Raw genomic sequence first — 72,089 nt, forward strand, 5'->3', positions numbered from 1 at the left:
CTCAAAACCAACACAAAACTTTAATCAAAACTGGTTATTACCAACATGTAATTCGAGCAAGAACAAAACTTTTGTCTGCATAAAATCTTAACCAAAAACTCAAGTTTTTGTTTCTTTTTTTTTTTAACCAAATCAATGGAATGTGAACTAAACCATGTAACTTTGTTAATAATTCCAGAAAATGCGGAGATTATAACCGGTTTGAAGCTGTAAAAATCATATTGAGTGCAGCCCTTTATAACCATAATTAACTTGGAGACTTTCGGTAACTCGTTTAAGCGAAAACCAGTTCAAAGACTAATCCATTTTAAAACCATTGAACCTCTGAACTTTATCACACATTTTCCAGCAACTAAGTATCATATTTTGTTTGTATAAAAGTATTTTGATGAAGTTAAAATAGTAATATAAAAACCGTGCCTTAAAACACCCGCAAACGACACATAAGTGGTCCGTTTGATCAAGAAACGAACCATGCAGTCTAGTTGCTGTTATGATACCGTTTTAATAGTCCCACATATATTATTCTAATGACATATAACCTGACCCGAACTTGTTTGATGTGAAAACATACATTTAAAACCAGATTATGCCCCTAACGGGCCAAAACCGGGTCTGTACGAGTAAACAACAGCCCAATGTAACATTTTTAAAAATTCTTGAAATATTTAAACAACTTATTTTTATGTATTATAGCAGGTCCTAATTTGTTTGTTAACCAAAAATGAGTTCTGTTAAAAATTTAACATAAAGGTGCTGACGGGCCCAAACCGAACCGAAGCCGTTGTTAGGGTTCCGAGCACCCTATAACCAATATGAAACATTTAATAAATCATTAATAAGTATTAAAATAGGTCCAAAGCTGTTTTGTGGTAAATAAACCGGATTTGAATCAATAAACGTGGCCAAGGGCATTTTTGGAACAAGAGAAAAACCGGTTAATTCTTAAAAACTGAAAATACAAGAATATGTTTTTAGAACAGAAACTTTTGAGTTAAAATGGCCATAAGTAAGTTACAAAATGTTTAACGGTAAGCGGATTTAGAAAAGGGCCCGTTTACAAGTTTAAAATTGTTATTTCGTTAAAACCGACGAGCGGGCCAGCTTTTAAAGACTAAAAGACTTCAAAAATATAAAATGGATATTTTCCAGTATTTATAATTAAAATAATTTATTATTATGTTATAAACCATTATTGATATTTACAACACCCTTTTTATTAAGAAATAGCGTTTAAACGCAAGTGACGCTAAAACCGGCATAACCCGAACAAGCAATTGAAAAATATAAAGCTATGAAGTTTCTAATTTTTAACAGCAAGTATGAGCCAATAAAATCATAATTTTAGTGTTTACTTAGTTTACAAAAACTGTCTAAGCCTTTAACTCGGTTTTTGCCAAAATAAACGTTAAACGAAGGTACGAGGACTAAAACCGTACAACCCAAAAATTTCTGAGATATCAGACCTGAAAGTAACTCATTTTTATGATATATATAATTCTGGAAATGACAAGTTTCAGTTACAAAAGTATTCGTTTATTTAAACTATTCTTTCAAGACATTTCGTTAAAAACCGACAACACCATTGATAACCGGTATTGTCAACGTTTGTAAACACAGGACATGGTTGTTTAAATATGTATCATTAGACTTTTAATATCAATGAAATGTATACAAATTCTATGGTCATATGGTAACCCGAAGCCTAACTGAAAACCGAACTTTCCAAAAATAGAAACTTTATCGAAACCGACACATGAACCAAGGTAACTAAAAATCTCGGAAGCTGAATTATATACGTAAACATAAAACATTAATCTTATTAAGTTATTTAGGTACAAACTTCCCATAAAAGGAAACTTTACCCATCAAGAACCAAATACGTTGGAAAACACAGAATTAACTAGCACACAATACCAATAGTGAATTTTACATTGTTTTTCGATAACTTATTGTTGATTAATATATATACTAGGCGTACTTGGTGATTTCTAGCATAGTGCAAGCTCATTAATTATCTTTCATATACATATTGCTTACGGACTGAGGTGAGTTTCGTGCTGCCCTTTTTACTTGAACTTTTTTGGGCTGGATACATGCTAGTTTTACATATGGTGTGATGTTTATCAAGATGTGTTTTACTGCTAAATTTTTGTCCCAACTTTTACACAATCATTAGCCCGAGGGAATGGGCCGGAGGCTTGTATGGGTTGTACTATTTGGGAGACCCCCACGCACAGCGACCCTATGTTGGGTAAACCACACTGAGATCTGCGGATCGTTGCGGCATATAACCTACGTGTTTGATTATTGCTTTTAGCAGGGTGATAATCCGGGACGGTTTAACTTCTAGTATGAGTTGGGGATACTTATGCTAGTTGCAGGTTTGATTGTGGACTTGATTGATGTGCACCATGCTTTATACTTACATACAAGCAAACTTGCGCGCTTTTATAAATGAACTATTTTATATGTGTATGTGAGCTAAACTCACGAACTCACCAACTTTTTAGTTGACACTTCTTAGCATGTATTCAGGTATCTTGTGGATAGTGATTTGGATTAGCATTGTAATGAGCATGACTAAAGATAGAGGCGTAAGTCGAGCAAGAACAAAGAAGATTAGATGCCAATGAGATTAGTAGAACCCAACACGGATTGCAGCAGTGTCAGAGAAGAGAAAAGATAGTTGTGTAGTTACACCTTGTTTTAAATACATAGTGCAAACGTTGTAGCTTATCTTTATTAATAAAATTCCGCTGTTCACATTGGTACCAATTTGTCCATAAAACGACTAGCCCCCACGGCAGGGTGTGACATGAAGCCTCGTTGGTAAAAATCAGTAGTAAATTATGATCTGCTTACTAGCGCTTTAAATGAACAGTTTGTTTTGAATAGTAAAAACCAATGATGAACAAACCAATGATGGGTCGGGTAACAAGCCAAATTGGGAAGTTTTCATATGTGTCGAGTTTGGTCTGAGTTATTGTTAACTGTAAATAGAAACCTGTTTACAGTTATAATTTATAGTTTTTGTGATTTTTTTTATAGTTTTTGAGTTATATAAAAAGGTTTATTATTAATTTATTATTACCACCTTCATAAAAATGATGCATAAAATAAATAAAAAAGAGCTTTTTGAGTATAGTTAATTACTGTTAATCTGTTAGTTCAGAAATTTTTATCAGGTTTTTTTGTTAATATTCTTTTTAAAATCTATAAATTATGCTAAAATTTTGTTAGTGTTACCTATAGCTGTTAAAGTGAACATCATGCTAGACTCTTTAAATATTTAATTGATTTTAGATACGAATGGATGGTATTTTGTACCAAATATTGATGCTAGTATGTATAAAAGCTTCGATTTTAAGTTTGATGTTTTCTGCAGCCAATGTCTCAATCTGATTACCTAACCATAATCGTTGAGAATCCCAAGTCGGTTGACGAGAGTGGAAAACTGGTATAGTATTCTTCGTTACTAGTATTTTTTTTGCATATTTTTATCCAACTGCGTGTTCTTTAAACATGGTTTTGTTTTGTAATGATTTAAGGTAAGCAATATGGTTGTCGGGGTAACAACTGAGAAGAAGGCGATCAAGTAAATGAACGACGAATAATGGCGGCTGCTTTTGATGTTGTAATGTGAATAGTAATATAATAGAAAAATGGTCATGTTGTTTTGGCGTTGTTGTAACAGAGGAAAAATTGAGGATTCGATGTGTTTTAAGCCCCCCCCGGGGGGGGGGGGGGGATCATGTGTTTACAGGGCACGCCGTTTGTTAAATGGTTGCTAGCTTGTTAACAATACGAGTTTGTTATATGTTATGCCGTTAATGAGATTGTATTAGCTGCATGTGAATTTGGGGGTTTTTGTTACAAAGGATATAAATGTTTATGTGAATGAGATATCCTAGATAGTATGTGTACCAATTATGATGGTTCCTAAATTTATTTGTGCATTATATTTTAGCATTTTTTAAATGTTAAATAGAACAAGATATCGGAAAACTCACGGGACCTGTTAATGCCCTGCTAATTAATGTGCATGTAAACCGCAACTTGTGAAGTTGTGATGGGTTATGCGGCCTTAAGAATTATTGACTCAACACGTTAGGTTGTGAACAAATCAGTGAATTGTGTCAACCCGTATGGTTGCGGAATATAACATGATTTGCCTGATTTGTCCACAACTATACGAAAGGCCATGATTATGAATTTTTGTTGGTACATCCATGATTCTAAATTTATTTGTTAGCATGGTATTGACAAGTCCATATGTTTTCTAGTAATGAGTTCTTATCGTTATCGGCTATAGCCCTATGACAAGTAATTTTATATTCTATAAAAGTCATGACAAAATTCAAAATATTTCCAAAAGTTTAACCAAGAGCAATTGCTTACGTGTGGGTATTATGCTCCTAGCCAAAATGGCGAGGTTTCAAGCCTCTATTGAGATAGAACGCCGGTTTTAAGAATCAGTTAGCGTCTTTTGTATTGAGTAACTTTAGACGTTTGATATATATTTTTTTAATCTTTTCCTCTTTTAGCCTATATGTTATAATATCAACCAATAATCATAGTCATCTTAACATTACCATCATCTATTCATCTTCATTTTTCTTAATCTTATAAAACTCAACTTATGTTATACATATCAATCACAATTCATAACTTTTATTAAATAATTTTACAAAAATAGTATCTATTAAATTTTGAACAATTACTTACTAAATAAATCCAAAATAAAAATAAATTTAATACATAACCATAAACATAACCTTCTTGGCTAGCCCAATTAGTTATGACAATAAAGATAAGAACTAGGCTTTCTTCAGGAGGTCATCAGTCCGCATCCAAGCTAAAATTAGAGTTTTATCCAGTCTACGTTACGCCGGAAGATTTCAACTCTTGTGGTGGCGCAATTGGTGTCAAGTGACAATCAGGGAAGAAGATTCATCCGAGGAAAAAAAAACCCGGAAATCAGGAGTTATGCACAGAAACTCTAAGAGGTTCCAAACATAATAAGGTTAATAATTAAAACTTAATAATAATAATAATAATAATAATAATAATAATAATAATAATATTGTTGATCTACCAAAGGCAAACAGCCACTTGCCTACTTCCTCGTTTACATCGAACTCAAAACACAAAAACACAAAACACAAAAACACAAACACAAACACAAACATAACGATGATGATCCAACAATTCAATCCTCAAACAGTCTACTCATTCCCATCAAACACTTCCAAACATCAACACCAATCTAACTTCTTCATCTACAGAACCAACAAACACAAACCCATCATCTTTACTATCATCTTCATCAAACCCACCTCCGTACCCGGGTGGTATGGGTCCGTTTACGGGTCGGGACCCGAGTGTGAAGAAACCGGGTTGGCTAAGACAAAAAGCACCACAAGGGGTTAAGTATCAGGAGGTTAAAGAGTCATTGTCTCGGCTTAAACTCAACACTGTTTGTGAGGAAGCTCAGTGTCCTAATATTGGTGAGGTATGCTTGATTAACCACTTCTTTTCTTTAATCTTCTCATTATTATTATTATTTATTTATTTTTTTAATTACAAGTTGAATTATATATTTCACTAAAAAATAGTGTAGCCATTAGGCTTGTAAACGAACCGAACGTTTGGTTGAACTGTTCGCGGGAAGTTCATTTATGTTCGAATAAACGAACGAACAGGAAGAAATTTTTTGTGTTGATTTAATTAAACGACATAATTTTTTATTTTTTTTTATAATGGAACTTTCGTTTTCATTTAACACAAACCAAACTACATCTGGATAATGGGTAAGCGAGCAACAAGCTGCGCCGCTATCCCCTCTTGGATCGCAAAGCCTATTCTACTAAATATTAAACGAATGAACATAAACACATGTTTTGTTCGTTCATTTATGTTCGTGAACATTCATTTATTTATTTATGTTCATTTATGTCTGTTGATTTATGTTCGTTTACGGTGGTGTTTGGGATTGCTTTTTTTCACCAACTTATTAACTTTTAAAAAGTAATAAGGTGTTTGAGATTGCTTTTGGTGTGAGAGAGAAAAGTTAATAAGTTATATACTTTATAACTTTATAAACTTATTGAAAAGTTATAAGGAGGTACAATAAAGAATTCCAAACATATTAATAGAAAATAATTAAATGGTATCTTGAAGAGTCATCTACTTAATGGATTTATATATTTTCATTTATGTTGGTTTATGTTTGTTTGTGTTCATTTACATTTGCTCATATATGTTCATTTTAGTTTGTTTATCTTTGCTCAGTTATGCTCGTTTATGTTCGTGAACTGTTCGTTTAGAACTTAAACAAACGAACATAAACGAACATGTTCATTTTTTAAATAAACGAACACGAACACAAAATACGTTTTTGTTTAAGTTAAATGAAAGAACACGGACATGGCCTTGTTCATGTTCTTTCGGTTCGATTACAAGCCTAGTAGCCATAATTACAGAATGCAAACGGGCAACAAGCTGTCCCACTAGCCCTTTTTGGATAGCAAAACTAAGTCGTTTAAAAATAACCTTCATAGAATGTGGGTTCATGAATTACTATTCATGACCCGTTAGACATGACTAAGTAGCTCTATAGCTTCATTATGGCTTATTATTAGGGAAAATTACCAAAATAGATAATGTTAACCACCTTTTTTTGAAGAAAATAAACGCAAGATTTTAGCATACAACTTTCTAGACATTTATCTTCTAGATGAATAAGATTGCATCACACTGGACTAGCCGGCCTATGCTGGGCTCTGAAATTGTAAAAAGTCAGTGGGACCCACCTTCTGATCAACCGGGAGTTGACACTGTCGTTTTAGCCTATAAATGCATTTACTTAGATATCTATTTTGTAGGTTGAGAAAAAAACACTTGGGCTCTGTTAGGAACAAAGCGGCGCGCGGAAGCGAAACAACACACACATGCACAACGATAAACACGCATAAACGAAAATATAAACGACACAAGAATTTAACGTGGTTCGGTCCCCGCGAGGGGACCTACGTCCACGGGCTGCAACTAGGTTTTCTTATTAGCTCAGAACCAAGATTACAATTACATGATGGGATATATATAATAAACAAGATTAGGGTTAAACATAATTAGGAGCCAAAACCGGGCCTCCTAATAAAACCGGCCCAAAGGCCTTCATAACCCAACAATCTCCCACTTGAAGGCCTTGCGATAAATTCCAGCCTGCCATCCAAGTAAATATAACAATCTCATTCATCCAGTAACTCTAGTAATCTTCAGTAATAGAAATCTACCAAGCCTCCAGTTCCAATAACAAGCTAAAACTTCAACAAAAGAAGTTCTCCAAGCCTCCAGTTCTCTAGGAACAAACTAAGATTTCTACCAATCCACACCCTGGTTGCATCCGCCCCTTCTCATCAGTTACCTGAAAGGCCCATTGAAGCTCCCGAGAACTCCAATCCGGTCATCCCAGACCCAGCCATGACAAAACTCGCCAATGACTCATCCTCAATCTTAACCGACCCTCACTTACTCACACAACCGGCTTCAAAGACTTCCAGAGGATAAACACTCTCCAAATCAGCAGACTATACCAGGAGAGATTTTCACATTCGGATTCCTGGTCCTCCGAACCCAACGTCCCTTTGGAAACAAACCTAGAACACACCTGCGTGCTCCCACTGTTACCAAAACCCCGAACATGTTCAGACCTCCTCCGAATACGCTCAAACTAACATCACTGTGGCTCCAGGCTTCATGTCTGCGAACTGAAACCCCTTAGCTCTACTCGATTCAGCGAGCCAAGACCTTATAACTCGGAAGTTGGTTCACTTCTTCCGACGATACAAAAAAAAACTCGTATCTTCCAAAAGTCTTTAATTAAAAGATTCAACAATGCTTCATTGAAGTGAGTAACAAATAAAGCATACCATAATCTTGAACCCAAGAGTCGTCACCGCCTTCACTGAGTCCCAATGCATCAACCCCAGATACATTCTCAAAAGCAGAATTCCAAACCTTTCGACATCGACCCTTAAAATGTCTCACCTCTACGCAACCTACCAAGTCGACTATGCCCAGCTCCCACTGTCTCTGTTATCCCAACCCATGCCACACCAACACTCCATGAGATGAACCCCACTCGTACTATCCCGGCAAATAACTTTACCCAACACGAGATTATGAACCTCTCAAATGGTGTACCACTGATCACCACCAAACAAGATATAACTTCACAATTCCAAACGAACAAGAAGTAATAATCACAGTTTCGAACCAGCTAACAGGCAAACAGCTATAACAACAGTAGAACTTTCATGAAATCAAGCGGTACCAAGGGTTCTATGACCGTACACACGATCAGTTAACTCAAACCCTAACCGAAAGATCATCCAAACGAGCAATAGTTTACATGACTTGCCACTAACCTCATTTTTTTTCACTTATGCCGTCACCAGCACACCCGCTGGTTCCATTTTCTCCAAGTTTATCCATCACCAGTACTATATCCAAGTTCACATGACAAACCAATCAACCAAAATCCATAACCGTCAACATTCCGATCATAACCACCTCGTCTTCAGTTATAACAATAACAAACGAGAACAAATCGAAAACAGTGAACAGACACAACAAGGGCACGGGCCTAAACTTGACGATTGTTCAACAGATGACTGCCAAATAAACCGATTTGCTCTTGCAATAACCGATAAATCAACTAACTGTAAATAAACTATATAAAGTTACCTCAGACTAATCTCTTGCAAACAAATCTGAACCCGAACCTAAATGGTCTTCACAAAACCCGGTTCCCTAATTTACGGTTGATAATAAATAGTCAAACCCTAACTCAGCCTGATAGCCACCAATCTTGACTGTCGATCACTGATGAACACGAACCAGAAATTAACCCTGCGATCTCCAAGAGTTATTCACGGTGACGGACCTACCCAACCCTAATCACCAAAAAACAGATTCGAACCAAAACCTTCTGCGAAATCGTTACCAGTGCAACGAACCGTGTGTCCAACAAGCCAAAGCTCTGATGCCACTTGTTAGGAACAAAGCGGCGCGCGGAAGCGAAACAACACACACATGCACAACGATAAACACGCATAAACGAAAATATAAACGACACAAGAATTTAACGTGGTTCGGTCCCCGCGAGGGGACCTACGTCCACGGGCTGCAACTAGGTTTTCTTATTAGCTCAGAACCAAGATTACAATTACATGATGGGATATATATAATAAACAAGATTAGGGTTAAACATAATTAGGAGCCAAAACCGGGCCTCCTAATAAAACCGGCCCAAAGGCCTTCATAACCCAACAGGCTCGGCTTGTCTCGTCTTAGCCTACCAAAATATGACGGCTACGAAGAGAGAAGTCAGTTTAGCCGGTGTATTTTTTCTTAGCCTGCAAGACAGACATCTAAGAATATGCATTTGTATGCTAAGCTTAGTCTACAAGTGACGTGTGTTAACTCCTGGTTGGTCAGTGGTCTGACGTGGCGACTTCTCATCGGAGTAATGGGAATGATTAGAAACTTGTAGGCTAAAATCTTGTTTCTATTGTTGAAAAAAAAGTGGTCAACGTTGACTATTTTGGTAATTTTTTTATTTACTATGATGAGTGTTATTATTATGAAACAATGATGTTAATTGCAGTGTTGGAATGGAGGTGGTGATGGAATTGCAACCGCAACCATCATGGTTCTTGGTGATACCTGCACAAGGGGCTGCAGGTTTTGTGCCGTGAAAACCAGTAGGAATCCGGCGCCACCGGATCCTATGGAGCCACATAACACAGCCGAAGCCGTAGTTAGCTGGGGGTAGTATTTCCTATAAACATTTTTAGTTTTCACATCTAGATAGTCAAAGGTTCAAACTAGGAGAAAATTACTTAAATAGACATACCAATTTTTTTTTTAATTTTTTTAATTTTATTATTATTATTATTATTATTATTATTATTATTTCCAAAATGGTGATTAATATTTAGCCTACAAGAACATTAGTCATCCATGATTCGTTCAATCAGAAGCCGCCAAATCAGCTCCGCTGGCTGAGTCAGAAGCGGTTAAGTCTTAGCCGCCTTAGCCAGTGTAGCTGATCTGGCGGCTTCTGATTGGGAGCGAATCATCGATGACTATTGTTCTCGTAGGCTAAATATTAATCACCATTTTGGAAAAAAAGAAAAATAAAAAATTGGTCAGCATGTCTATTTGAGTAATTTATATAAATAATAGGCTCACGAGCAAGCTTGAGCTCGGGCTCGTTTATTAAACAAGCTTATTTCTAGGATTGAACTCGTTTAAGCTTGGCTCCATTCGAGGTTTCAGCAAGCCAATCTCAAGTTGCTCACGAGCGGCTTGGCTCGTTTGCACCCCTAGTTTTTTGCAAATTCAAGTTTTTTTTTTTTTTTGCATCTATGCGTCTTTGACAACATAGTTAGTTATACATAGAATTTCATGTGTTTGATCATCTGTATCATTATACTAAATGTATGTTGGAATATGCTTCCTGCAGCGTGGATTATATTGTTCTAACAAGTGTGGACCGGGATGATCTTCCGGATGGTGGGAGCGGTCATTTTGCGGAGACTGTTAGAGCAATGAAGGTAGACAAATGCTTCTGATTCCTGCATACTATTTATAACGGTTCGCTTCACGTTATACTAAATATTAATATTTGTATATTTATATATGTGAACTTTGATTTGTCTGAACAGAACAGGAAGCCTGAGATTGTGGTCGAATGTTTGACTTCTGATTTTAGAGGCGATTTAGAAGCGGTATCGTTGTTGACAAACTCGGGATTAGACGTTTTTGCCCATAACATTGAGACCGTTAAACGGTTACAAAGACTCGTAAGAGATCCACGAGCCGGGTGAGCATTATTCAAATTTTACACGATTATGATTAATAACTAATAAGGTACCATTTTAAAAAGAAATGGATTAATATAACGTGTAGATATTAGTAGGGTTCTAAGCGAGTCGAGCGAAGCTTGAACTCGCCTAAGCTTGAACTTGTCTCGGCTCGTTTAATTTATGAGAGCGCGAGCTCGGCTCGTTTAACTTTTGAGAGCTTTAGCTCACCTTGTTTATTATTTATCAAATGTTCAATTATTTTATTTGCATACACATATAATTATTCTTAACTATTTTTTGTTATAACTTTAAATATCACGAAGTATATATTATTTAGATAATTTTATCATAATTATATATATATAATAATTCTTCTTGTGTAATAATATTTTTACTAAAGGAAATTAAAGTATCATATCTATATAAATGATAAGCTGGTTTAGGTTTGCCACTCACTAGCGTTATATGAAGCTCGAGCTCGTTTATTAAATCAGCTCCAAGTTAGGCTCGAGCACAGGCTCATGCTCGGCTCTATTCAAACTTTTAGTGAACCGATCTCGACCAGCTAACAAGCAGCTTGACTCGTTTACACCCTCTAGATATTATCTAAGATAAGAAGTTTATGGTTTGATGTAGTTATGAGCAGAGTTTATCAGCCTTGAAACATGCAAAGGCTAGCAAGGAGGGAATGATCACCAAAACTTCAATAATGTTGGGACTCGGTGAAACCGATGATGAGTTAAAGGAAGCCATGAATGATTTACGCGCCATTGATGTTGACATTTTGACTCTTGGACAATATTTACAGGCAACTTTTTTTTTGTTTTACTTTTCTCATTATTAAATTTACGCGTATTTGTTCGTTTAATGCTAATCTTAACATAAACGTGTGCAGCTGACTCCTTTGCATCTTACTGTGAAAGAATATGTGACACCTGAGAAATTCTCCTACTGGAAAGATTATGGAGAGTCAATCGGTTTTCGCTATGTAGCAAGTGGACCTTTGGTACTTTTTTATGTTTTATTAAATAGAGATTTATTATTTCTTGAAAGATTAAGTTAAAACGAGTTAGAACGGTTAAATACGACTGATTATGAATGTGAAATATCGCAGGTGCGATCGTCGTATAGGGCAGGGGAGCTCTTTGTTCAAACCATGGTGAAGGAGAGGACCAAAAACGTATCAAAATAATTTGACTGCAATCTTTATAGTGGTAGTAGCAGCAACAAGAGACTAAACTATCGTGTGAACGAAAAGAATAAACATAAATTGTTTAATATTTTTCCAATCAATGGTTCATAACATGATTTATCTATGTTTTATCTTATGTTTGTAACATGATTTATCTATTTTATTAAGTAAATTTGATGAGTATACATATATTTCTTTTTTTTTTACTTTTTATTAATTTTAATGTTTTTAAATAAAATATATTTTTATATCTCCAATTTTTTTAATAGAAAATTGTTTTGTTGGGTTTGTGATGAGTATCTACTTATACTATTAAAACATCTTTTTTGGACACATGTTATCTTTCTATTGGTCAGTTTCACTAATTTTCATAAATACCAAGTATTCTTAGAATTTCTTGATAATATAATAATTTAAAATTAAAATAATATTATATCTATGGAATGACATGTTTTATAATCGATCTAACCAATTTACCCATCTTATAACCCATAGTCCATTTACTTTTTTCTAAACCTATCTAACCCATAATAATGTTCTCGACAATTTTTTAGCTATTTAGGTTAATTATGGTTATATTCAAATTCATATTTCAACTTTCCATAATTCAGAGATTTAATTTAGGTTAACCTAAACTAATGTCAATGAAAGTGTGTCAACTATTGTTAATATCATTTAGTTCTTTAGAATAGAAAATGCATAAATTAAGGGTTACTCTAAAATAGCAATAACAATAATTGGCAAGTTCAATTTTCATCATTTCTATAAATAAGCTTAATTTCGTTAAAATTTAACTGGTCAATTTATATTTAATAATGATCTATCATAACTTAATATTTGAATGTGCTATAATGTTAATTCTTTTATCTTTTATTCCTTTTCATAGGAAACTAGCTTTTTTACCATGCGCGTTGCACCGAGCAGGTGGGATAACGTGCCCGGTAGGTCGAATATGTTTATTTCACGTTGCAATTGTGTATTACTGTGGGTTTGGTTGATTAACATATAAAACATTATAATATAAAAAAAACGACATTTATTCGGTCGGTAAAACCCAAGCGTTTTAAATTAATAATTTTTATAAACAATAACATACAAATAAGGGATCACAAAAAATAAGGGACATGACATAATAAGTTTTATAAAAGATGATATAAAAATAAGGGATCACAAAAAATAGGACGTATGGCATAATAATTTTTATGAAAAATGACATAAAAATAGTGAATCACATAAAATAAAGACATGACATAATATTTTTTTTTTTAAAATGACATAAAAGTAAGGGATTACATAATATTTTTATACATTTTTTAAATAAATCGGATTACCGCTAAACGAGAAGCCACAAGTAGATTGTAAGGTCAAACTAGTTGCGGCGAGTTAACTGGTAATAAACTACTCGTATAGGAAATGTTTATCGGAAGAACTAGTCGTTGACCAAGATCCACTCGTAATGACTAATTGAGCTTTCAAACTTACCAATCCAGTTAGTTTTTTTTATAAAACTAACAAGTTCGATGTATTTGGTAAACAAAATAACTCGTCATGGTTAGTTTAGTAAACTAATCGTGTATCGAAAAGTGGCAATCTACTCGTCGTGATTAAACGATTTATGCAATACTCGTGGGCATTGATTACGAGGCATGCAACTTCACTTAACGGGTCTATCAGAGACTCGTGGGTTGATTAAGGAGGTGAGTCTCTCATGCTACTCTTATTATACTTGTCATGGTTTCCATTTGTTCGTTTGAGCATCCATTTGTTCGTTTGAAAAGTGTAGTTTGTTTTTATTAACTGAACGGGGCTAGCAACGACTTATGTGCTTTTGATTTCACTGAACGAGGCTATTACAAACTCTTGGGATGATCAACGAGGTGTGCCCCTCATTCTAGTCTTTGTTTGGTTGTTGTGGTTTCCATTTGTTCGTTTGATCTTTCATTTGTTCGTTTGAAAAGTGTAGCAAATGTTTTTCACTGAACCGTGCTTGCAACGACTGGTGGGCTTTTCTTTTCACTAAAGGGATATTACGGACCCGTGGTATGATCAACGAGGTGTGTCCCTCATTCTAGTCTTCGTTTGGTCGTTGTGGTTTCCATTTGTTCGTTTGGTCTTTCATTTGTTCGTTTGAAAAGTGTAGCTTATTTTTTTCATTAAACCGTGCTAGCAACGACTGGTGGGCTTTTGTTTTCACTGAACGGGACTATTACGAACCCGTGGGATGATCAACGAGGTTTGTCCCTCATTCTACTCATCTTTTACTCGTTGTGGTTTCCATTTGTTCGTTTGGTCTATCATTTGTTCGTTTGAAAAATGTCGCTTCTATTTTCACTAACGGGGTTGGCAGCAACTAGTGGACTTTTGTTTTCACTAAACGGGTCTAGCAGGGACACGTGGGTTTATTAAGGAGGCGAGTCCCTCATTCTACTCTTTTTTTACTCGTTATGGTTTCAATTTGTTCGTTTGGTCTTTCATTTGTTCGTTTGAACTTATTTTTTTCACTGAACGGGGCTAGCAGCGACCGATGTGTTTTTGTTTTCGTTGAACGGGTCTATTACGGACCCGTGGGATGATAAACGATGTGTGTCCCTCATTTTATTCTTCGTTTGGTCGTTGTGGCTTCCATTTGTTCAATGAGGCTTTCATTTGTTCGTTTGAAAAATGACGCTTCATTTGGTAAACAAAACAACTCGTCATGGTTAGTTTAGTAAACTACTAGTGTCTCGAAAAGTTGCAGTCTACTCATCACGACTAACAGATTTATGCAGTACTCGTGGGCGTTGAATACGAGGCATGCAACTTCTTTAGTTGGGGCGACTAAGTAATTACTGAACGTGCTCGTCACAGTTAGTTTATGGCCACGTGGCATGTTTTAATGGACTATGAAAACTACTCGTGTGTTAACGTAATCTACTCGTCACGACTAGTTTATAATACATATTTCTGGAAATTTTAGAAAATGATACCAAAAACTTGTAATTTGTTTTCATAAATACTTATTATGGAAATTTTCCATATTTTTATTTATTTTTTTAAATATATCGGATTACCACTAAAATGAGAAGCCACAAGCAGATTGTAAGGTCAAACTAGTCGCGGCGAGTTAACTGGTAATAAACTACTCGTATAGGAAATGTTTATCGGAAGAACTAGTCGTTGAGCAAGATCTACTTGTAATGACTAAATGAGCTTCAAACTAACCGATCCAGTTAGTTTTTTTTGTAATACTAATCAGTTCGATGTATTTATAGTAAACAAAACAACTCGTCATGGTTAGTTTAGTAAACTACTCGTGTATCGAAAATTTATAATCTACTCGTCGTGACAAACGATTTATGCAGTATTCGTGGGCATTGATTACGAGGCATGCAACTTCTTTAGCCGTGGCGGCTATATGATTAGTGAACGTGCTCGTCACGGTTAATTTATGGCCATGTAGCATGTTTTAATTGGCCATGCAAACTACTCGTGTGTTAACATAATCTACTCGTCACGACTAGTTATAATACATATTTCTGAAATCCTTTCAAAATGATATCTAAAACATGAAATTTGTCTTCACAAATACCTATTTAGGAATTTTGCCTTACATAAAACCATAACTTTCGGTAGGTCAATATGATGTGATATGGTAAATTTATTAGTTATCGATTTAACATGAAATAACACTAAATGCTATATATCGTTTGTTATTATAATAAGATACAATATGTAATAATGGGATGAATTAATATGATGTGCTTCGATTTGAAATGATATGATGATATTATTTGACACGATACTATAAGATATTATTAAATATCATATGTAAATAAAATAATTATTGTTATTTTGTTAAAAAATAATGAGTTGCTAAATGTCACAAAAGTTGTATATACATTGTCAACATTGAAACAAAAAAACGTGTCGCTTCCTGGGAGATTTTCGTTTTGGCTTCTTCTATACATTGAAAAAAAGAAAAGAAAAGAAACATCCTTAAAACTTCATTAAATTATTGTATTTGTACATTAAAACTTATATCACTTCCTAAAGAAATCTCTGAGTACATTTCATTGATCTTGAGTCTTTGTGTTAACTTTTTCCTCAATCTCTTTTACAACTTTTAGGCACCCCGGTTTCACGCTTTATACTTGAAACAAGGTCCGTTTACAATCCTTCCACGTAGACTCTCTTCACCAATTGCGTGTCCGCCAATCAAAGTGTGACACATTGCAATCACTACACCAAAGAATTGTTAGATCTAAAAGTACATGGCGGTGATGATACAACCATAATATGTGAAATTCCGCATTAGTTTCATAACATTGAAGCAAATGTATGACAAAAATAGCTGTTTGAAATTCAAAAAATTCAGAAACTTACAAATGCTATGAGCAATCAACATGTTATGATCCAATCCTCTTAAAATGGAGAGAGATTAAAATGGTCAGAGCCATAATCTTAACCTATCAAAGACAGAGCCAAATATTAGCGGTTTAGAATTATCTGAATCAATTAGATGATATAAATAAATTTGAACGGATACAGAAAATTTCTTACATATAAATACTTAACCAGAGCTCTCATCTTCTGGAAGTTAACACTTAACAGGTTAGAGGCGATGAATGGATTTTAGTTTTAGAGATGAATGTAACACCCCGACCAAAGGCGGATTATACATCGGGGCGCCACATATTGTTTCATTACTCGTGACACTATTGGGTGTCAATATTTAATAAATACATTCATTCGCGCACGCGCAGAGTAAACACAAGATAACATAAATCATCATAAATCAATATATTATAAATCATAATATTCGAACAGCAAAAACTTGTCTTGATACATTTTAATCTAGGTCCAAAATAAAGAAAACTTCCTATGTGTCCACAAGCTCCAAAACAGCTACTGCAAACCTGAACATGTGTTAAAATAAACGTCAAACACTTGCGTGTTGGTGAGAAATCAAGTTTAATACAATACATAGATAACAATAAATCTGCGCGCAACACGTGTATGTCTGGTGTTTAACAAGGGTGCAATCAGATTGTGATCAAGCCTAAATAGATCATAGCTCATAGTTCATAGTTCAATCCGTGCTCCCAATTGAGCACAAAAACGAGAAAACATCTGTGCAAGTGTAAACAAAGAAAACCGTAAACGATAGGTCTCCCGTGTTCATCTAATGGATCCATGAAAACTTCGGAATAGGCCGAACAAAGCGGTTAATGATACACACATACAAATAAACAGCCAAGTAAACGTCCTCAACACATGGGATACTGCGCGACTAAAGTTCATAAACAAGTTTAAGACTCAAGTTTGTACGAACACATGAACATCCCAAAACATTAAAAATAAAAAGGGATTAGGTACGAGATTACTCACTTGATAAACGATGCGGTGTAAGATAAAGCAAGAACCAACTTTAAACAAGCACAAGTTAACCTATAATTAAAGATTATTGTTTTAACAATCTGTTTTAAGTCTTGATATAAGTTAGCATAATTAAATTATTATATATAATATATATATTACCGGAAAAGCAGGACAGAACAGGGAGGAAGACGGAGGCAGAGAGGGGGGCGGCAGAGAGCAAGGAAAACAGGAGAGATTAAGTGTTTGTGTGTGTAGTGTTAGGAAAAATAATACTATTATTTATAGAGAAACCCTAGGAGACACAATCCCTAGAAAAAGGGGAAAAGATCTCAAAAAGTAAAAGATTCCAAAAGCAAAAGATATCAAAAGATATGGCAGCAGGGAAAAAGAGAAAAAGGCTGACAGGGAACAGTAAAAAGGCATGGGCGGTTCAGAAAAAGGTACTGGTCAAGCATGGCAAAGGCAGATCTCAAAAGATTATGTCAGTCACTTTTTCTGCCAACCAATGGGGTTGGTGCGCATGCTGCGCCGAAAGTAACTTTTCAGACAAAGCAGATTAGGTCAACAGCACAAAAGATAAGACAACACAAAAGCAAACGGCTAGATTAAACAGAAGAAAACTCAAAGGGTTTAGCGCGAGAAGGCTCGAGCGCGAAGGCAGACACAGAAGGTCAAGAGAGCGCGAGCGCGAAGGCAGACAGAACCAACCTTAACGCGTCGCGGAAAGAACTACATTTCTAAGCGCGCCGCGGGAAGAATCACATTTCTTAGCGCGCCGCGGGAGGAACTAAAATTCCTAGCGCGCCGCGGGAAGAACTATAATTCTTCGCGCGTCGAGGGATGAACTACGATTCTTAGCGCGCTGCGAAAAGAACTACAATTCTTAGCGCGCTGCGAGAAGAACTACAAATTCTTAGCGCGTCGCGGGAAGAACTACCGTTCTTAGCGCGCTGCGAGAAGAATTACAATTCTTAGCGCGCTGCGAGAAGAGTTCGTCTCGCGTATCGCTGAAACAGGTGGTCTTCACGCAGGATTCCTTGTAAGGGGTCTGGCGCGTGGAGCTGCGCAGACAACCTTAGGCGGGAAGGAACAAAGGACAAGCAAAGAGTTAGAAGAAAAAGAGGGAAACAAGGCGTAAGGGCGGGACGGCGACAAGAGGGAAAAGAAGGCGGAAAGAGAGAAGGAGAGGGACGGGACGGCGGAAAGAAAGAGAGAGAAAGAGGCGGGAAGGAAAATATATTATTATTATTAAAAATAAAGTATGAGTATAAATAAATATTAAATCATAAAAGAAAGAGATCGGGTCAGAGAAACGGGTACCTGGGTCGGGTCGGATCGGGGCAGATGCTACAGTCTCCCCTACTTTAAGAAATTTCGTCCTGAAATTTATCTCGAAGTAGGTTGCGCAGAGAACAGGTGCGGGTACTTGATCTTCATTTGATCTTCCCTTTCCCATGTAAACTCAGCTCCGCGCTTGGACTCCCAGCGAACTTTCACGACAGGGATACGACTGCGCTTGGTTTGCTTTACCTCGCGATCCATAATCTCAACAGGCTTCTCAACGAAATGCATAGTTTCATCAACTTGAACTTCATCAAGTGGAATGTGAAGGTTCTCGTCAGCTAAACACTTCTTGAGATTGGATATATGGAACGTTGGATGCACATTACTGAGCGCGGGCGGCAGGTCAAGTCTGTAGGCAACTTTTCCTACACGCGCGAGAATCTTGAATGGACCAACATATCGAGGAGCAAGCTTACCTTTCTTCCCAAAGCGGACAACACCCTTCCAGGGCGACACTTTGAGGAGAACAAGATCACCAACTTGAAATTCGAGAGGCTTCCGCCTACGATCTGCGTAACTCTTCTGTCGGCTTCTGGCAGTCAGCAGATGATCACGGATCTTGGCGATTTTATCGGTTGTCTCTTGAACAAGTTCGGGTCCTGTGATTTGAGCTTCACCCACTTCGCTCCAACAAATCGGGGAGCGGCATTTACGACCGTAAAGTGCTTCAAATGGGGCCATACCGATACTGGAATGATAGCTGTTATTATAAGAGAACTCGATCAAAGGCAGGTGCGAATCCCAATTACCTCCAAAATCAAGAACACAAGATCGGAGCATATCCTCAAGAGTTTGAATAGTTCGCTCAGACTGACCGTCAGTCTGAGGATGATATGCCGTACTCATGTCCAAGCGAGTTCCTAGCGCAGATTGGAGAGATTTCCAAAAGCGAGATATAAAACGGCCATCGCGATCGGATATGATGCTCAAAGGAGTACCATGGCGGCAGACAATTTCCTTGACATAAAGCTGCGCGAGTTGCTCAACACGGTAGTTTTCACGAATGGGCAGAAAGTGAGCAGACTTAGTCAAACGATCCACTATTACCCAAATGCTATCATGTTTGCTTGCTGTCAAAGGTAACTTGGTAATAAAGTCCATCGCTACACATTCCCATTTCCACGTAGGAATTTCAGGTTGTTCGAGCAAACCAGATGGGCGTTGGTGTTCAGCTTTCACTTTAGAACAAGTCAGACATTTAGCTACGAACACAGCAATATCCTTCTTCATACCGGGCCACCAATAAGTTATGCGCAAATCCTTGTACATCTTATCAGCGCCGGGATGAATAGAATATCGAGATTTGTGCGCTTCACTCAGGATATCAGCGCGAAGATTCTCATCAAAGGGAATCCAGATGCGATTAAGATAACAGAGAATTCCACTCAGATTGGGCACAAAATGCGCTTCCGCGCCACACGCTAACTCGGCGCGAAGGTTACCATTACTGATGGATGCGCGCTGCGCGTCACGAATGCGCGATTCAAGGTTGCTTTGGATCGGCGCAAAGTGAAGATGCGTGCGCGGCAAGATACAGTTAAGCTGGCAGGGTTTTCGGCTGAGCGCATCGGCTACCACATTAGCCTTACCAGGATGATACCGGATCTCACAATCGTAATCGCTGATGAGTTCGTTCCATCGGCGTTGCCTCATGTTAAGTTCCTTTTGATCAAAGATATGCTGAAGGCTTTTATGGTCAGTGTAGAGGATGCACTTAGTACCATAAAGGTAGTGTCTCCAGATCTTCAAGGCAAATACGACTGCACCAAGTTCGAGATCGTGAGTTGTATAATTCTTTTCATGAACCTTAAGTTGCCTTGATGCGTAAGCGATAACCTTGCCTCGTTGCATAAGAACACAACCGAGACCTTGGTTGGAGGCATCGCAGTACACGACAAAATCTTCATTACCCTCAGGTAACGCAAGGACAGGAGCTTCACACAACAAACGCTTGAGCGTTAGAAAGGCTTCTTCTTGCTTCGAGCCCCAAATATATGGTTTACCTTTGTGCGTTAGAGCTGTTAAAGGCAAAGCGATTTTCGAGAAGTTCGAAATGAAGCGCCGGTAATAACCAGCTAAGCCCAGAAAGGAACGGATCTCGGTAGGAGTAGATGGCGTAATCCAGTTCTTGATTGCTTCAATTTTGGATGGGTCGACATGAATACCCATCTTGTTCACAACATGACCAAGAAACTGTACTTCATCAGACCAGAATTCACACTTGGAAAGCTTAGCATAAAGTTGCTCAGCTCTAAGCTTTTGCAATACCAATCGGAGATGTTGCTCATGCTCGGCCTTGGTCTTAGAATACACCAGAACATCATCGATAAACACGATCACGAATTTGTCCAGGAAGGGCCTACACACCCGATTCATTAGATCCATGAAAACGGCGGGTGCGTTGGTTAAACCGAAGGACATGACCAAGAATTCAAAATGGCCATAACGAGTTCGAAAAGCAGTCTTCGGAACATCTTCATCGCGGATGCGCAACTGGTGATAGCCAGAGCGGAGATCAATCTTCGAGAAACAAGAGGCACCTTGGAGTTGATCAAAGAGGTCGTCAATACGCGGTAAAGGATACCGGTTTTTAATGGTGAGTTTGTTCAACTCGCGGTAATCAATACACATGCGGAACGATCCATCTTTCTTTTTAACGAACAACACCGGAGCACCCCAGGGCGAAGAGCTAGGGCGAATGAATCCTTTAGCAGTCAACTCTTGAAGTTGGCTTGCCAATTCTTGCATCTCAGCGGGCGCAAGACGGTAAGGAGATTTGGCTACGGGGGAAGCACCAGGGACAAGATCAATACGGAACTCGACTTCACGAGCGGGAGGGATACCAGGAAGATCATCAGGAAAAACTTCAGGAAAATCACGCACAACAGGGATATCGCGAAGCTTCTTCTTTCCTTCATCGGGTTTAACCACATGGGCTAGAAATGCAATACACCTTTTCCTCATGAGTCTTTGGGCTTCGGCGCAGGACATAAGTTTAAGACCGCGGGAGGGTTTTTCGCCGTAGACATGAAGATCACCATTTTCTCGAGGAATGCGAATCATCTTCTTGGCGCAAATAACTTCGGCGCGATTATGCGTAAGCCAGTCCATACCAATAATAACATCAAAGCTTCCAAGAGGCATGGGGATGAGGTCGATCAGAAAATCGTTTTCGTTAAGGTTAAGCGTGCAATCTTTAATCACTGAGTTAATTAAAACAGTTTCGCCATTAGCCAATTCAACTGAAAAATTTTCTTTTAAATCGTTGCGCGGTCGCGCAAGCTTCTGCTCAAACGCGCGAGAAATAAAACTTCGATCGGCGCCAGTATCAAAAAGTACAGAAGCATAAAATCCGTTAAGCAAAAATGTACCATTAACTACGTCATTATTCGCTTGCGCTTGGTGCGCGGTTATGTTAAAAGCTCGTCCGCGTGTCACTTGGTTCGAAATCTGGTTCACCGGATTCGCTTGTGTAATCTGAACTTGTAGCCTTGGGCACGCGTTCCGGAAATGACTGGGATCACCGCAGTTAAAGCACGATCTGGGTCGTGGGTTTTGGTAGGTTGGTTGTGGGTTCTGCGGGTAGACTGGTGGTATTGGCGCAATTGGGTTGGCGAGAGGGACTCTACAGTATTCGGCAGAGTGACCAACGCGGCCACATCGGTTACATTGCCGACACGGGGTTTGGGTTGGGTGGTGAAGTCTACAGGTTGGGCAAAAGGGTTGATTTCCTGTGTAAGGTTTCTTAGGTGGCGGGGCAGGGAGTGCGGGATTGGTTAAGGCATAGTTATGGACTACAGGAGGTGTTGGGTAGGCTGTCAGAGGGTTAGGCGCGTAAACTGGAGGTTGGTAGATGGGTTGCTGGACTATGGGCGGGTTGGTAAGCGCATAGGCCTTGCGCCTGCGCTTGAGGTTGTTACGGTTTGAGGGTTCTGGTTTGGTTTCTGTTGGTTCAGGGGCAGTCTTGGTGAGTTTGGTCTTCTCAGCTCCCCGCAGGAACAGAGTTCCTGCTCTGACATGGTTGTCGCTGAGCACAGCGGCCAACTCAATGGCGTCAGAGAGGGTTACTGGGTTTCTGGCCCATACAGAATCTTGAATTTCCATGGGGAGACCCCCAAGGAATTTCTCGATTGCTCGGCGTGAAGGGGTAACAAGGTGAGGGACCAGTAAGCTTAGCTCGTGGAAGCGCGTCGCGTACTCGCGCGCTTCTCCACTGTATTGCTTCAGGTTCCAAAATTCTTCCTCCAGGCGCTTTACTTCGTTGGGAGGGCAGAATTCTCGCGTCAAGAGATCCTTAAATTCCTCCCAGAGTATGCTGGAAGCAGCTTCTGCGCCACGCGCATGGGCTACTCCATTCCACCATGTAAGCGCTCTGGATTCCAGGACACTGGAGGCATATAGGGTTCGTCTGTCATGAGGGCATTGGGTATGGAGGAAAGTGTTTTCAATCTTTTCGAGCCATTGGAGCATCACGGTGGCTCCTTCAAGACCTGTGAACTTTGGAGGGTTACCCGCGTTAAAGGACTTAATGTTATAACTGGAGGTATTGTTTTGGCTCAAGGCTTGGGCTATCGCGGCGGCCATTTCCTGGGAACGTTGCTGTCTACGCATGCGCGAGGCTTCCCTTCTCTGAAATCGGCGAGATAGCGGAGGCATTCTATAAAAGTTTTAATTTTAGTTAATATCTTGATTTTAGCGCAAAGTTTTAATCTTATAAAGCTTGGTTTCACGGAGTCAGTTACTGTCAAAAGTTAAAGTAAAATAAATGACCCTAAATGCAGACTTAATAAAGGTAACAAATTCGAATCAAGAATCGACAATTCATGTATCACCATGACTTTCCGAATTCCCAATTTAAAATGTACGAGCAAACGAGTATTGGAGATTGACGATTCATGTATCGCCATGACTTTTCAATCTTCAATATAAAACATACAAGAAAATGAGTATTGGAGGTTGACAATTCATGTATCACCATGACTTTTCAAGTCTCCATCCTCAGAACATAATCGTAAATGGAAATTGAAAATCAACTATTCATGTATCACCATGACTTTTCGGATTTTCAAACCCAACAAACGAATATGCAAGAAAAATCAATAAAAATCGAAATATCGCGGAATAAAACATAAAGTCATATACTGCGCAAGCGCGAGCATATTTATAAACAACGAGTAATTAACAATAAGCGCGCAAACATGAGATTTCTCTCATGCGCGAGAAGGGACTCTTAGGTATTCTAGGCCGTTACGTCTAACCACCTATCCTAAAGTCAACGAGCTCTGATACCAATCTGTAACACCCCGACCAAAGGCGGATTATACATCGGGGCGCCACATATTGTTTCATTACTCGTGACACTATTGGGTGTCAATATTTAATAAATACATTCATTCGCGCACGCGCAGAGTAAACACAAGATAACATAAATCATCATAAATCAATATATTATAAATCATAATATTCGAACAGCAAAAACTTGTCTTGATACATTTTAATTTAGGTCCAAAATAAAGAAAACTTCCTATGTGTCCACAAGCTCCAAAACAGCTACTGCAAACCTGAACATGTGTTAAAATAAACGTCAAACACTTGCGTGTTGGTAAGAAATCAAGTTTAATACAATACATAGATAACAATAAATCTGCGCGCAACACGTGTATGTCTGGTGTTTAACAAGGGTGCAATCAGATTGTGATCAAGCCTAAATAGATCATAGCTCATAGTTCATAGTTCAATCCGTGCTCCCAATTGAGCACAAAAACGAGAAAACATCTGTGCAAGTGTAAACAAAGAAAACCGTAAACGATAGGTCTCCCGTGTTCATCTAATGGATCCATGAAAACTTCGGAATAGGCCGAACAAAGCGGTTAATGATACACACATACAAATAAACAGCCAAGTAAACGTCCTCAACACATGGGATACTGCGCGACTAAAGTTCATAAACAAGTTTAAGACTCAAGTTTGTACGAACACATGAACATCCCAAAACATTAAAAATAAAAAGGGATTAGGTACGAGATTACTCACTTGATAAACGATGCGGTGTAAGATAAAGCAAGAACCAACTTTAAACAAGCACAAGTTAACCTATAATTAAAGATTATTGTTTTAACGATCTGTTTTAAGTCTTGATATAAGTTAGCATAATTAAATTATTATATATAATATATATATTACCGGAAAAGCAGGACAGAACAGGGAGGAAGACGGAGGCAGAGAGGGGGGCGGCAGAGAGCAAGGAAAACAGGAGAGATTAAGTGTTTGTGTGTGTAGTGTTAGGAAAAATAATACTATTATTTATAGAGAAACCCTAGGAGACACAATCCCTAGAAAAAGGGGAAAAGATCTCAAAAAGTAAAAGATTCCAAAAGCAAAAGATATCAAAAGATATGGCAGCAGGGAAAAAGAGAAAAAGGCTGACAGGGAACAGTAAAAAGGCATGGGCGGTTCAGAAAAAGGTACTGGTCAAGCATGGCAAAGGCAGATCTCAAAAGATTATGTCAGTCACTTTTTCTGCCAACCAATGGGGTTGGTGCGCATGCTGCGCCGAAAGTAACTTTTCAGACAAAGCAGATTAGGTCAACAGCACAAAAGATAAGACAACACAAAAGCAAACGGCTAGATTAAACAGAAGAAAACTCAAAAGGTTTAGCGCGAGAAGGCTCGAGCGCGAAGGCAGACACAGAAGGTCAAGAGAGCGCGAGCGCGAAGGCAGACAGAACCAACCTTAACGCGTCGCGGAAAGAACTACATTTCTAAGCGCGCCGCGGGAAGAATCACATTTCTTAGCGCGCCGCGGGAGGAACTAAAATTCCTAGCGCGCCGCGGGAAGAACTATAATTCTTCGCGCGTCGAGGGATGAACTACGATTCTTAGCGCGCTGCGAGAAGAACTACAATTCTTAGCGCGCTGCGAGAAGAACTACAAATCCTTAGCGCGTCGCGGGAAGAACTACCGTTCTTAGCGCGCTGCGAGAAGAATTACAATTCTTAGCGCGCTGCGAGAAGAGTTCGTCTCGCGTATCGCTGAAACAGGTGGTCTTCACGCAGGATTCCTTGTAAGGGGTCTGGCGCGTGGAGCTGCGCAGACAACCTTAGGCGGGAAGGAACAAAGGACAAGCAAAGAGTTAGAAGAAAAAGAGGGAAACAAGGCGTAAGGGCGGGACGGCGACAAGAGGGAAAAGAAGGCGGAAAGAGAGAAGGAGAGGGACGGGACGGCGGAAAGAAAGAGAGAGAAAGAGGCGGGAAGGAAAATATATTATTATTATTAAAAATAAAGTATGAGTATAAATAAATATTAAATCATAAAAGAAAGAGATCGGGTCAGAGAAACGGGTACCTGGGTCGGGTCGGATCGGGGCAGATGCTACAATGAAGTTAAACATGCGTCCCATTATATAGAACAAAACCTAGGGTTACACGATACCCTAATCTAACATTTACATTATAACCTCTGAAAGTGTATGTATTTTCATGTTTAATATGTTTGACTAACAAAATATGACACTGGAGTATATAAATTCGGGTTTAGCAAGTCAACACGCCAACTGAATGTCAGCATGAGAAACTGCAAGAAATTAGCATGGGTTTTTGAACAAGAAATTGAAACGTATGCAATCTGCTTCATGTTCCTCAATTGCTGCTCGAAACAACTTCCTTCTCGACAAAATGCAAACCATCAAACTTAGTTACTTGTGATGTAAGATTCAACTTTCTTACCATCCTGTAGTTTCCACAATAATCTACGTTAACTAACAAAAATAACACTTATAGATAAAAACATTTAAAACAATGATTCCCATGTCATCCAAAGCGGATCGATTATAATTCATTAAAGGAACAACCCAAAAAGAACTTACAGGGGAAATGACGGTTCATGGTAAATGATTATTCGATGCCAAAGGAAGTGATTAACTTTAGCCCAATGTAAAGATCCCTCGTTAAATTGGCTATTCATCGGTTGATATTTCTATGATTCTCAAACATTCACGTACTTTGATTGATCTTTCCTAATTTGAGAATTAATACTTCTGTTATTTCAAGAAGAAGACAAATATGGTATAAACTGAAAAGAACGAAAAATTATCTAGATCTGAAAAGTTTGAACAATTCTAACCCAAAATAACATGATATATCTTCAAGTGAGTTATTCTTATAATTATTACTATGCAAAACCTTGACTCTAGATCCCCAAAATGATTCACCAAAGACGATGAACCACCGAGTCAAGAATACATACTATATAGACTTAAAAATTAATGCTAACAATGATCGAAATAGAATCATCGTACCACAAACTCTCAAAATGTAAGAAGATGGAAAAACAAAACTCAGATGAAAAAGACGGTCGAAAACAAAACGACAACGGCGCAATGGAACCCTAAAAGTTACGTTCAACAAAATCCACCGATAGCGATGATTATATACTCCTCACATTTGCAGTTGACATAAACAAACCTTCCAGCCCTCTTAAATAGCTACAAGAGTCCTCCAACTTTAACCTTCTTACAAAACTAGAACAAAATACATCACATTATGTTATATGTATAACATTTTGCAAACTTGGTGTGCAAAATGGGTTGTACTTGTGCTTGATTAATATTTTTATTTTTATCTTATTTTTTATTGTTAACCCATATACTTTTCATCTTTTACAAGTTTGTTAAAAAAAACATTTTCCATTTTAACAATTGTTTTACTTTTTAACTTTGGACCCTTGTACTTTTCATATTCTATAGATTTTTCATTTAACATTTTGGTCTAAATTTTATGAGTTAACACGCCTCAACACGTGTGTGTTGTTCAACATTTTTACGTTTATTTTCCTCGTTTAACGGCTTCATCGTAACGTGCATACCCAAAGTCGACTTAGTTATTCTTTTCAATATATTATGTTTCTATCTATTTTTTAGGCGTTAACACACCTCAACAGGTGTGAGTTGTTGAACCTTTAATAAATATACATGTTTGATAAAACATGTCCTTTAACACATGGGTTCTATAAAACATTACGTTCTTTTGCGCGCCCGTCCCAACGCGCTTAGGGGAGGGTGGCTTAATACTAGTTAATAATAAAAACAATGTAAAACTTTTATCGACAAAATCAATAATTATTATATTATACAATATCTTTTCATTTAATGAAAAATCAAATCATCGTATCTCTTTCATATTATATTCAATCAAATCACATTTTATGAGTTATTTTATCTTATTATAACGTATTATATTATATCACATATCAATTAACCTACCTTTTTTTTGAAAAAGTAGCTTTTTAAAAACTTTATAAATCTGTTATCTGATAAACTGTAAATAAATCTCAAAAAGTTTGGTTCTATCATGAAAGATCGGGTTCCTACTACATATATGGGTCAATTTATTCTACAATAAAGGGACAAATTTGAGAAGAATGAAAAAGATTTGTGACGAAAAAAATAAAACAACCTAAAAAATATAATAAAATAAGTCATGACTCAAAATTCTATAAACTTTACATATGGTATGGAGGAAGTTTTTTCTTAAGAAGAAGCAGGGTGCTGGTACCCGTCAAAATCTATGGAATTTCGAAATTTAAAAGAAAATGTTATGATATGACACATGACTTTAGTGTGCCCCCTTTTCTAGTTTCTAGAATGCGGAGTTTGGTTCTCGTCTTGGATGAGAAAAATAACAAATCATTGCTTTTGACTAAATCTTTTTATCAACCATTGACTTTTGTTTACAAATTTTTTGTAGAAATTCACGTGTGGGCATGGAAAGCCCATAATTTCACACCCTGTGGTATACACTTTCACGCTTGGGCGTGAATTATTATATTTCTCAAAGATATTATTAATTTTAATTTTTTTATTGTTGAGGTTACATTTATAGGAAAATATATTTTCTTTTACATTTTTTATTTTATTTGTTTACTATTTTTTTGAAAATATATCCCTTAATGTTTCATAAGTTAAAATTGTTAGCTTTTTTTTTTATATTCTAATCGAGATTTTTGATATATCGAAATTAAAAAAATAATCATTCTGATTTTTCTTTAAATCAAGCGTGAAAGAATAAAATAGTATTTTTTTTTATTTTTGAGGCGTAAAACTCCCATAAGTTCACACTGGAATGGCGTGAATCTATTACAATATTAATTTTTAATGAGAAAATTGTCATTTGACTCCCTGGAAAATATCGGCAGGAGACCCTTGGACCACTGAAAACTAATTTGCGCATATTGTGCCATTGTATATCTCCGGCGGGCTTCTTTTGCTCCTTCCGTTAGTTGACCGTCAACCACCAATATCAAGACAAGCACAATTTTATCCGGCAACCACCAATATCAAGACAAACACAATATATTAACACAAAAGGTTAACGGAAACAAGATTTTAACGAAATGTCACCGCAACGAAGAAATGGTGTGGTGACGGAGAGGTGGTGTGGAGACGGCGGCGGTGACGGAGTGCGACGGAGGCAAGCCGTTATTATGCATCCACGTTTTCAAATCTGCATTTGGTGCGACGACGGCGATAATGATGATGAGTTGGATTGGAATTGAATATGCATTTGGTTAATTGTAGACAGGTGAGGTCCATTGGTGATGTTGTTGAATCTGAATGAGCATTTTCAATTGTTTGGATTTAAAACTTAGGGAACTTTAATTATAATTGGGGAAGATAAAGTGATAAAAGTGGTAATATATATTTTATGTTGTATAACTATACCAAACACTAACTTAGTTTAAGCGGTAGTTTTGGTGAGATGTTAAACCGGAGGCTGTGGTTCGAATCCCGGCATTTTCACGGTTTTGGATGATTATTTTTAAACTAAATTAAAGGCTTAGGGGTAAAAACGTAATTTCAACATTTTTTTAACAGGTCAACGCTTGGTCAACTGACGGAAGAAGAAAAAAAGCCCGCTGGAGATATACAATGGCACAACATGCGCAAATTAATTTTCAGTGGTCCAACGGTCTCCCGTTGATATTTTCCAGGGAGTCAAATGATAATTTTCTCTTTTTTTTATTTGTTTTTTATCTTTGTCGTGAAATTTTCTGTTTTTCATGTCATATAAGCGTGAAAATGACACTTGGGCTACTTTTGGTGAAATAAAATTGTAAATCCATAATTTTAATGTCCATTTTATAAGTTGATTTGGTCAAAATGCTAAATTGGTAATTGTCCCTTTTGGATGGGGTATGTTGGTTTATATAGTCAATCATTTTTGTCCGTAATTTTTTTTATGTCAATAAGTTATCAAATTACCAAATGGATCCAGTTACAATAGAGATGCAGGTAAGCGGGCAACAAGCTGCGTTGTCACCCCCTTTTGAATGACAAAATGGATCCTACTGAAAACATAGTTATCGTTCTTCGGCGTCGTTGAGTTACTGTGCACGACCCGCTGAACTCTTTTTAAAAACGTAGCAGCATTGGGAGCGAGAGACCCAAATGTATCAAAAGCAAAAGGGATGAAGGCATGTTGATTTTCAGCACACGCCTTCTCGTGCTTAGTAATTTTTCCTGCTTCTGCCTTTATTTCTAAACAAAAGGGATGAAGGCATGTTGATGAAGCCATAAATGGTTTATTTCTATGTAGGGAGGGCCGGTCCAACCCAATTAGAGGCCTGAAACTATAAGAGAATTCGATGCTTTTTTCAAACTTATTTGTTGTACAGTAAAATACTAATAACGGATATGTCTGTCTTTTTCAAATAACTTAACAGTTATTTTCATTATTTATAATGTCTTTGTTCTCATTTTCATCATTTAATACTTTTGGTCTAACTTTAGTACAATTTAAAGGCTTTATCTAATTGGAGCCCCAATGTCCTGTGTTGTTTTTGTTCACCTAGACTTACTAAGAACATATTTTCAGTAGATAATCTTTATATGCAGTTTTTAACATATACCTATATATGAAATTAAAATAAGGAAAATACTTTTAGAACTTCAAAGGATAACATATACAGAAATAAGGAGAATGCTTTTGATATATATGGATGTTAAAAAGAATGAGAAATGTTTTTATTTACTATAATTTTTATATATATTTATATGCATGATGTGTTTGAATTTACATTAAATTAAAACCGAAACACCTCTCCCTTAATTAATAGACAAATTTCAAAGATATAATTATGAAATGATGATAGCTAACATATTCATTGATTTATTTTTTTTTAAACAAAATAACAGTAATTATTTTATTTTCATATTATACCATAATAACAGAAATCACAATATCAATCACAAAACAAGAACAAAGATGTAAATCAAAAGTTTGAGTTATATTAATTGCAAATGAAAACGTATGTGTTTACATATCAATTTGGAAATCACAAGGTTCAACTACAAGTGTATAACATTATATTTATTTCAACCTTGGCCTATTTCTTGACACCCTATCTAATTACCAAACATCGGGCTTCATCTTTGATTCAATACATCCAAGTACATACTATGTGCAACCAGCATGTTATGTTCCGAGCCTCGTAGAATGTATACTGTGAAATCACATAATATGGTCAGAATGACATAAAATCACCAACAAAGAAATAAACTTATCAAATACAGTTGGAGCCAACAAGAAAATTGATATTGCCTCAATTACTACAAACGGAAGATCCACAGATAATTAAATAAGAATAAAGACGAAAATTGCTTACATGAACACATAATTAGATGTCTAACCGTTTGGGGAAGTAAGAGGATTAGAGTTGTCAAACCATTAATCATGGCAGTATTGCGGCAACGATTAGAGGCGATGAAATTAAGGATTTTTATATATAAAGACTTTTTTATGTTTGATTAACATGATAAGAAACCACTTTTAGTAAACATAATGTCATGTGATATTATTAATTCACATGATATGACATATGTCATTATAAGTTATAATAAGATGCAATATGTTATAATATTATATGATTTAATATGATATGTTTTGATTTAAAGTAATATGGTAATATCAATAGACATGATACTATAAGATTGTTTTAATAAGTGGTGGATCTAAAAAAATTTTTTTCTCAAAGGGCCTACTGTTTTTAGATGATTCAATTTCATATGGTTGGACATAAAAAAATCTGATCAGTTCGACAGTTTGGGTCGGATAACGTTAATCACATGAGAAAGAAAAATACGATACAATAATCTTGGGTTTAGTAGTACCTTTATTAATTCATCAAACAAGCAATGTGCAAGCTATGTCACACGTTTAAAGTCATTTTGTAATCTTGGGTTAACGTGTTTGTTTGACGAGTCAAATGAGCTTGGATCAATAACTCTGTCTGAAACAAAATAGTCGTTCAGCCTAACATAGTAAATATTGTTTTAAAAGTTTTTTTAACAAAGCTTTACCTTTACTAATGCAGGGTCAAAAATAATTTCTTAAGGCATTGTGCTTCACTCCAATGCATCGGAATCTTCACATACTTCACAAATCTAATGAAAGTTCCATAAGTTTATATTAAAACAAATAAAAATATACAATATAATAATAACTAAATAACTTTTATATAACTTTATAACTTTGGGCAAATGATTCAACTTTCTTACATATTACGATTATAAAAATAGTTTTTATTTTATTCTATGGACAATGAGTCAAAACTTAGGTAAGGTCAAAGATTGTCGCCTTCCCTTAAGACGATTTGTTAATGAGGTAGGGTTTCACATGTTTAGACAATGCTAGAACCAATTACCATGTTTATTGCATGCCTGCTAATTCAGCTGCAATGGACCACCTTCTCGACAAAATGCAAACCATCACACTTAGTAAACTTGTGGCAAAACATTGAACTTTCTTGCCATCCTGTTGTTTACACAACAATCTACGTTAAAAACAATATAACTTACATGTATATACATCTAAAACAATGATTCATTTTTCATCCAAAGGGATCAATTATAATCCGTTAAAGGGTCATCACAAAAAGAACTTACGGTGTACAATGGTTGTTCATGGTCAATGATTCTCCACCACCAATGAAGGTGAATAACTTTTGCCCAATGTAAAGCACAATCATTAAATTGGCTATCCCCCGATTGATCTTTCTACGATTCTCAAATATTCAAGTACCTTGACCGATCTTTCCTAATTTGAGGTAACGATACTTCTGTTAATTCAAGAAAAAGGCAAATATGGTAAAGTTGATAACACTGAAAAATTATGTAGATCTGATAAGTATGAACCATAACCCTAAACAACATGATATATCTTCAAGAGAGTTAATATTATGATTACTACCCAAAACCTTAATCCATAAAACCCAAAATGATTCACAAACGACGATGAACCACCGAGTCAAGAATACATACTAAACATGACCTAAGAAAACAATGCTAACAATGATCGAAATCAAATCATCATACCACGAACTCTCAAAATGTGAGAAAAAGGAGATACATAATTCAAATGAAGAAGACGGTCGAAAACAAAACGATAGCGACGTAATGGAACCCTAAAAGTTGCGTTGAACAAAATCCACCGATAGCGATGATTATATACTCCTCACTTTTGCAGTTGACATAAACAAACCTTCTAGTCTACTTAAACAGCAAAAAGAGTCCTCCAAATTTAGCCTTCTTACTAAACTTTAACAAAAAACAACAAATTATATTATAAACATATATAACATTTTGCAAACTTGGTGTGCAAAATGGGTTGTACTTTGTGCTTGATTACTATTTTTATATACTTTTCATGTTTTACATGTTTGTCGACGAAACAATCTTCATTTTTAACCACAAAAGTTTTTCTTTTTCAGTTTTAGTTTTCAATACTTTTCATATTTTATAAAATTTTCATTTAACGTTTCGGTCTAAATATTCTGAGTTAATACACTGTAACGCGTGTGCGTGATTCAATATTTTAAATATATTTGCCAATGTTAATGACGTCCACACTTGTTGGTTACCATTTGTCATCAACACCTCATCAGATTGAATTTAAAAATTCTAACCACATTTGATATGTGATGAATTGAAAAAAATTGTATTAAAGTATGAATATTGTTTGATTAATCAGTTTAATGATTGAGTTAAAAGATGTTGCACTAATAGTGAGCTAATAAATGTAATTTGAAAGACTTGATTATGCATAGTTCATAAAACCACATCAACTTTTAGTATGCCAATAAGACGTGATATGATAAATGTGTTATGATGATATTAATAATTTAACATGATATGCCACCATGTGATATCGTATGTTATAATAAATACAATATGATAATATGATATGATTTAATATGATATACTTTGATTAGAAGTGATGTGACGATATCATTTGACATGATACTATAAGATATTGTATTTAATAATAAAATAATTACTGTTAGTTTGTTTAATAAAGTAATTTAAAGTTAAATATCACAAAAGTTGAAAACAATGTGATGCACAACCAAAATGGATATCTTTTTCCTTTTTTTTTGTTTGCAAATTGCAACTTTCATAACCAAAATGGATATCTGATGGTATAGAATTTAATTTTAACATAATTTTCTACAAACAAGAGGATATTTGATGATATCTAAGAGATTTAAAGTTTATAGTATAGTATATGACTTATAAAACCTAACTACTAATTTCAATTTAAAATGCTAGTTTCGTTCTCATCTTATTTTTACAAAGTGTAAAATAGCTCATCTGTACTTCTCGAAATCACGAATTCAAAAATTTTCGGTCGATAGGAAATCGAGTTAAAACTATTTTGTTGTTAAATTTGTAAAAAAAATTTATTTGTACTTATGGAAATATTGGTATGTGCAAAAACAAATTAATAAAAAGCAAGTTGCTTGCAGAGAGATTCTCATTTTGGTTTCTTTAACACACTGGTAAAAAAAAAATTAAAAGCAAGTGCAAAACTAAATGCAACATTTAATTCCACAAATTAATTTTGCAAATACATTAAAACGCCATCAAATTAATTGTTGTTTTGTATTCGTACATTACAACTTATTTCACTCCCTAAAGATCTATTGAGTCTTTGTGTCTTTTCCTCAATCTCTTTTACATCTTTAGGCATCCTAGTTTCATGCTTTATACCCAAAACAACTTATCTATATACAAGCTTCCCATGTAGACTCTCTTTATTAATTATAACCAACTAGGACAATCAAAGAATGGCACGTTGCACTCGCTGCACCAAGAAAATTAATTTGTTAGATCTAAAAATTCATATACATACGTGAAATGCCACATTAGTTTCATAACAACTTAACAAGATAAGGATATCTTGATTGTGGTCTTATAAAAAATAAACCTTTTTTTACTTTAAAAAATAAAAAATAAAACTTTCTTTTATTAAATAAACTGTGATAGTTAATAACCAATCAATACCCTGATGCCCGCACATCTTAAATTTGAAGGATTCAAGTTGCGAGTAGTAGAGGGAAGAATATGCGAATGAGACATCTCTCTATAGCTTATAAGTTTAATGGTTTGGTCATATATTCACTTGCGGGGGTTGTGAAACCCTAACGGAATACAAAACAAAAAAGAAATGACATTTCATCGAACCGCATGGTATGCACCAAAAAAAATATCGAAACCATTATTCTAATACCATCAATTTCACCGATATACATTCTAAAATTCTAATTTAGGAACCCACAAACCATAAAGTTATTTGGCTAGTGAGTACATTTTAAAACATTTAAATGAATATTAATATGAAGAAAGCAAAACATAATCTTAGTCTGCCAAAGAATATCACATTTGACATAGTCACTTAAGATAGCAATGGCAAGATATGAAGCAAATAGCTAGTCTATGTTCATTTTCATTATTTTGGATTAGTTCTTTTTTCCACATTCAAGGGTTTGGTAAGCATGTATATATACATATAAGTAATAATTCAACACTTACAAGCAAAACTTCAAGAAATAATAACCAATTAGCACTAATTAAGACTTCCACCTTTTTTTTTCATAATCAAGAAACCATGTGACTGATTATTAAATGATTCACATCTGTAATCATAATATAGATCTTTCAAAAGTAATAAGCAACATTTAAGAAACGACCTGATTACAGTTGAAATTAACATCCGATGAAAACTAAAACCGCTAATGGACAATGTATAATGCAAAACCGGTAATCAAAAAGTAGCAAAAATGTAGAATGCATACTCATACAACAAACGAAAGAGATTCGAAGCAAAGAAATATGAACAATCACCTTCAAGATGCCAAAAGAAGAATTGATATATAACAACTATAATCAGTAACCGAAAACTCACAACATGGTGCTTAAATACCAAAGTTGGATGTACAACAACAATAACGAAAAGTACATGTATAGCACGTCTTTTTGTCAACCAAGTTGAAATTTAATACATACATACATAGGGGAAGGTTAACGTGCAAATAAAATTAACGTGCTATATGTGAGAATCAAGTAGAGTAATTATGTAAATACATCTTGAAGTAATTATAATAGAGTAATTATATAATTACTCTACTTGATTCTCATGTTTAGCACGTTATTTTCATTTGTATTTGATCCAAACCCTATATGTGTGAGTGTGTGTGTGTGTGTGTGTGTGTGTGTGTGTGTGTGTATCATATGTAAAAAAAGTAATTTGTTCATGAACTTTATTTTTATTTTAAACATTTACCTATGCGTGTGTAAGTATGTGTAGGAAATATATTTACAAATTATACACATAATCTTATGTGGAGATTTTATAAATAAACTCACTCTATTTACGTGTTGTTTTTAATGTTAAAAAATGAGCATAAATGATTTTCTCATTGGTTTTTTTCTCTCCACTCCACTTCACTCTACTCTATCTCAATCTCTCTCTTTTCTTGTCACTCTTATCATTTATTTTGTTTATTATTTAAAAGATGAATACTAAATAGGAGAATAAAATTGATAGAAAACATGTTATATGATGTTGATGGAGATGTATATCTTGAAATGGTATTTTATGTGTTAAATTTTGTTATTAAAGCCCAAATTATATAACTATCTATAAAATGTGTATATTTATTCAAAACTCAAATGATCACGTGTTAAGGGACTCTGTAGAATCAAACTCGAGATAAGTTTAATAACTAGTGTTATGACGAATGCCATTCGAAAGTCAAAAGAACGTATTTGACTCCATTAACATGTGTCGTCAAGTTCGAGGCAACGTGTCCTACTTGGTCATTATCACGCTACATAACCTTCAAAATGTAGCATACCCTCACCGAGTCATAAATAAAGCTCTAACAGATTTTGCGGCAATGTTTAATGATCCATTGCCTATTATAGAGAAATCAAAGCTGTCTGATGAATCTTGACAACTGTATTCATCTTCGCATACCAAATATAAACTTCGGCAGTTCTGTTCTCCCCCACTTCCACCCTCTGTCAATCGACATTCTTAGAATTCTCTGTTTATAGAACCGAAAGTAACCAGAAAGTAAATTCACATACATGTTATATACGCAAGAAAGCGGTCGATATTGACACATAGCAATAGAAAAGGAGAGAGCCTTGGTTCTTAACCTTGAACTATATGCTTTGATCTTGTCTTTTAGATTTGTTTCTCTTTTCAAATCAAAAGTTGAAAAAAAGTGTGGTAGTAATGGATATAAGAGAAATCATGGGAGCCATTCTTACAATTTCCATGTTTTTGATGCTGGCTAACATGGTAAAAAGAGATCATTTTGATGGTGATGTTTTGGTAAGTGTATCTAGTATCATATGTTCTATCAACAATTAATATTCTTGATTTGAAACATGTTTTTGAGGGGTTATGTTTTATATTCATTTTCAACTTATTTCATATTTTACATGCAATTTATTTAGTTATTTATTTTTTTTAACAATGTTTGGAACCACCTCCAATACCCATATGAGCATTCCTAATTTTGACCCAGACCTGACTCACTGAGAACACCATCAAGAAGTGTACCTCCTTCCCTAACACCCCTAGATAACGCAAAACAAATTACAAATCAGCTTGGTCACTTTTCCTCAAATAAAATTGAATCAAATAAAAAAAATGGTTTTAAGAGACTCAAAAACTATTCGTTTTTCGTTTAAGCTAGTTTTATCTCAAAGTTCGCTTCAGTTCCGGTTAATTCGTTTATTTGTACAAACTTTTGGTTTTTTGTCATAACTTAAACTTTTGGTTAAGATGCTAAAAAAGTTTTTAACTAAACTTTTATTGTGATTATTATTATTTTCATTTGTCCAAAAGATTAATGATATAATTTGTAACATTTATGTTCTTTAGCAGCTGAATGTCCCTAGTACAACAACATCGGACCCTAGTACAACATCGGATGTTTACCAAGACTTCACAAAAATGTCGAGACGCTGGCTTAACGAATTGCCGACTTACACATTGAAAACTTATGGGCAACGGTTGAAGCTTTGTTGGAACAATTCTTCACCTTGTAAGTAGTTATAGTTAATGTTCGTTTAGTATTTTTATGTTTTCTTTGGTTATATGACTTATGATCATATTGTCGGATATTGTTCTAGCGAAAGAAGAAGCTCCGTCTAAAGGTTTTGTTACGTTTTCGTTAACTGATGGCTCTGAATATATCACGTTTCACAGGTTTAATAAATTTCACTTGTTTTTGTTTTACGTTCTTTTGGGTTGATATTAATCGTGTAATGTGGTTTGCATAGGTCGCTAATGCGGTATTGGTTGCTAAACATCTTGGTGCGACTCTTGTGCTCCCGGAGATCACTGGGAGCAACGGTGAAAAAAGGTTGGTAATTTTAATACTAACGTTGCTTTCCGTGATTAAAAAATTTTAATCACTGACACATAGTTCAAACCAAAAATAAAATAAAATAAAAACTTTAAAATATCTTTATAGCAATAATTCTTCTATTAATGATCCATTGGTAAATCCGTCGGTGAAGTCTTTACCCAAGTGACGCCCCTTTTCCTCATGAACCTTCACCGATGGTTTCATCAGTCTGTCGTTGCCCTACGCTCTTGTAGTGAACGTCTGGTTTGATATGTTCAGGGCTTTTGAAGAAATCTACGATGTTGAGAAGTTCAAAACGACTATGAGCGGTGTGATTCAAGTAGAAACACGCAAACCCAACGACACATCATCACAAACGCCCGTTGATGTAAAAGTTCCCTATCATGCAAACCACAGCTACATTATGAACACTGTTGTGCCAATATTCCAAAAAACACAAAATGTGCGGGTTATGAGCTATCTTCCTTCATCAGCGGGGGAAGTCGACAACCATATGAACCCGCACTCGTGTTGGGCGGTATTTGAGGCTCTTAGTCTGAAACCCGAGTTGCAAAAGAAAGTGGACTCCGTTGTCGGGAACCTAAGAAGTCGTGAACCGAATGGCCAATTCATTGCAATCGATTACAAAACCGACGAGTTGGGAGCAAGCATTTGTGGAAGTAGTGCTAATGAAGAGATGAAAAATTGTTACACTACAATGGAGCTCTCAAGTTTTTTTCAAAGAATCGGATTTCTACCAGACTCGACGTATTACATCACTCACCCGACACCAGATGATAGCCTTGCCCCTTAAAAGATTTATACCCCAAAACATTCACAAAGGTACAAACTGACTCGGTGTCTTATAAATGAGTTGATTTGGGTCATTTTTAAATTCTAACGCGTCAAATTAAAATATTTACCCAACAAATTAGTGGGTCCGATTTTAACAGGTCAAACTGTCAAAATCCACTTAAAAAATTAAAAGCGTACAACATCCTAATTCGTGTTATTAATGTTAACAGGAAGAGATACTGCAAGATGCCAAGATAGGTGAAACCTCGGAGCTAGAAAAGGCTATTATTGACTTTCATGTGTGTTCGGTTAGTGAGGTTTTTGTGCCATCAAAGTCGGGTTTGTGTTATGCGAATGTGGCAGCGAATAGGATCGCAACTGGCAGGACTAATATTCTTGTGCCGGCTCAAATAACATCAAGCTTAGCACAGGATCACGTGTCGTCGTTCATAGGAAAAAAAGATCATCCTGTGCAAGCCTGTTTCTGTGAGTGAACAAGCAGCAAGACTACAAGTTGTGTAGGGAGTTAAATAAGTTGAATAAGATGACTACAAGTTCGTCATGTAAGCGTGTAATTGAACATAAAATGTTTAATCAAACTATCAAAGTATCGTTTGTTTGTTTGTTTGTTTGTGCATGTCAAAACTTAGAAGTTTAAACAAACGGAACGAATGCAATGCAGAATAACCATAATTAACTAAAACAGTAAAACGACAGATTGTTCGTTAACGTTTGTATCCAATGAAAGGCGTTTTCTTTAAAAGGGTACAAAAATACTGCAAAATCGATATGGAATGTGTTTTTGGCAAAAATTTGGATGAAAATTGTGGCGAAAATACATACGAATACACTTGAGTCTTGATAATCAGGTTGATAGATAAGAAATCGATCGGCAATGCTTCAAGAAACCGATCATCGGGTTCACTCTTCATCAGAGTAATTGAATTTTACTGAGTGCGACTGTAAATCTATTTGACCGCCTCTGTAGCTTCCTCGCTTCTTTTTCGTCTTTTCGTGCCGAAAACCCCTACATAGAATATATATAAACTGATAAGTTTTGGGTTATCATATCTAAACCGTCTAATAAACGGGCCCTGTTTTACTCATTTCTTACAACCACCAACAGGACGACTTGATTACAACCTGTTCCAGTTATCACGTTTGATAAATGGGTTGAATAGGGCTTGTTCCAGTTACATGATTTTAAGTATGCGCATGTTAGGGTTGATATTTTTTTAAACGAATTAAGTGGGCTGGGTTTGGGTTGAACAGTTCGCCCCGTGATCCACCAACCCGACACAACTGCCACACCTAATTATTAAGTGATTAGAACCAGATAAGTTATCTGAGATAACCGGTTGTTATAAATGAGATGTTAAAAATAGTGTCTTTAAAATGATAACAATTAGATAATAAGCTGCCTGATTGTATAAAATAAAAAATATATATATTTAAAAAGTTAATAAAAATGAAAAAAAAATATTATTTTATTTTTGTTTATCTTTCTTGCAATCGAAGATGTGAGATTATTTATACCTTCCTCGCACTTGACCAAGAACTTCTTGTGCTTTAGCACCATAACCAACATCTGCACCATCCTGCAGTGTTTAATTTAAACATAAGTCTATATATTATAACTTAACAAAACCATATAATTGACTGTTACTCGTTTCCATTTCAGAAGTCAAATTCACATGTGAAAAGCGAGACACAAAATGGAAACAAGATCATACCTTTGCCCAATATGAATTATCTTGCAATTTCTCATCAGCAAATTCCACTTGATCAATCTTCACTCTTTGGAATGCTTTTGCCGACGTTGGCTGCACAAACACAATCAATCAAAAAGTGTTTCCTAACTAAACCATCCCGACAAAACCCTTTGGTTGTTTTTAGTAGAGAGACCAATTTTGACCCCGTCTAGTTATGAACAAAACTGATTTTTCATTAATGTTTTATCTCTCGCAATGAAACAAATAACAATATGTCAAGAAAAAAGACCAGATGTGTTGACTCTATGGGTGCAAATGAACCAAGCCGCTTCACACTTGCAAGCTACTCCAAATTGGCTCGTTAAAAGCCTAAATCAAGCTTAACTTAAACGAGAGCTTGAGTCCCTGCTCGAGCTTAAAAATAAGCTTGTTTAATAAACAAGCCCGATCCAATGGTTCACTTATCAAGTTCGAACTCGTTCAAAAGCCTAAACAAGCCTGTTATTTATATAAGTTCATTTAATATATATAATATAAACAAATGAGTTAAGCCAACACTAAAAAGACTAAAAAACTACCCACCAGCCGAGCTCAAGCTTTAAAAATAAAGCTCAAAACGAGCCGAGCTCGAGCTGGCTAACAAGCCTAATAATTTATATAAGTTTATAAAACACATTAAATATATATAATTATATAATATTTATTATTATGTATAAAATTATGATAAATATAACTATATAACATATATTATATTAAAACATTTTTATTACAAACATATATATAAAATAATAAAACTGTATAAAAATTAATAATTAAATAATAAACAAGTCAAGCCAAAGCTAAACTTGAGCTTGAAAAACTTCTCACAAGGCTTGACTTTTTACACCCCTATTTGACCTGTCAAAACTAAAAACCCATGAAAAGTGTTTCTTGTCCATTATTATTTAAAAAATAAAGTTTCTAACAATCTGACCCATTTTGACCCGTTTCCCGACCTATCTGACCAGCCGTTTTACCACCTTCAAATAAAAATAAATAAATAAATAAAGCACGAACCTCTGCTGAACCAACACGTTGCTTTTTCACAGATTTCTGAGATTCAGACTTTTCTACTCCATTTATCTCCTGTTTCTCATTTATATCTTCTTTATTTTCGTCAGCCTTGTCTTGTTTAACAGCATCTTCAACGGTTTGTTTGGTTTCCATCTTGTCAGAATCATGCCCGTTTTCATTTTCATCTGACGACAATCTTTTCCTTTTCTTAGAACTCTTCTTTGTATCAACATCTCCATTTTCTGTTTCTTCTTCAGTTTTATTTTTCTTCTTATCTTTAGTGCTTTTCTTTGACTCGTTTACCTCAAAACCGTTCACAGCATCATCTGCAGGCTTCTTTACTTCATCTGACTCCGTTTCTTTAATTTCATTTTTCTTTTTCTTCTTATCTTTTGTGCTTTTCTGTGACTCGCTTACCTCCAAACCGTTCACAGCATCATCTGCAGGCTTCTTTACTTCATCTGATTTTGTTTCTTTGCTTTCATTTTTCTTTTTCTTCTTATCTTTTGTGCTTTTCTGTGACTCGTCTACCTCCAAACCGTTCACAGCATCATCTGCAGGCTTCTTTACTTCATCTAATTTTGCTTCTTTAGTTTCATTTTTCTTTTTCTTCGTATCTTTTGTGGTTTTCTGTGTCTCATTTACCTCCAAACCGTTCACAGCATCATCTGCAAGCTTCTTTACTTCATCTGATTCCATTTCTTTAATTTCATTTTTCTTTTTCTTCTTATCTTTTGTGCTTTTCTTTGGCTCGTTAACCTCCAAACCGTTCACGACATCATCCGCAAGCTTCTTTACTTCATCTGATTTTGTTTCGTTAATTTCATTTTTCTTTTTCTTCTTATCTTTTGCTTTAGTTTCAGCTTCAACAGCCACATTATCTTCAGTTTGACTGCGTAACACAAAAATCCATAATTTTTATTAGAGCCATATTATGATGTTTATTAATTTATATTAAGTAATCATACCTGGCACTTATGTATTTGCTGTAGATATCCTCCAAATTAACCGAAGAATCCTTCCACGTGTCATCCTGCAAAAAATAGGATCATTAAAATTTCCAAGTTAGTTAAGGTTAAACCATACCAAATCATTACAAAAATTTAACACGAATGAATCAAGAATTCTAACTAAAATGCATAAAAACAACACACATTAAAAAATCCAGTGTATTAAAAAATCAAACTTAGGCGAAACCAATCGAATGCCGATGCATTTCAAATAATCGCCACATAAGTAAAATTTCAAAATAAGTCAAACGAGTCAAGATCAGTCAAATTTCAGTCAAAATCTGTCATATTTAGTCAAAATCTTTGAGGGTATTTGAAAATTTATACTCATTTTGAAACATTATATATCAAATTTTGAAAAGTTTGTAAACATTATGGCTAGTCGGTACCCCACCACCAGGCTAGCAACTAACGAGTTCTACAACACTAACAAAATCTATAAAACTTGATGACTAATTTGCTCTTTAGAGTTTGTAGTTTGTACCATAAATTTGCAGCTAAATTCATAACAAACTCAAGAAATCAATCTAAAAATATCAATTAAGAATTAGCAGAAATTTATATCTGTCTTAACAAAGCTCATACTTCAGTAATCCCATACAAACCTGTTTTTCATTGTTTCTACAACCTATAATCAACACCTACTGCATATTAACATTTTACTACATCTTAGGGATGCAAACGTGCCAAGCCACTCGCGAGCAACTCGAAATCAGATCAAATTAAAATCTTGGAACGAGCCGAGACTTTTCGAGCCTGAAATAAAGCTCGTTTAGTTATCCATCCCAAGCTCGGGCCTTGTATGAAAAGATCATTTAGGCTAATCCGAGCCTAGTGTATTTCTAAGTTTGGAAGCAAAACTTAGACATGTTAAGGTGTTTTTTTGAAATATATATAAAAAGTACCTCATACAAATGTATGTAACTTAATTATTAATAAATAATAAACGAGCCGAGCCCGAACTCGAGGCTAAATTCAATCAACTTAAATATGATTGTACCTAAAGTTGGCCTAAAGTTTCACTCTCATATCAAACAATCGTACAATAAGATAAGAGGCGTTAATAATATATACACAACATAAGTAATATTATTAATTAAAAAAAACCTGAATTTGAGCTTCGGATTGAAATCGTTTGAATGTTTTGGAGAATCCATTGTGATGGAGGTAATGAAGAATCGATTGATGCAGGTTTGATTTTGTTTCTGAAGCAGTCATCTTGCTTATTCTTCTTCGTTTGGTTTGTACGGGCCGCCAACAATAAGAAGAAGAAGAAGAAGAAGAAGAAGAGAGGGGTTTATGGATGCTACCTCTAGGGTTTTGTTGATGGTTCCCACCAAATAATAATAATAATAATAATAATAAGAAAGTTAACGTACAAATTAAATTAACGTTCCAATTATAAGAATCTAAGTATAGTTATTATATATACAGGTAGAATAACGTGCTAATTAATTAATTTATGATGTAATTACATAATTACTCTACTTGTATATATATAATTACTATACTTGATTATTACAATTAGCTCGTTAATTTCATTTTTATTTGATCCAAACCCTAATAATAATAATAATAACTTATTCAGGGTAGTAAATTGTTTGAACCCCATGTGAATAAAAGACGGTTATTCGGGTAACCAAGTTGCACAATGTGATCTTATATGCTCGCGATTGTATATGTTGTTTGGTAGCTCGAGCCTTGAGCCCACCATTTCCTGTTACAGGGAAAACCTATCGTCCTGTCGTCCGGAGGCCCACTACGATAAAACCCAGCTGGAACTGGATTCAAATTTGAGACTTATATGCTCGTGATTGTGTATGGTGTTTGGTAGCTCGAGACTTAATAATAAGTTTATGTCATTTTTTGGTGAATTAAGACAATGAAAAATTTGAGCTGCCTTTGCGAGGTTGTCATTTAGAATCTCGAGTCTACCCGGGTTTTAGTCCCACTGTTTTTTACACTATAGAGTTATGCTTTTGTGATGACATAATGATGTCAAGTGGTAGCCGACAATATGGTTTCTCAATGGAACGCCTAAGCCAAACTTTGAAAGTCATCATGGGTTCAGTGAAGACAACATAGTCTGGCCAGAGTTGAGCAGCATGACTCTACAAATTTGGAGAACGCGATGGCCTAACACAAGAAAGTCGTCGTTCAAAAAATAAAACAAAATAAAAATAATTCTTTTTTGATTTAATTATTATTATATATAATAATTTACAACTTTGGTGCCGCAAAGCCCCGCGATGAACGTAACGAAAAACCTACAGAATGTGAATTTTTTTCTTCTTTTTTTTCATTATTTTGTTTTAGTTAGAGTATCATGTCGAGCGCGACGGAAACCGACCGAATTCGCGTAGACTCACCAAGTTTTGTTTTAGTTTCAGTACGTAACGAAACCGATCGAATGCTATTTTTGTTTTTTTAGTTCCATTACCGTAACGAACATGATGAAAACCGAGTGAGTTCGCGTAGACTCAACGCCTCATCGCCCGGGATCGATAACGGTTGGGATTTACCAACAATTGAGGTAACCAAAACCGACCGAATTCATGTCGACTTACCGTATCAACGCTTGAGTTTTACCACCGCCCGATTTTACCGACCTGCCCGGCGCGTTTGCGCCAGGAGAAATACTACTTATTACTATTCTTATTATTATAAAACAAATTCACAATATAAATTCTTTTTTTTGTCAAACTGGACTTATAATAACGATTTTACATTTTCTTTTGGATCTCTCATGTCCATTTATGTTGGAGTGTTTTGCAACTTCCTTAGATCTTGTATCTTTTACAATGGGTTGGAGATTGATTATTATGGATTGTTCGATAAGTTTCTATGGCTTGAATGTTATGATATTGTTTGTTGACTTGGTGTGATCATCAAGTGTAATATGGTTTGATACTAGCCAGTAGCCACATGGTTAGAGTGGTGCTAAAATATGACTTTGTAGATATCAACATCAACTTCAACTCGAAGCTAAAAATAAACCAACTGTTTGTTCTATCATCACAAGTAAAACAAGTGTAATATGCATCATACCATTCGACGACAAGAGATCCGGTACATTGGTGAGTTGTATCTAGATAAGAAATGTATGTATGTATCTAGTTGCATCATACCCTTCGATGACACGACATGTACAACCTAGATAAGAAATGTATGTATCAACAATAATACTAGATAAGAGAATGTATAATACCCATAGAAATACTTACACACATTTATACAAGATACATATGTACGAGTTAGATAAGAAAGTGTATAATACACGTAGGAATACTTTACAATATATTAAAATACAAATCACCGATTGTAAAATAGAAATAGTTATATATAAATTATACATTTATTTAAAACGATATAAGTGAGACGAATGTGACTAGAGAATGCTCCCTAGTCATCAATGTTGTCGTTACGAGGACGAGAATGGTTGTCCTTTGTTGGGACCATGATTTAACTTGTGGGGGCTAGAAGAGTACAATGATAAAAGATAAGGGTGATGTGAAGAGAGAAGCAAGAACACAAATGTCCTTGGCTTTGTTCCTATTTTCACAAGATTGCAAAATAGTAAATATTATTAGAGTATCAAATATGTACTTTAGGTTTTTTTTTTCTTTTAAAATTACTTGTTAAGATTTCACATGTTTAACGGGCCAAATCTGATATAAACTTGAAAATTTTACATGAATTCGTAAACCATGTCAGACACATACACGAACACTCTCCATTTCTTTATTATGTTATTTATTTGCTCATTTATGCTATAAAATAACAAAATTAAAACAAAAATAAAAATACTAGAACAATAGCATTAAAATTATAAACTTAATGGCCTTTTCTTTATTAACTTTTAATTTTTTTAAAATGGCTTACTAGTTTTAAGTTATAATGTAAAGCATATTTTTTAAAAAAATATATATATATTAAAACCAACAAATGTATTATAACGACTATTACACGGTTGTTTCAAAGAGAAATTTATGACTAAGAAATATGTCGACTTGTTTGCCAAAAAGTTGAATAAAATCGGTGGACCCCTCTCGGTTAGTATACTCTTTGTTTTTATCGGACAAGCTGATTTTTATCAACTTTATACAATCTACTAGAAGTCCAACTTATATCAAAAGTTTTGTATTGTATTGGATTTTCAAATGTGACCGGAATTAATTAAGCAAAGTTAACATAAGTGACGTAACTAATATATAGATTATTACATAAACTTATAGGGATATTATATAAGTTCATCATGTTATTTAAATTTTTTATCAAGATCACTTACATATCAAAACTAATTGGTATACACTTGATTAGAATATGGTTTCTTTCATGTCAAAACATGAATATGGTTTATTTAACAATCGGGCAATGGTGATTACACCCCAACCACTTCGCGAAAATATAAATACATGCCCAACCACCATAATGTACGACACTCACCCACCTTTATGCTCGCATCGTTTCACTTATTTTTCACGTTTGAGGCTGATCACTGACATAACTTCCTGTGACAAGGCTAATATGTTCTTTGCTTGCAGATAAATGGAGTGTGCATTACCAAGCTTTACGCCACATTAACAAAACAAGTTTTCTACATGATTATGATAACATAATCGAATTCGTAAGTTAACTTTGTTTTGTCTAGTTGAATAGAACTAGTTCACTTAAGTAGTGATTAGTTAAATAATAGTGTACTTGTAAATCTTTCTAATTAGCTTCTTGCTAGTGTGTCGTTTTTTTTAATATTATCCTACACTTAAAAATAATGAAATATGTAGATCCTATTTTTTTACCATCTTTTATTACCTTAGTCCTTTACACTTCTAGCTTGTAATTGGCCCCTGGACACCATATGGTCCCAATCTTTATTGTTTGTACAGTATGGTCCTCAACCAGATTAATTCCCCCACATTTGCAGTGTGTCAGAAACTTCAAAGATCTAATAAAACTACAAATTAATTTGATCTTGAGATGATCACAATATATGTGTAACTAGAAAACTTATATAATACAGTATGTAGAAGGTGTGATGTGGGCAAACATTTTATTTATCCCACGAGATAAAGATCGAGACTGCTTCTATTAAGACCCTCCAGTTCCAGATTTCTTTTTCATTTGAAGTAGCCAGTAACGTAAACTGTAGCTAAGAGGATTACATTAAAAAACACATGAAGTACTAATAAGAAATAATAGTTGTACAATACTGGTAACATAAAAGTGATGCGGAAACTATTGTAGAAACCAATGCTTTAGTAACTGGACTAGATATTGAACTGGGCGTCTATCCGATTCAGTGGTCGAACCGTATTTAATAACCTGGTAATGTCATAGTTAATTTTAAAATGTTCCATATTACATAAAATTTGAACTTTATTCAATTAAACAGTTTAATTAATACAACTTTGTTGTTATATGTGTTACTTATACTTAAAAAATAAAAATAATAAAATAAGTGTATTGGTTTCTTAGGAACAACTAAAATTTAAAGCAATTTTAAAAGGAAAAAAAAAAGAAATTAAAGTAATCAATAGGGTATTAAATTCATATTTGTAGAAATAAAACACAAATTTCTTTCAATAAGAATTGTTAAGTGCTTTTAGTTATACATGAGAGCTCTCTAGTTTAAATTTTATAAGTTAAAAAGACGTTTTAGCTCAAACATCAAGGGATGTTTGTTAAATACAGTGATGATATGAAAATGTAAAGATATTTGTAGAGACAGATTGAATCATAGAAAATTCTGTATTAAAGTATGTTATTACACACATTTAAAGTGTAAATTGAAATTGTTATTTCACATAAAGTTACATTTAAAATTATAAAAAGATAATAAATAAGCCTAGTTATCATCATACATATTAACACACATGTGATCATATGTCACATGATAGCAATATTTGTAATATCATTATCAACCATACATCAGTTTAACAAGCAAACAATAAAACTTCTAAAAACCAATTCAAATTAGAATCAGCATAAATTACACAATGCAATATTATCATGCCAACTTATAATATGACTACTAGTTGATAATAGAACTAGAACAATATTAATCAACTAAGAGTACAAAAACTCCAAGCGTTTGGAACAACTTGAGCATTTGTAACTTCTTTTAATGATATTGCAAACCGGCATGAAGCAAAACCTCCATTTATGAGCGCAATCGACGGCCTCCACTTTGCCACCGCAATGAGGGCAGGCTCCAGGAGCGTCTTGGCGGCTTAGCTCCTTCTCTTCTACATTGCAAACATATAACAGTCTCATTTAGCTGCGATATGCTGGCTCAACGCGCGAGTTAGATAGCCGGAGTTTGGGAGAATGTGTATGTATTTGGCTTTGCCATAAGTTTGGCTTTTGACATGATATTTAAAGAGATGAATGATCATGGAGGTCCGTTGCTTCATTCAAGTACAATTTTGTTTTTACCTTTGTTATTATGAGATCTTTTTTTTAATTAATATGTAGCATTGTATATTTCTATTATAGCATTGTATATTTCTATTATAGTAGCATTACATTAATATGTAGCTTTGTATATTTCTATTATAGTTCCTTTTAATCTCGAATTAAATACGTTATTAGTTGTTTAATTACAACTTGTTTGTAAAATGGAATTCGGGTATTTATTTTCGTATGGACTTATTTCCATGTACGTACGAAAAAATGCCTAACGTTACGTAATTTTCGTTATGATTTGTTTATAGTTACTCGAACGTTTTTTTAGCTTTGAAAACCGGTCATGTTTATAGAAACATTCATGGTTTAGACTGAACTGGTAACTAAGCAGAAGTAATATTACTACTAAGTGTATATTATAGATAAGATATAGAAAAAAAAATTTAGTGCCACAAAAACTTTTTAGAGCTACCTTTTAAGTAAAATGTTTCACAAACTAACCAGTCTTCCTGTTGTTGTCTAATGGTTGAACTTGTGAAATTATATATGTAAATTTGTTACATTTATGCGTAGACGAATTTAATTTTTGGTTTAGTTTCGGTGTTGTAACCCGATAACGTCCGAATTTGGGTCAACTCACAGCTACATGATCATACAAGTTTTACCATTGTGGCATTGTCCATTCGACTACAAGTCGTTTGAATATTTATTTTTATCACAAGCCACACCGCACATGTTCTAAATGTCTCTTGTTTTTGTTGCCAACATGTTGTTACAATTGACATGTTATGTCGTCGTGGGCGCGCATTTGTTATAACTACATTGGCATTATGACTATTACTAGTTTACTACTACCACTAATGTCATTGTTTGTGTTGTTGCACACTAGTCTAGCACTCTCTCAATTGCTTGCCATATTCATAGTCATAAACTTCACCATTTCTAGCCCCTTGATCGGTTTCACCACTACCATCCTACATATGTTGCCTTAACAACCCATGTGCACTGCTAATGATCTTCCATCATCAGCCACCTCCATGGTCCCTAAAGATTCATAAGCTCATACCTAAATAGATCATAAGTAATTTGTTGACGTTATAATACTTATACCATATAAAATTAAGGCAACCAAATACATATTTTAGGGTTGTTTGGTAGTCTCTTAATAATACCATTAAGAGAGCACCTCTTAATCAATCATAGATAGACTGTGGTTGGTTACACCTTCTAATGGCTCATTGAACATCTTAACGATCAAGTTTCAGAAACATGTTTAGTGATTCAGAGAATACCTCTTAATTAATCAGATCTCTTATTGATTCAACACTAGATTACCAAAAAGCCCCTTACCCTATCGAGTGTTTACAGGGCTATCTCCGAGAGTCCTTAAAATTTCGGGGCTCAAGACGAGCATAAAAAAGTGTCCTTGAAATCACATTTTTTATTTATGTGATAAGTAATTTGACAATTTTACCAATTTGGTTACATTTTCAAGAGCCAATACGGACCAAAGCAAAATATAATAATAAGCTACTAAAGTAATCCGTATGACACACAAAGGAAACTTTATTCTATATATAAAAGCGTCACCGATGGAAATTGAACCCATAACCTTTAGTTACATATAGTACAACTCTTTTCATTGCGCGCACTAGGAGTCATTTTGGAAAATATGTTTTAATAAAATTATATATAATTTGTTTAACAATTATGAGTATATCGGGGGAAGGGTCGGGGTCACCCTCCTTGGGCCCAATTTGGGTCGGCTCTGGGTGTTTGTCAGTAATCTATCATTGTTATCATCTTATTTATATTTGTCGATAATTAGCAACGTACGATACAACGGTTGTATATATTTTACTTTTCTCATTTTTAAATTTTTTTATGTTACTATTTTGCGCTCTTCAGAGTTGAAATTATTATTATTTTTTCATTGTATGGTGTCTTTCTTCCAAATGTGAGATTAGAAATTTAAATCTTCGTAAATGCAAGGTAAAAATAGAGTTTAGTAACGTCTTGAGCTAACAAGTAATGTGATAATTTCTTATTTTATGAAAAAAAGAATTGTTATTTCATGGGCTTAGTATAGTGGTAAATTTGTATGACCTTTAAAAATAAAATAAAATCATGACATGTGAATTGTCACTACTCTTTTGTTAAATACATTTGACCCTCTCCGACCAAAAAGTGATTGAAAATTTGAAATAACGTGAAATGATATTTTAGGGGGTGTTTGACCTAGCTTATATTTTTGTGTTTATGCTTATATTTTTTTTAAACTTATAGCTTATTTTATATCATTTAATAAGCTATTTTTAAGTGTTTGGATTAGCTTATATTTTACAAGTTGATTATACATCTTAATAAGTTGTTAAATCCATCATTTTTAATTTGTTATAGTAATAACTTACTTCAATATTATTAATTTATCACCATTTGAAGGCAAATGAGTAATTTACCTCCTTAAACAAATAATCTTCTTCAAATAAGCTAAACAACCATCTTCAAATTAGCTTACATAAGTTTATAAGCCTAAACTAAAAAAGCTAAACCAAACACCAAATAAAGCTTATTTTATAAAAAAAGCTAAAAAAAACTATAAGCTTTGATAAAAAAGCTAGGCCAAACACCCTTACGACCAAAATTAAAGTAAAACCATTACAACCTCAATTATTTTCTTCTCGGACTATATGGTAACTCTTCCCCACTGACAAATTCCATGTCCACCTCCCACAAGATACTCATTTCTCCCTATTCATGAATATCTTTATGACATCTATACAGTGACGAACACAAGATTTGTTTTTTTTGAAGACGAATAGGAGGCTTAATAAATTTTTTATTGGGGCGGTCGTGATTTTCTTGTATAAAGGACGACGATACTTGCCCCCTATTCGTCGTATGTGACGCACCTGCATTTGTATATTGTCGCTACTAATATCTCAAACCATATACAAACACAACATAACTATTTAATTTCTCTTGTTTACTAAAACCTTATACTAGTTTGTGTTTCACAGCAAGAAACCTTAAGCATGACTAAAGTAATTATTGGTTATGTGATTATAGTATGAGTTTATGAAATTTTTGTTGTACCAATTTATGGTGGAGGGGACCATGGAGCTTGCGATGGACGGTTATCAACGGTGCACATGGGTTGGTGAATCATGACAAGAATTATATCTTTATATAGAGAAAGAAAAAAAAACTATTTTTCTAGCGCAATTCCTTTCACTATTTCTATTTTTATATTAGGCAACAAATGTAGGCTGGTAGGGGTGAAACCGGCTAAGATGATATAATGGTGAAGGTTATGATTATGAAGATAGCAAGCAATTGGGAGGGTGATGGTTGTGGTGGTGACAATAATGACCTAAGGTCAAAAACGATCATTTGTAACCATAGGTAAAAATATTTCGTAAATGATGCTAAATAAACAACAATAGCAAAGTTATTGGCAATGTTTGAGAAATGTGACTTGTTTCAGGTCAATTTGTTTATTGTTTATTTGATGATACGAGTAAGATCCTATAAACAATTTAAGCAGCTAATTACTTCACTTCTTTTTGTAACTCGCTTCATTTGTTTTTCTTTCTAGTTTCTTATATCTCCTATTCAACTAACAAACTAAGTTTATATATTTAGCTCGAGATTTGTAAAACCAGATAATAATGATTGAATATGAGGAAATGAGAATATGTAATTAGAAGTAATGAATAAAGTTGCTTAGATGGATTAACGGGTGGATAGAGTTCCTAGATGAAAATAACCATACTTAGTTAAAAATCTCATCAGTAGCAAAGCTATTAGCAATGTTAGGGAAATGTGAAATGTAAGCAACCCAATAACCCATACCTCCATTCCAAATAATAAAGAGGTTGCCTTTAGAAAAAGATGCTAAATAAAGTGATACTAATTTTCCTATTTTGAATTATATTATGTTAATGGTACATTCTCTCCTATTCTTACTTTACTTTTCATCATTAACCATTGGTAATTATTCAATGCTAAAATGCTAGTGAAATTGACATGTTAACAGTCCCTACTCGCCGTCTGAGTTCCATGACTAAATATACAATCGGTGATATGGTGATATCCACCGATAATTCATCGAAAACCACATTACACACACTATGATTTCCTATGGAGTATTTTCAACAAAATATTGCCAGTACCATCTTTCATCGATGGATTTTCGGATAGTCATTCAATTTATAGTGATTGTTTACATGTTCCATGGTTTATGGCTCTAAAAATATGATTGCAAGATAAAAGTTTATGCAATGACCTAAATAAGATAAAAATCAGAAGATGTTACTTGACATGTAACACTTTAATGTAAAATACTTAATGGTAACATCCTATTTTATTCTAAGTTTCTCCCAAATAATATAATATATACCTAACAAATAAATAAATATCCATAATTTCATATTGTCACGTTCATGTGTTATAATTTTGTGAACCCAACCTACTTTATCCGGTTTTTTATTTAACCTTTCATTTCATTCATCCATTCGTAATATATAAACTATAACTTGTAAAGTTAAAAAGATTATCTTTATTTATTTATTTTTTTACCGACCGATTTTTAACCTAGTATGTGAATAAGATGTCCCAAGGAAGAAGGACGAGAAGGTTTGCCTGTGTTAATGTAATATGTGTTGGGACTTTTAAAGACACTCATAAAAGGTGTGTGGATGTTTCAAGATAAGAAACAAACAAAAGTCCTTTTTTGTGTGACCACTTATCTAGGACCAAATGTTTAGAAACTTTATCTTTAATATTATTAGACGATTTATATTTTCTAGCGTACCATTTGTTTGACAATATCTAAATAATTAAGCTTTTAAATTTAACATATGCTTTTTAAAACATATTTTTTCATGAAACCACTAGTTATTTTCAGCTAAAATTACCACATTGTGATAACATTTAAAACGGTTATAATAAAGTAGCAATTAAAAGGGCAATCAAGTTGTGCCAAAACTCACTTTTGAATAGCAAATATGATCATAAAAATAAAGCTTTGGGTCTTATAGCTGAAAAATTACTATGTACGAACCTCTGAACCTTAATTATGAACTCCACAACCACAGAGGCTAGGAAACCAAATGTATAAAAAAACAAATGATAAACACGTGTTGGTTCTCTAAACACGTTGTCTCATGTTTAGCAATTTTGCTTGTTTCCACCTTTAAAGCAGGCTAACTCCCAAAGCTTAACCAAAGAGTACGTTCATGTAGATTCCACACTTCCACTATAGTTTAAAATATATAAACTAACTACTAAAAATGAGAGTTTAGTGGGTGTTTTGAGATTTCTTATTTTACCTCCTTATATTTTTTTCAAAAAATTGATAAGTCACAACTTCGTGACTTACTAACTTATCATCTCACAACATAAGCAATTTCAACACAACTGTTAATTTTTCAAAAACTTGATAAGTTATAAATTGGTGAAAATAAGCAATCCTAATCACCTCCTTAATATCAAGGTTTATGTTGGTTACTACCGTCTACCAGCAAGTTACTACTACCAAGCCAATAATCAACTAGCTAATGGTTTTATAGCTTATCTATCCGGCTATCAATAGTTTTAACCTCAACTAACATACTCTTTCATTAAGAGTTGTAACATTTCAATAAAACATTATGATGGCTCGCCGAACGTAAAACTTCTTAGTGATTCTTATTGTGTGTAAGGCAATAAACGCAGTTTTAACCAAAATAGATCAACTAGCACGGTTCACTAAACCAACACTTAAAAAAACTTAAGTCTAATATACATTTCTTTTGCTAAAAAACGAATATTCACAACTAGTTTTGGCTCACTTAAAATATGGTAGAACATGATATTTTTGACCGAACTTATAAACGACCAGAATATTTTGGGACCAAAATTGTGAACGTAGCTATTAGCAACAATTAAAAGTTGAGTCCGCGGCATTTTGCTGACCAAAATTGAGACGTAGGAGATGTACCAAAAACATATGTTGGAAACAACCACATATATAAACCAAATGGATAGCCCGAGCGGGTAATCTCCTACTATTACCGGACAAGTCGATTTTATATCAATTCCTTCTTGTCATTCTCAATTCAAGTTGGATAAGAACTAAAAAGATGAAAAATACATATTATTCGAATTCAGTCCATTAGGCCAGGTTCGATTTGAGATTCATGAATTCAAATTCAATTCGAAAGCAGGTTTCAAAATTTAGTTCAGATAAGAACTCGATCCGAATATTCAAATCGTTATTTGAATTAGGTTTGACTCAAGTTTTACGCTTTGAGTCTGATTCGAATAATTGACATTAGGACGAATATGAATGAATGACCCCTTAATCCAAAGGTTCACTCGTAATGATCTCAGGGGCGCAAAGGTGTGGGGTCAAAGATTTTTCAAATCAATCACATTCATCCACTCATATTTTTATATTAAAAAGCATTAAATGATAATCATGTTGTTAATTAAATCATTACGCTGTCTTTGATGAAAAAACTAGTGAAATCCAATGCTTATGTGAGAATGACATAAGTATACATTTTTTACTTTTTAATTAAATCAATACACATGTATATTTAAAAGAAAATAAAAAATTTCTTCAATCTATATCAAATGTCTATCACAAGTTCATTTCAATACACCATCAAATCACATAATATAAGTCTTTTGTCTCCACTTTCATAACATTTTTTTAAGTTATAATATTAGCTCTAACTATAACAATATTATTAGTGTAATATGAGAAGTTGAAGATAACAAAACAAGAGGATAAGCAAATATAGGATTCAGTAACTTTTTGATGGTGTCTTCTTAGATTACAAAGGTAGATATATATACAAAAAGGTAATACTATTTATGGGACATGTTCATTAGTTGGGATTGAAAATTTGGCATCCATCACATGGATGTGTCTTACCGACACTTTCATAATACTTATGTGGAGTGTTCATGTGGCCAAGACTTTTGACAAATGTAAAAAGGTGTTATACAACTTGTAAAATCGTCGGTGGTTTCACAACACTCCCCCTTGGATGACACCTTTTCAAAACTTCGGGGTCTTGAAGTACTGCCTCATTAAAAACCTTGCTAAAGAAAAACCCAATGGAAAAAAGCTTTAGCTAAGGGAAAAAGAGTGCAGTAGATAGCTCCCCCTCAAGTTGCAGGTCGTTACATTGTTCGTACATGGCGCATGCCAATATCATGGACATGTTTTCTGAATGTTGCCGTGGGAAGTGCTTTTGTGAAAAGATCAGCTGAGTTGTTGCTGGATTGGACATATCTCATCTCAACCTGATTTTCTTTAATAAGGTCCCGAGTATACTTAAAGTATCTTGGTGGTATATGCTTTGTTCTGTCACTTTTGATATACCCTTCCTTCATTTGCGAGACACAAACTGAATTATCTTCATAGATAGGAGTTGGGATTTGATCTTTCTCTAGACCACAAGAAATCAATATGTGTCATGACATAGATCTTAACCATACACATTCTCTTGAAGCTTCATGCAATGCAATGACTTCAGCATGATTTGAAGATGTTGCAATGAGTGTTTGTTTCTGAGAACGCCATGAAATCGCAGTTCCTCCATTCTTAAATACGTATCCAGTTTGAGATTTTGCTTTATGGGGATCAGAAAAATAACCTGCATCTGCATAACCAACTAACCCTTCTTTTGAATCGTTAGGATAAAATAAACCTAAATCAACAGTTCCTTTTAAATGCCGAAAAATATGTTTAATGTCATTCCAATGTCTTTTAGTAGGGGATGAACTGAATCTTGCCAATAAATTAACTGCAAAAGAAATGTCAGGTCTTGTACAGTTAGTAAGATACATAAGTGCTCCAATTGCACTGAGGTATGGTACTTCGGGACCAAGAATCTCTTCATTATCTTCGCAAGGACGAAATGGATCGTTGTCAACTTTGAGTGATCTAACAACCATCGGTGTACTTAAAGTATTTGCTTTGTCCATATTGAAACGTTTTAAGAGTTTCTCAGTATAATTTGACTGATGCACAAGTATCCCATTGTGCATATGTTCAATTTGTAAACCAAGACAATATTTGGTTTTTCCAAGATCTTTCATTTCGAATTCTTTCTTTAAAAGAGCAATTGCTTCATTAATTTCTTTTTGTGTCCCAATTAAATTTAGATCATCAACATACACAGCTATGATCACATATCCTGATGTTGTCTTCTTGATGAAGACACATGGACAAATAAGATTATTTGTGTATCCTTTGCTTATCAAATAATCACTCAAACGATTGTACCACATCCTTCCAGATTGTTTCAGTCCATACAAGGATCTTTGTAATTTGATGGAATACATTTCCGTAGGCTTTGAGCTTATTGCTTCAGGGAGTTTAAATCCTTCGGGAATTTTCATATAGATGTCACTATCTAGTGATCCATACAAGTAAGCTGTGACAACATCCATAAGACGCATCTCTAACTTTTTAGAGACTGCTAAGCTGATTAAATATCTAAACGTAATAGCATCCATAACAGGAGAAGACGTTTCTTCATAGTCAATTCCTGGCCTCTGAGAAAAACCTTGAGCTACAAGTCTTGCTTTATATCTTGTAACTTCATTTTTCTCATTTCGTTTTCTCACAAAAACCCATTTATATCCTACAGGTTTCATTGACTTTGGTGTAATGACAATAGGTCCAAAAACCTTTCGATTGTTTAGTGAGTTTAATTCAGCTTGCATAGCATCTTTCCATTTGTTCCAATCTTGTCGATTTTTACAATCATCTACAGATTTTGGTTCAGGGTCATCATTTTCTTCCATGATATCGCTTGCCACATAATAAGAAAATATATCATCAACATTTCATCTCGATCCCACATTATATGTGATTTACCATAGTTTATTGACAGTTATTTATTGGAATCATTTATTTCTTCCTGAGAAAATGTTATATCATTTATTCTTTCCTGAGGGAAGGTTTTGTCAATCATTCCTTCCTTAGGGTCAGTATCCTTCTCAGAACCCTTTCTTTTCGAGGATTTTTATCCTTTGAACCGATTGGCCTTCCACGTTTTAAACGTTTTTGAGATTCATGAGCTGCATTATTATGGTTTTGCTTGCTTGGAATCTCAACTCGAGCTGGAGCATTAGCAGCTGGTGTATGAGATTTAGTGACCCTGTTTATATCAGTAAATGCATCAGGTATCTGATTTGCAATTTCTTGTAGATGTATTATTTTTTGAACCTCTGTCTCACTTTGTTTTGATCTTGGGTCTAGGTGTAACAATGATGGCACACACCATGATATATCTCATTCTTGCCTTTTCATTTCTCCCCCTAATGCCGGGAACATTGTCTCGTTAAAATGACAATCAGCAAAACGTGCTGTAAATACATCACCTGTTAAAGGTTCAAGGTATCTTATGATGGAAGACGTTTCATATCCAACATATATTCCCAACCTTCTTTGGGGACCCATTTTTGTGCGTTGTGGCGGTGCAATAGGAACATACACCGCACACCCAAAAATTCTAAGATGAGAGATATTTGGCTCATTTCCAGAAACAAGTTGTGTGGGAGAGTATTTATGATTTGCACTTGGTCTCACACGAATTAATGATCCAGCATGGATAATTGCATGACCCCAAATAGAAACAGGGAGTTTTATCCTCATTATTAATGGTCTAGCTATTAGCTGTAGGCGTTTGATCAACGACTCGGCTAAGCCATTTTGTGTGTGTACATGAGCAACAGGGTGTTCTACAACAATCCCCACAGACATGCAATAATCATCAAAAGCATGTGATGTAAATTCTCCCGCATTATCAAGTCTTACTCTTTTAATGGTATAATCCGGAAAATGTGCACGTAATTTGATAATTTGAGCAAGAAATTTTGCAAAAGCAACATTACGAGTCGATAATAAAGAGATATTAGACCATCTGCTGGATGCGTCTATTAAGACCATGAAGTATCTAAATGGTCCACATGGTGGATGAATTGGTCCACATATGTCACCTTGAATTCTTTCAAGAAACATTGGTGTTTCTTTATCGACTTTTAATGGCGAAGGCCTTGTAATTAATTTTCCAAGAGAACAAGATGTACATTGAGGCATTTTATCTATTTTGTGGATCTTTTGACCTTTCAGTGGATGCCCATGTGTATTTTCAATGATCCTTTTCATCATTGTGGATCCTGGATGGCCTAATCTGTCATGCCATAAGTTTATGATACCAGAATCGCAACAATTTTCTTTGACTACCATATGTGCTTGAGGCACATTTATATATGTATAATGCAAACCAGAATGGAGCATTGGCAATTTTTCCAATATTTGATCTTTGCTTATGATATGCAAATATTTTTCATTACTAACAGTCCTTGACTGAGTATCATATCCATTATGATATATGTTTCTGAAACTCAACAAATTTCTTGTTGATTTTGGGGAAAATAAAGCATTTTCTATTTTGAGCTTTGTACCATTTGGTAATGCTAAATTAGCTTTTCCCACTCCTTCTATCAAGTTTGTAGGACCTGATATTGTATTGATGATCCCTTTTGTTGGTTTCAGTTTATAAAAATATTTTTTAGATCTAAGTATAGTATGCGTGGCTCCGCTATCTGCTATACATATATCTTCTTCATTTGTTTGATCTTGTGCTCCGGTGATTTTCATTTTAAATCTTGAAAAATATTAAGAACAAAATAATAAGTGTATAACGAAGACATATGATATTTTAATAAGAACTTTATTTAATTGAAACACAAGTAGTACATGAAAGAGGAACTACATAATTAAAGATAATGAGAACACACTTAATAATTGCATCTAATTATAGTAGTCAAGCAACTTTGTTTCAAAGTTGCACCTCAAAGTCTTCAACGCTCAGCTCAGCATTGATATTATTAAAGTTATCAACATGGTTCACTTCTTTCTCTTTTCCTTTTAGAGAGGCTTGGTACAGTTCACACAGATGTGGAGCTGTGCGACAAGCCTTTGCCCAGTGGTTTGTACTTCCACATCTAAAACATGAAGTGCCATTGTTTTCGGACCTACCAGCTTCATTCCATTTATTTTGGTGGTTGGAATTGGTATTGTGTGGGACATGATAATTATTGGCTCTCTGGTTACGGCCACGGCCACGACCACGACCGTAAGAATTATTGTTCCATTTGAATGAAAGCTTACGATCATTAAAATGTCTTTTGTCAAAATGACCACGGCCACGTCCACGGCCTCGTCCTCGACTTTGTTCCCATTTATGACCAGAATTTTATAAGAACTTTTGTGAGCAACACGTGCTTCTGGTATTGCTAATGAACCCGTGGGACGAGATTGATGATTTTTCATCAATAATTCATTATTTTTCTCTGCTACAAGGAGCAATGCATTTAGATCAGAGTATCTCCTAAAATTCTGCAAACGATAATGTGTTTGCAAGTTTATGTTTGATGCATGAAACGTGGAGAAAGTTTTCTCTAACTTTTCTTCCTCTGTTACGGGATACCCACAAAATTCTAGCTTTGAGCAAATTCGGTATAAAGCAGAGGTGTAATCATTTACCCTCTTAAAATCTTGGAACCTAAGACTGTTCCATTCATCTCTAGAAGTAGGAAGTAAAACTTCCCTTAGATGACCGAATCTGCTTTTCAAATCTTCCCATATCATATATGGGTTATCATAATTAAAATACTTATGCTGTAGTAATTCATCAATATGTTTATGGATGAAAACATCAGCTCTTGCTTTATCCTGGTCAGAGCAATCATTGTATTATTGGATTGTTTCTAACACATCCATAAATTTTAAATGTCTTTTTACATTTGCTGTCCAAAACATATAATTTTCTCCAGAAATGTTGAGTGCAGGGAATTCGAGTTTTGCTATATTTGACATTTTGTTGCTAAACATAATAGAGCAAATAATAAGATAAATATTAGAATCCATATATATCAATCAACAATGAGATACAATACATTGGTAGAGCTATAACATATAAAAGAAAAAGAAAATGCCGAAATCTTCAGATGGGAAATTAAAAATTAGAATGAGAAGTAGTATAAGCATTATAGTGACCAACAGCAAAACCGGGTGAATCATTTTGAAAACTTTATCTTGGATAAATTTAATAAGAAGAATGTTTGTTGTAAATGAAATGGGGTTAATAATTGGTTATTTATAGTGAAAATTTATAACCATTTTACAACGGCTATATTACCGTTTTATAACGGTAACATTACCGTTTGTATGTGTGTGTGTGTGTTATAGGTAATGTTACCGTTATAAAACGGTAATGTGCTTACAGAAGAATTTACACTTTTGATATAATCCACACTATATGCTTACAGAAAAGTTATAATCACGCGCATGGTGTGAATGTTTGGCAAAACTTGAACTAGACACAAAAGACAGTCACACGGGTTACAGGTGAAAGTTAAAGAAAGCTAGAAGACTCAACAAAAATTAACCTTCCATTATCCATCATCTGGGTTTAGTTCACTTCTTTTCATCACAGGCCGATGGATCTCATTTATATCCGTATAAAATTTACAAGCTATAACCACTCTTGCGCTTAGCTTGCGAGAGAATATTAGACCATATACTAGAAGATAGAAAATGTGATATTTCTCTTTATATTGAAACTTAAATTTATAACTTTAGTTAGCAATCAACACAATACATCATACTTAGTTTTTTCTTAAGGAAAATAAATAAATTGACTACATTTGCTTTTCTGTTATCCATTCATGAATTTTGAAAGTGGGTAAAATAGAGAATTGTCATTTTGCAAAAACACCCATGTGAGTTTTGATTACTTACTGTCCTGCTTTTTTATATTTTTTCCAAAATGACAACACTGTACAAAGTAGAAACTAGAAAAGCATGATGATCCATTTATATTTTTGTTTTTTCTTTTATAAAACAAAATACCTTTTTTATTACCATGTGAAACGTTGCAAATGAGTCGTTAGTTTTTTTTTTCTTTCAGTTTTCAATCAATCACTTCAGAAGTACAAAAATAATAGACAAATAATTAAATTTGTTAAAAGTTTATAAAAACAAAAATATGTCGGTCAAGGTCGTAAATATTTTCTTCCCTTAAAATTGTATATGGGTTACCGCATACTGACGACTACGGATGAGCAAAACAGATACTGCTACCGATTCGATTCCATCGGTATCAAATTTTGAGTTTCCAGTACTGGTATTTCTCGAATCTTGCCTCAATGTCGTTACTAAATCGAACATTTCGGTACCGAAACCAATAATTTGGAAAAATGGGTACCAGTACTGGTACTTGCTCATCCCTACTGATGACCGGCCTCTTTCGCTTACGAAAGCTTTGTTCTAAAGCTTAGTTTTTAAAAATATTATGATGTAGTTTTCTTTTTTTTTTATACACTTTTATTTTTAATTTTCCATATGAATATTCATTTACATAAGTGAAATTAATTTTCTATATAAACAATTCACCAATTATTTTCATCTGGTTACTCTATTCATCCGTTAATCCATATAAGCAACTTTATTCATTACATATTCTCATTTCCTCATTATTCAATCATTATTATCTGGTTTTACAAATCTCTAGCTAAATATATAAACTTAGTTTGTTAATTGAATAGGAGATATAAGAAACTAGAAAGGAAAAAAAATATGAAGTGAGTTACAAAAAGCAGCACAATAAAGTGAAGTAATTAGCTGCTTAAACTGTCATAGGATATTACTCTCATATTTTCAATTAAACATTAAACAGGTTGACCTGAAACACGCCACGATTTGAAGTGTGTCCGGTTTAGTGGTGATGTGTTATAAATAAAGTACATCTTGCTAATACTTGATCTATGTTTTCATATTGACTTGCAGATTTTATTTGGTACCAATTCCGTTTAGACGAAAATAAATCATTACAAAACTTTGAATGACTCTTTAATTTCTATTATAAATAATACTTATATGTGAATTTTTACATGTATATTACGTATTTACGTGGACTGATTCCGACATTATATGTGAATTTTTACATATAACATATTTTAACACACGTAGTTTTATCATTATGGGCTTATGGTAGCCGGTGGCTCGGTGCACTTCCTTGATTTTAAAAGGCACAGGTATGGGCCGGCCCATTTTCTTTAAAAAATAAACAAGGGCTTTAGGCCCAAAATTTCAGGGGTTCATTACTCCACTTTCTGTTATGTTTTTGTTGCCCAATAATATTTTTTTATTTTTTATATTTACTATCTTTAAAACGGCTAATATTCCCCTACAATCTTTTGGTTGAGGGTCATACGCCTTTGCCACAATCTGTTTACTCTCTAGGTTAGTACTTAGTAGGGCGGACCGGAGTTCCAATTGGCAACCATCCATTGTTAATATGGTATTTCTCTATGTGTGAGCATAAACTCAATTGGCTAACCCATGTAAATCTTTAAGTGTCATTTTTTCTCCCTTCGTTTTCTTTTACTAAAAAATTTAACGAATAAGTATAGTTAGATATGAGGAAAGACGGTGGTATTCGAATTCAAATGTATTACACGATTGGGAAACCATCTTAGGATGATGGACAAGTACGGATATCTATTTAAAAATGTGTTTTTACGAGTTTTCCTCTTGAAAATAATGTGTCAAATTGTTTCTTGTTTGCTGATGAAAGTATGTAACAGAATTCTTGAAAATAATATTCGTTGTCACGGTGTAAATCAACATGCTTGAGACTTAAAAGGTTGGTCATATGTTAACCACTTAGGGCAAAGTACTTGTTAAAGGCCTAGGAATTTAGAAACGAAAATCCAATCAAACATAATGAAGAAAAAAAGAAAACACAAACATCTAGACTCGAGTGACGTTAAGTTTTAAATAAAAGAAAACTGGAAACTCGAAGTGAATATGGACCTAGATCTTATGTGATGAATACATAACTCAAGTGACATTAACTTTTAAATAAATTAGGAAGGTAAATCAATGGATGTGCATATAGAATTGAAGCGACGATTCGTTATTCATATTTTTATTTTATTTTATTTCTTTACAACAAAATTTTCAACCTAGAATCTCTTAACCTTGCACTTGCAAAGATTTGAATCCACCAGCCAATTCACTTTTGGAAGAACAAACAACATATCACTGGACCTCATGAATTGATTTGAACTTTTAATATGCAATATGTGGTCTACGAACCAGAAGGCCTAGATACTAGGTAAGAAAAAAGAAACTAGAACACTAGTTTAGTTTTCTTAAAATAATGGGTTGTGAAACTTGTTTCTCCACTTTTATAAGTATTCTAAACTTTTGAACCGTTGACCGAGGTCTTTACTCTTTTTTAGTCAACAAATTATAAAAAGATATACGTCAAAATAATAACAAGACAATCATACATCTCACCCAATAAATGACATGCATCTAGTACATGTCCTTTAATAACGTGTTTAAACTTTTGACCTTTTTTTTCCAAATACATTGCTTTTAATAAAATGTGTATACGGATGAACATGACACAGATTAATATTCACCGGATGGTTTGTGTAAGACAAAAAAAATAAAAATGAATTAAATGAAAATTATGAAAAGGACAATGTTGACTCTTGAGTCAACTCTCAACTACATTTTGTTTAGTTTCACGTGTCCTGATAAAAGACATTATGAATAGCGTTGACTATTTACTTATTTATTTTACGGTTATTTAGATCACTGACGGTCCACTAACATACTTGATCATTTCCTGCCCCGCTAATTGTGAGAGAATCTCTTGGCCCAACCTGAAACTCGATATTTTTGTCACATGCGAGATTTAAACCTATAAAGGTAGTACTGAAAAGGCCCAAATACCCTTAAATGGTATCCGCGGGTCAATCAGAAGTCCCTCATAAGGCACCCGTGGGGCATAGGGACTACCCGCATAATCACCTAAGGAAGAAACTGTTGGAAATATGGACCGGTCCGCTTAAGTCAACGCGGCTGACCGGGTTATGACCCGCGAGAGTTACACCTTGGACAACGAACTAAAATCCGCTTAAATTGATTTAACCGGTAAATGACGAATATAATAGAACGGAATTATTATTTATAATAGTTATAAATAATATAGTTTATTTACTAAATAAATAAACTGTTTCGGGCTTTAAACGAGAGTTGGACTGAGTGGCCCGTTATCTTTGTTTATTAGTTTTAGCCTTGGAATTATATATATAGATTTATATATATAATCTTACGTAACAACAAAAAGCTAATAACAAAAAAACCCTTCCCACTTTCTTGGAGAGAGGAAAAGGTGCCGACAACAACTCCACTGCCGCAAGCCGAAACCGTCCACCGTTTCAACAAGCAAGCAGCCACCACCGCATGACGCCGCCTAGCCCGCGCCGTCCTCCGCTGCTGCTGTTGACACGCCGCTGCCACCGCGCATAGCCGTTGTTGCAACCCGCTTGTTCGATTCGTCAACTAGTGTTTGTTCGTTGAACCTCGGTGTCTCAACCGGTTAATCATTAACCGAGGTATTATTTATCTCATCGGTAGTTAACTATATATCGTATATTATTACTCGTACTCGTATTGTTTGTAACCGGATCCTGTATGGTTCTGTTAAATGGTGATTACTCGTTTTGTATTCCGCTACGTATTCATTATTAATATGATTAATAATTATGAAACCTATTTATTAAAACCGGGTTTAAAAGTTATACCGTTGACTGATCACCACTGGAACCCAACAGAAACACCCTCATAGGACATGCGGGAGCGTCCTGGCACCCTCAGAAGTTGTTCGCGAGATGGAATATTCATCCGCGTAAATAATTATGAGGTAATGCCCCAGGACAGCTGTCGTTAATTGATAACATTCTAGAAGATCTACCAAAATGCTTTTTTGAGCAGTACGTGATGTATCAGTCAATCAGTGAAGGACACCTGGACACGCCGTTATAACCATGCACATGGCCAGGGTTGTCCATTATCCTATCATGTGAAGACACGTGTCCAGGTTGTTATGCATGCACATGCAACGTATAAACTAAACATGTAATATGAGGGCACGTGCCCAGGCGGTTACAAGAGCATATTCTAAAGGGACAGCTGGCCCAATCACCTCCCCCATACCCTTCGGCTATAAATACCTTCTCTACCATCATGAGGTATACACACTGACTCCCACTGTACTTTCGCTATTTACTTAAGTGCATTATCTTCATCATAATTGTACTTATTCTCACGCCGGAGGGTGGTTACGGGAAGACGCCCCCTATTGTCCTTCCCGTAACGAGCTCACGGTGTCTCTTTTGCAGGTTCACGTCACTTGACTTTGAGAATTGTGTTCATATTGTATCGGCAATTAACCGTATCATACCCTGTGGACTCATTGGATCTAAGACCCGTTAAGGGGGGTAGGTCTGTGTTTCTTCAAAACCCAAGACTTCCATTTATTTAAAAACTGAAGTCTTTAGCGGCCTTAACTGACTCGCTTGGAAAGTGAATTATTAGTAGATTGTATGAATCATCTTCGCGGGTTAGTGTAATCTTGCATTGTTTATATTCATATTTTTGACTTTTACATTGTTTTCTTATGAAGAGGTAGGTCCCAGCAGAGCCCAGTTGGACCCGCAGGACTCACCTTGGAGACGTCTGCGCAGAAACCAACTGGATCCGCAGGACCCACCATGCTCAGAGACGTGACGTCCTTACGCGCAGTACGCAAGCTGTTCCCGCAGGAAATGCCTCCCAATGGTGAAGTACTCCGCATGTTCCCGCAGCTGCGGATATAAGACATCAGGGAAGGCCACCCGCGCAGCAAGGCTACACACACAAGGCACTTAGCTCTCAATAATTCAGTTGTCACCTGAAGGAATGAGCAAAGCCGGGAGCAATCCCGCACAAAGGCGGGAGGGGGAATACTCCCGCCTAAATAAGCCAATCCGTACGATACGGGAAGATCTTCTGTACTGTACCTGACGAGGTATGGGCAAAAGATCTGACCAAAGATACGACAGCTTATTGACAACAGTATGGCGAGCAGCATGCTCTTGTACTGTATGTCACTATTAGCCGCTGCCTACTCACCAACTCCTGTCATACCACGTGCATAGCCGGCAGTTGGTGGAAAGGAATAGTACACAGCAGGCCTGGTCACTGTCAGCCGCTGCCTACCCACAACTACCAGCAGGGCACGTGCGTAGGCCACAGTTGGTAGAACAGGAATACTATTCAGCCGGCCACACCTTCTTGGAAACCTACCTTCGGCTATAAATACCCCAAATGGTATGATCATCATCTCTGATCCTATCTTATCATCATATACTATCTCGTATTACATATATACCTGATATCTGCTCTAGCAATCTCTTAATATACATTTATATTCAAGAGCAATCTAGTCTGATTCTCATGCCGGAGGGTGGTCACAAGGAGGAACCCCCCCCCCTTCTCAGTGACGAGCTCACGGTGTCTGTTTTGCAGGTTATCAGAAGAACCATCTTTGCCGGGTCTAACCCCTCGTGGGAAACATCTATCTAACCCCCAGGTTATCCGTAATCTGCCCGGGGTCGATTAGTGTTTCTTCATTGGCGCCATCCGTGCATAAAAGCTAGAACTTCATTTCCTCAGTTTTTTCAAACTTCTGGAAAGATGGTTAAAGAAACTCCGGTAACCACAACCCCAGCTACTGGGGGGAATACCGGCTACACAGTCTTTACAAACACTACCCCGGTTAACCAAGCCGGGGCAAGTGAAGTAAATTTTACGAACACTACCTCAGTTACCCAAGCTGGGGCAAATGCAATAAATAATCGCTCACTGGGATTCACCGATACCCAGTTAGAGAAACGAACAAGGCTACCCCGCCAAACACTCGATGAAGTTAAGGCATGGGCGGAGGCACGTCAGAAGGAATTCCAAGCTGAGTTGGACGAACGCTTGCGTTCCGTCCAACAGGCTGACGAATTCGAAGAATACTTGGACGATGATTCGGAGGAATCTGATAGAGACGCAAACCCTCGTCATAAGGCGAAAGGGAAGCGTAAAGAAACGGACTCCCAACCGAGAAGGCGTTTTGGGGAAGCCTTCAAACCAAAAAACCCAGGTGGAAGCCCACGTGACTTCTCCAAAACATTTAGACCAACTGTTGCAAATGCGGGAACGTCCAAATTTGCAAGGGACATTGCGGAAGCAATTGCCCCAAAAAGTGCCAAACTAATGTCCAACATAGGCACATATGATGGTATATCTGACCCAGACGATCATTTGAACAGATTCATAGCGGGGGCAACCGTCAGTAGTTGGACGGAACCTACGTGGTGTTACATGTTCCAAATGACGCTTGTTGGGGCAGCTAGAGCGTGGTTCGATCGTCTACCGGTCAACCACATCTACGACTGGGCAGACTTCCAACAGAAGTTTAGCCAACACTTCAGCCAACAAAGAAAGTATACCGAAGAGCAATGGAAAATCCTCAAATGCATTCGAGAGGAAGATGAATCTTTGCCAGACTTCATCACTCGCTTCAACTCAAAGAAGCTAAGTCTGGGTAATATCAGCGAAGATCTTGTTCGCGCTGCTTTCATCCAGGGCGCGAACGACCCAGAGCTCATCCGCACCTTAACGGGTAAAGATGGCATGCCATCCACATGGGATGCCATCATGACAGCAGCAAAACGCTTTGCGGAAACGGAGAAGCAACTGGGTAGAGATCTCCCCCAGAGCACAAACCTCTACACCCAGAAAACAAGGGAAAACAACGTCCTTACCGCCCGACTAAACAAAAAGCGGAAGCTAGGCATTTGGCAGTCAAGGGTAAACTTTGACACCTCATCCGGCTTGCAACATCGGTTAGGCGGAAGGGATAACGTACAGTCAAACCAGAACTCCAGATGGACGCCACTCACCAAAAGCATCACCGAGATATTCGCCACTGAGGAGCTCCCATGGCCAAAGCCTCCAATAATCCGACATCGTCACAATGCTGATCGGAGCAAATACTGTGACTTTCACAGGACAAAAGGCCACAACACTGAAGAATGCACAGACGTAAAAGACATGGTCGAAGCATTTGTCAGAGATGGGACGCTCGTGCACCTCGTGGCGCAATGAACGCTGAGCAGGCTGATGCGTGTAGAACCCTAGCTGGGAAAAACACGAATAAAATTGCAGCTTCAATGTGGAGACTACATGCTGCGTAAAGAACGAGATCCCGAACCAGGTGCATATCGGCTCGATGGCACTCCATCCCAACAACATGGAAGGGAGCTCAATTACACAGTTTTCATGTAGATCAATTCCAAATTTGTAAAGAAAAGGCCCAGAGCCACTTCTAATGGAAATGATTCTCCTTAGAATATCGACGCTGATGATTTTACATTTATACTTTTATGAACTTTCAACACTGATGCCGGTTTTCACCGCATACATAAGTGTGAAAGAAGTAGTTGCGTGGGGAAGGCGGCAAAACCCGCATAAACCCAAAAAACGGCAAACCTTCACGCAGGTCAGTTAAAGGTAAAGTTCAGTCATCCCACTAAATGAAAGTGCCGGCCTATCCGCATGAATCATGATAGAGGAAACTGAACACTAACCTATTAACAACCGCGCGTCGAACGGTTAATTTATTCAACACGGATATGACGGTTTTCACCGCATAATTACGTGGAAGGTCGTTGCGTGGGGAAGGTGGCAAAACCCGCATAAACCCAAAAAACGGCAAACCTTCACGCAGGTCAGTTAAAGGTAAAGTCCAGTCATCCCACTAAATGAAAGTGCCGGTCTATCCGCATGAATCATGATAGAGGAAACTGAACACTAACCTATTAACAACCGCGCGTCGAACGGTTAATTTATTCAACACGGATATGACGGTTTTCGCCGCATAATTACGTGGAAGGTCGTTGCGTGGGGAAGGCGGCAAAACCCGCATAAACCCGAAAAACGGCAAACCTTCACGCAGGTCAGTTAAAGGTAAAGTTCAGTCATCCCACTAAATGAAAGTACCGGTCTATCCGCACAAATCATGAGAGGAAACCGAACCTATTGACAACCGCGCGTTGAACGGTTAACTTATTCAAAATACTTTAGAAAATTTCTAACAGGATGAGGAAAACCTCCACGCAGGTTAGATGTAGGTAAAGTTTAGCCATCCTACTAAGTGCAAGTGACGGTCCTACCCGCACAATCACGAAAGAGGAAGCAAAACTTCAACCTATTATCTACCACGTTCAAATGTTAACTTATCCTAAACACTTAGAAATTTCTAAAAAGATGAGGAAAACCTCCACGCAGGTCAGATATAGGTAAAGTTTAGCCATCCTACTAAATGCAAGTGACGGTCCTACCCGCACAATCACGAAAGAGGAAGCAAAACTTCAACCTATTATCTACCACGTTCAAAGGTTAACTTATTCTAAACACTTGGAAAATTGCTAATTTAAACTAAAGTATGCAAGTCATATAACGTTTATAAAGCAAGGAATCCAGTGAAAATAGCGGTCTTACCCGCACAAAGATTTATATTTCACAATGATTCATTACAAGAATGGCCGGGTAACTACCCGCCTACAAGAAAATAAATCTATACAAGCTAAACCTATCCTAACAGTGGGAAGGGATCTTCAGGATCAAGCTTCAGGGCAACTTCCACTTGGACCCGCACCATCAGTAGAACGTGACGGTTCAAGGAAAGCTTTAAGGATAGCTAGCCCATCATCAGCAGTAGCAACTTGGTTCACCTTCTCCACCACCGGATGCGGGAAGGCGGCATACTGATTCACTGCTTGGTCATAAACAGCTTCAGTATCAACATTATACAAAGGGAAGTTGGAAGGCGGGATGCCTTTCTCAACGAACCCTAGACCAAGCAGGAAGCCGGCCTTCTCCCCATCCTCGTGAGAAGCGTTGAGGGCTGCGCTCATAGCATCGTCATAAGACGTATCAGCAAAGACCCGATTCACAACCTACAAGAAAAAATACAAGTATCAAAACCTTTTCTATTTACAAGGAAAAGCGCGAAGACTTTAAAAAGCTAAACATACCTGAGACAACGCTTCTCGAAGAAGCCATTCCTTGGCAACCAGAGCCTCCTGGAGGGCAGCTTGAGCTTCGTTACGGGCGCGTTCGGCTTCACTTTTATTGAGGTTGGCAAGCAACACTTCTTTAGCCGCAGCCTCTTCGACGCCCTTTAGCTTCCGCTCAGTATGGTCAAGCACCCCCCTCTGGTCCAAGATCTCCTGGAGCTTTTTGGCGTCTTCCATCGCCAAGGCATCATGAGCCTGCTGGAGAGCCTCTAATTTGGCCTTAAGCTCCTCATTCTCCACGCGTAGAGGCTCAGCAACAGCTTCAGCCTTGGTGGCCCTTTCGGTTGCGTTCCGTGCAGTTTCCTTAGCCAGCCGAAGCTGTTCATTAACAGCTTGGGCAGCCTTGGAACGGGCCTCGAGCCGGGCCTGAACTTCAACCTCGAGGGCCTTGAAGGCCTTCTCCTTTTCAGCAGCCACTGCGGTAAGCCTTACGTTCTCCTCCCGGACAGCCCGCGCCCGAGCTACTTCTTGAATGCGAGCTGCTTTTAACTTGTCGTTTTCACGACAAAGCAGCTAGACGCGCGGCTGCATCCGGGCCAGGAGAACCCGAAGCTCATTGGTTAGCCTACCCTCCTGGTAGCTAGCCATGGCTTCCCCCAAC

At 35.7% G+C, this 72,089-nt stretch overlaps 1 protein-coding gene and 2 pseudogenes across 2 annotated transcripts; 2 read left to right on the plus strand and 1 right to left on the minus strand.

Moving 5' to 3' along the window:
• The first annotated feature begins 5,173 nt into the window (after window positions 1–5,173).
• On the plus strand, window positions 5,174–11,958 carry LOC143544916 (lipoyl synthase, chloroplastic-like; annotated as a pseudogene). Its single transcript, XR_013137333.1, has 5 exons — window positions 5,174–5,515; window positions 9,674–9,837; window positions 10,535–10,625; window positions 10,737–10,894; window positions 11,514–11,958. The product of XR_013137333.1 is annotated as a lipoyl synthase, chloroplastic-like (transcript).
• Window positions 11,959–37,346: 25,388 nt separating this feature from the next.
• On the plus strand, window positions 37,347–39,758 carry LOC143544901 (protein MANNAN SYNTHESIS-RELATED 1-like; annotated as a pseudogene).
• Window positions 39,759–39,982: 224 nt separating this feature from the next.
• On the minus strand, window positions 39,983–44,366 carry LOC143544931 (uncharacterized). Its single transcript, XM_077036904.1, has 6 exons — window positions 44,147–44,366; window positions 42,998–43,062; window positions 42,033–42,921; window positions 40,998–41,087; window positions 40,801–40,862; window positions 39,983–40,291 (listed from the first exon to the last, which is right to left on the minus strand). Exons 1-6 carry the CDS (start codon window positions 44,255–44,257, stop codon window positions 40,186–40,188), a joined length of 1,323 nt encoding a protein of 440 aa, XP_076893019.1. The 5' UTR covers window positions 44,258–44,366; the 3' UTR covers window positions 39,983–40,185.
• Window positions 44,367–72,089: the final 27,723 nt, after the last annotated feature.

This window comes from Bidens hawaiensis, unplaced genomic scaffold (assembly GCF_021521415.1).
Source record: "Bidens hawaiensis isolate Kalapana, Puna unplaced genomic scaffold, B.hawaiensis_p1.1 tig00013803_1, whole genome shotgun sequence".
Lineage (NCBI taxonomy): Eukaryota > Viridiplantae > Streptophyta > Magnoliopsida > Asterales > Asteraceae > Bidens > Bidens hawaiensis.

Bases quoted from the DNA above. Each gene is read 5' to 3' on its own strand.
- LOC143544931 (XM_077036904.1), bottom strand. From the start codon at position 44,257: ATGACTGCTTCAGAAACAAAATCAAACCTGCATCAATCGATTCTTCAT. The intron at 41,088-42,032 runs GTTCGTGCTTTA...GTGTTTGTGCAG, and splicing joins AACGTGTTGGTTCAGCAGAG to CCAACGTCGGCAAAAGCATT. The intron at 40,863-40,997 runs GTATGATCTTGT...TAAACACTGCAG, and splicing joins ATAATTCATATTGGGCAAAG to GATGGTGCAGATGTTGGTTA.